The sequence below is a fragment of the Aegilops tauschii genome, chromosome 6 (assembly GCF_002575655.3).
Source record: "Aegilops tauschii subsp. strangulata cultivar AL8/78 chromosome 6, Aet v6.0, whole genome shotgun sequence".
In the NCBI taxonomy this organism is placed as follows: domain Eukaryota; kingdom Viridiplantae; phylum Streptophyta; class Magnoliopsida; order Poales; family Poaceae; genus Aegilops; species Aegilops tauschii.
In genome coordinates, this window is record NC_053040.3 from 177,006,724 (window position 1) to 177,078,812 (window position 72,089).

General features: G+C 46.4%; 2 protein-coding genes across 3 annotated transcripts; both read left to right on the forward strand.

Moving 5' to 3' along the window:
* Positions 1–27,269: 27,269 nt before the first annotated feature.
* Positions 27,270–45,026, forward strand: LOC109780033 (transcription factor HY5). Its single transcript, XM_020338626.4, has 4 exons — positions 27,270–27,600; positions 27,930–28,110; positions 44,047–44,203; positions 44,604–45,026. The coding sequence occupies exons 1-4, from the start codon at positions 27,519–27,521 to the stop codon at positions 44,652–44,654; spliced, it is 471 nt and encodes a 156-aa protein (XP_020194215.1). The 5' UTR covers positions 27,270–27,518; the 3' UTR covers positions 44,655–45,026.
* A 207-nt stretch (positions 45,027–45,233) lies between these two features.
* Positions 45,234–49,181, forward strand: LOC109780032 (F-box/kelch-repeat protein At1g55270). 2 transcript variants are annotated; one of them, XM_045229830.2, is made up of 3 exons: positions 45,234–45,822; positions 45,907–46,060; positions 47,755–49,181. In XM_045229830.2, the coding sequence occupies exons 2-3, from the start codon at positions 46,034–46,036 to the stop codon at positions 48,997–48,999; spliced, it is 1,272 nt and encodes a 423-aa protein (XP_045085765.1). In that variant the 5' UTR covers positions 45,234–45,822; positions 45,907–46,033; the 3' UTR covers positions 49,000–49,181. The 2 variants fall into 2 exon arrangements, with proteins under 2 accessions (XP_045085765.1, XP_020194214.1); XM_020338625.4 differs by having other exon boundaries at positions 45,234–46,060.
* The last annotated feature ends 22,908 nt before the right edge of the window (positions 49,182–72,089 follow it).

Below are 72,089 nucleotides of genomic sequence, written 5' to 3' on the forward strand. Positions count from 1 at the left end.
AGAATTTTATTCCAATCGAAAATGGATCCCGCCTGAAAAAATAGAATACAAATGGGATTCGAATTGAGTTGGCACGGTAAACGTGCACTCTGCAAAATTTGAATGAAGCGGGGAAAGTCGCAGTAACCGCCCGAAACCAAAATCTGCGAGATGGAAATTACTACTGCCTATATATCCCAGCCACGCAAAGCCTATCTGCTCGATTTCTGTAGGTTTCGATAGGGGTAGGTTTGTAATTTCACTCAAACGTGACACAACCGCCTCTCACCCGGATTCATACACGGTGGGCGCCAAAACACAGTGTGTCCTCGGCCGAAATCGACTCCCTCCCTGATTCATACACGGTCGGCGCCAAACTCTCATCGGCAAATATTCGGTGTATGCGAGATTACCGTCATATCCCCAACCGACTAATATTGCTGTGATGTAGGAAATTTGAAACGGGGGCTAAGTTTGTAAATTTCCTTGCATTTGAGACAAGCGCGCCCTGAAGACATGGTTGCCCCCTTCCTCTCCACCTCCATTTCCCCATTCGTACTCTGTGGGCGCCAAAACACCCTCTCCACCCCAGCCTCCTCCGCCCGCCAGCCCATCCACCGCCGTCCTCCTCCACCATGCCGGAGCTGATACCCCGACGCCGTCGTCCATTACAAGAGATCGACCTCTCTCATCCACGGCTCCGGACCGGGATCCTTGCATCCCGTCCTCTCGCTTCATCCCCGCCGTCGTCCACCTTGCCGGCGCCGCTTCTACGACCGTCTCGTCCACCGTGCCCCGCCGCCACCATCTACCCTCCTAGATCTGCTTCCATGCCGCCGACAGCCATCGCTACCGCAGCACCGTGTAACACCCCAAGACCGACGCTCCAGACGCCTTCCATAATTTTTCGTTATCGTTGTGTGTTTTATTTGTTTGTTGCATTCATCATCGCATCATCCACATTGCATCGGCACTCGTTGTCGTCATTGTTTTTAAAGCTTGCATCCGCTCGTAGTTGCCGCGTCCCCCCTTGCTTTCGTTGACCATTCCAAACCAATCGGGTTTTCGCTTCCCTCTTGACCGTGTCCGCCTAACCCTCTTTGCACAGTGCATCGACCCCTCGCGCGCGCCCGAAAACTTGCCCCGAACCCAACCCGCTCAGTCGTCCCCATTGGATCTGGATCATCCCCTAACATCTATGAAACATCTCCATTTTCTTGATTGAACTTCCTAGCCTATATTTTCTCAGCCATCCGATTACGATCGTAGGGATTTGATATCCCCTAACCTAAATTCATATATAAATATCGGGGCAACCCTAGATCCTAGCCGTCCCATCTACCCAGGCCTATCCGCGCCGCCACCGCTCTCATTCTTCCCCTCGGGATCCATCCCCACCAACCGCAGCCTCCGACCAGATCCCTGATTTTCCGCACAGCTGCCCGAGCATCTCGATGGATCGATCGCTTCGCCTCCAAGCACAACCTCCCCTGCTCATGCCCCGAGCCTCCCGTCCTCCAGGAGCACGAGCTCCATCAGCTCGCTGCCACTAGCGGAGCATCCCCATCGCCGGCCTCCAGGACCTCTGCTCCTCCTCTCTGTCTTCTTCTCCTCCCTCTCTCGATTTGTTTCTCTCTCATGCACCTCTCTCTCTCAGATACGCATGAGCAGCGCCATGGATGGACTCCTCCAGCCGACACCATGGACGCCAAGTTCCCGCTGCGGCCCTCCTCCAGTTCGCCACCTCGTCCCCGCCGTCCTTCATATCGTTGACGCAACGGCCTCCTCTGCTTCGTGCTGCCGCCTGCTTCCAACCGCAGTGCCATCCCCGCCTCCTCTGCCTTGCGCTCGTCCACGACGACGCTGGCAGGTTCTGGCCCTGCCTCAAGCGTCCGCTGCTGCCTCCTCATCGTCGCCAGGACCTTCCCTGCGCCGCCGCATCGTCGGAGGTGAGCTCCGCCGTCAAGCCATGCCTCTCTGGCCTTCCTTTTTCCCCTCCTCGCGTTGCTCCTTGCTGACTGCCCAGTCACGTTTTCTACCTGCAGAGACCATGCCGAGGCCCTTCTCTTCTTCTGATCTGGCGCCGTCCCAGGAGCTTGTCACCAGATCCGGGCCTTCCTCGCTCGTAGCATCCCCGTCGCACCGCCCTTCGCCGGAGACCCAAGCTTCTCCAGGCCGCCTCCTCCTCTGCTTCTGCTTCTGCTTTGAGCAGGAGGTCGACACCCCCGCCTCGAGCCAAGACCGCGCGTCGCCTGCGTGCGTGGACCGCGCCCAGGCCCAGCTGCTCCCCTCCGTCGCGCGAGGCCCAGCGCCCCAAGCTGGCCTCCTCTGCAGATGGGCCAAGCCCATGGTGAGAAACCCCTAGCGCCTCATTTCCCTTTTGTTGGGCTATCACATTCGGCTCATGTCATGTTTTTTTCCCGTTCTGCGAATTTGTCCAATTATCCAGAAACTGCATATTTACAGTTTACCCCTCCATGTTCATGCATATAATAACTCCACAACCGTGCATTGGATTAAAATGATTTAAACATGTAAAATGCTTAGAATTTCATCTAGTTTCATAATATCCAACTTTCATCCATGCTTAAAATGTTTAAATGTGCTGTTTGAATTAATTAGCTTAAATGCCATGCTAAAATGCTTTATTTCATAACTAAATAACCGTAGCTCGGATTTAAATAAACTTTATATGTAAATGGGGTAGAAAAATGCATAGATTAACTTGGTGCACTTTATTTTGCTGTTTAACAACATTAGAATTGTGTTTATGGCAGAACAGTACCAAATCTAAAATATGCACATGAGGATTTTCCGGAATTGTTGTTTGTTGTTCTGGCCTCATTTAAACTTGCCTAGATAGGTAGTTTTCTTATGCCTCACCTCTTGCCATGTTAATCAATATTTAATATTGTTGGATACATAACCGAGAGAGAACTAAATAATCGTATGTGGCATTTCGTCAATATGCAACTCGTTGCATATTGAGCTCCACTTAATTTGTAGTGTTGTTTGTTGCACTTTGCCATGCCATGCTCATTAAATCGGACATGCATCATACTTGATTGTGCATCATGCCATGTTTATGTGATGATTGTTTACTATGTTGTTTGTTTCTTTCCGGGTTGCTTCTCTCGTTAGCTTCGGTTTCGTTCCGGAGTTGTGAGGATTCGTTCGACTACGTCTGTTTGTCTTCTTCATGGACTCATTTCTTCTTCCTTGCGGGATCTCAGGCAAGATGACCATAACCTCGAAAGCACTTCTATCTTTGCTTGCTAGTTGTTTGCTCTATTGCTATGCCGTGCTACCTACCACTTGCTATATCATGCCTCCCATATTGCCATGTCAAGCCTCTAACCCACCTTTCCTAGCAAACCATTGTTTGGCTAAGTTACTGCTTTTGCTCAGCCCCTCTTATAGCATTGCTAGTTGTAGGTGAAGATGAAGTTTGTTCCATGTTGGAACATGTTTATGTTGGGATATCACAATATCTCTTATCTTAATTAATGCATCTATATACTTGGTTAAGGGTGGAAGGCTCGGCCTTATGCCTAGTGTTTTGTTCCACTCTTGCCGCCCTAGTTTCCGTCATACCGGTGTTATGTTCCTTGATTTTTTGCGTTCCTAACACGGTTGGGTGATTTATGGGACCCCCTTGACAGTTCGCTTTGAATAAAACTCCTCCAGCAAGGCCCAACCTTGGTTTTAACATTTGCCACCTAAGCCTTTTTCCCTTGGGTTCTGCAGACTCAAGGGTCATCTTTATTTACCCCCCGGGCCAGTGCTCCTTCGAGTGCTGGTCCAAACCGAGCGATGTCCGGTGCCCCCTAGGCAACCAGGGTCTATGCCAACCCGACGTCTTGCTCATCCGGTGTGCCCTGAGAATGATATATGTGCAGCTCCTATCGGGATTTGTCGGCACATCGGGCGGCTTTGCTGGTCTTGTTTTACCATTGTCGAAATGTCTTGTAAACCGAGATTCCGAGACTGATCGGGTCTTCCCGGGAGAAGGAATATCCTTCGTTGACCGTGAGAGCTTATAAGGGGCTAAGTTGGGACACCCCTACAGGGTATCATCTTTCGAAAGCCGTGCCCGCGGTTATGTGGCAGATGGGAATTTGTTAATGTCCGGTTGTAGAGAACTTGACACTTGACTTTAATTAAAACGCATCAACCGCGTGTGTAACCGTGATGGTCTCTTTTCGGCGGAGTCCGGGAAGTGAACACGGTTTTGGGTTATGTTTGGACGTAAGTAGTTTCAGGATCACTTCTTGATCACTTCTAGCTTCACGACCGTTGCGTTGCTTCTCTTCTCGCTCTTATTTGCGTATGTTAGCCACCATACATGCTAGTGCTTGCTGCAGCTCCACCTCACTACCCTTTCCTACCCATAAGCTTAAATAGTCTTGATCTCGCGGGTGTGAGATTGCTGAGTCCTCGTGACTCACAGATTCTACCAAAACAGTTGCAGGTGCCGATGAGACCAATGAAGGCGATGCTACCGAACTCAAGTGGGAGTTCGATGAAGACCTTATTCGTTACTATGTTTCGTTTCCTGATGATCAGTAGTGGAGCCTAGTTGGGACGATCAGGGATCTAGCATTTGGGGTTGTCTTCTTTTATTTTGGTTCCGTAGTCGGACCTTGATTGTATTCTGGATGATGTATGTTTAACTTGTTATTTGTGTGAAGTAGCGATTGTAAGCCAACTCTTTATCCCATTCTTGTTCATTACATGGGATTGTGTGAAGATGACCCTTCTTGCGACAAAACCACAATGCGGTTATGCCTCTAAGTCATGCCTCGACACGTGGGGGATATAGCCGCATCGTGGGCGTTACAAGTTGGTAATCAGAGCCATCCCCGACTTAGGAGCCCCCTGCTTGATCGAATCGCTGGCGTTGTTGAGTCTAGAAAAAAAATGTTTTGAGTCTTAGGATTATATATATCGGAGAGTAGGATTCTTTTTACTCCTCAGTCCCTTCGTCGCTCTGGTGAGGCCTCCTGACGTAGAAGTTTTGACTCTTCTCTCCTCAAATTTCACTAAAAAAATTTAGGATCACGCGGGTATCTTGGAATCGTTCCGATGGTTTTGTGACGAGAACATTGTTCTTGGTGCCTCCTGACATTTAGGGGTTGTGGCAGTGTCCCGGAGAGTTGAGCGCCGAGGTGTTGTCGTCACAATTTTATCGTGCAGTTCTGGAATACATGAGTTTCGCCGACATCGAAAATCTCTTTTAGGCAGTTGTTGGTGAGATCACCTCGACGCCACCCAGTACTGGGGCGGGAGTTCGGGAGTATTGCCATAACTCGTATAACGGATGCTTTTCGAAGGTCGAGGTAAATGATTTCTGAAGGTTTCTTGGTTATGTGTTGAAGGATGGATACAGCTGGATCTAGGTATTGTTAGTTTGGGTGAGATATATTGTGTCCCCTGTATCCCCAACACCTGATTGCATAACCAGAAAGTTTCGGGAGTTTATAAGTGGGAATTCAAGTAGCTCCTAGGATATCTTTCCGACAGATGCATGATATGAGATTGGGGTTCGACGTCTAGTGGTCCGCTTATCCACGGTTGGTTTTACAGTGGTCTCGTAGTGTCTTAAAGAGTCCTTGGCTATGCCGACTCGGGGACGCTTCGTATGTCATGTGCACTGCCTTTTACATGATGGTGCTGTATGATCGAGCCCGTGTGGGCCCCACCACAAAAATTTCGGACGAAATCTCTATCATATGTTTGTTTCTGGCTTATTCTGCAAGCCAAATCCTTTGTTTTGTTTTGTGGTATTCGAGTTGCTTCAATGTCAAGTGTTGATTCCATACCTTATTCTAAGCGGTGTTCTCATATTCCTATGTGGATACTAATCCTTCTTGATCATCGAGATTGCCATCTTAATTCTATTTCCAACCGGTGCGTTTCTCTTCGAGATGATCCCATCATTCTCCCCATCCGCAAGATCAATTATAAGTTTTCTCAACGGTGTTTATTCCATCTGCCCCAAGTTGCCTTAGTTTTCCCGCCCTCCCACCCTTTTCCTTCAAGGAATCAGATGTCTTAACCAAGTATCCATTTTATTCATGTGAAGTCCCTTCATTCTTTTCAATCAATGTTCTTACCCGGTGGTTCTCATGAAGATGTTCTTCAAGTTTATCATTCTTCATTCTTTTTCTTCTCCGGTGGATTCAATTCAAGTTTTCGGGGTTAATCACATTCCTTTCCTTGTTTCAAATGCTTTCTCATGTCGGTGCATCTCTTAATCATCCACCTCTTGCTATTCATGTTATCTAGAGTGCTGAAGATATCTCAGAAGATTCGCATTTCCATTCCCAATCCGTTCAAGCTATCTCGAGGTTGTTATCTCTTTTGAGCCATTTAATTCGACCGGCACAATCTTTCTTTTAAATCATTCCAACGGTGTTTCTTTTGAGTGGGCCCTAACCCACAGGTCTTTCCCCAGGATCTTACCTGACTCTTCTAATTTTTTCGGAGTTATTCTCAAATTCATTTCAAAGTTTGACGTAAGAATGAATTATCATCAGTCAAATGTCTTTCTCCAAGATCTTTCAAATTCTTTTCATCGTTGGTTCAACCTTTCTAATTTTCATCCCGAAGTGCCTCAACGATTCATGGTGGTGTTTCTCATCGTCATTCTCAACATTTGAAGACCGAAGAAGGGTTTCTCTTAAATCTTGGACCGTTCTCTTGAAGATTCATAGTTCTAGCTTATGTCATCCTCTCATAATTGTTTTTCGATTGTGAGAATTCTTTTCATACCCATCCGGAGCATTTCATGAGTTGTTTTCGCTTCTTGATCATCCAAAGGCCATCATTTCAGAAGATTTCTTCGTTCTAAGTTTTCAGCCTCGTTCTCCAATTATTCTAAATTGATGTCTCTTCGTTCATCTCCATATTATTCCGGTGCACCGTTCAAGTATTCTCTAATCAGCTCGTGATCTCTTTGTTCACTTGTATCTAAATTCTCTCAAGTATCTTCGTTCATTTTCTAATTCTTCCCGGTGTTTCTTTATCTTTTGGTCGTTCATTTTCAATTCTTACGGTGGTTTGTTCAAGAGTTCTCTTCCTTCGTTATCATATAGATTCATTCGTTCTTTCCAATCCTACCAGTGGTTCGATGAAGACCTTCCCAAGTTTTCGCAATATCTATCTTAATCCTTTCTACAAGAATAAGTAGTATGAAAAATCCGTTGCTTGTCATCAATCTAAATTGGTGAAGGTTAAGCATAATGCAATTCTTATTCTTGTTTCATCCAAGTGATTAATTCCTTATTCCGGAGATCCATCAAAATTCTTGATCTCATTTGTTCATTTTTCTTTCCGGAGCTCCAAGTTATTTCAATTATATCATTTCAAAGCTTCATCTAATCATTGCAAGGCTTCTCCCGGAGTTCTTTTCAACTTTCCCTTTCGTTTGATCATTCTTTTATTATCGGAGTTCTTCATGGAGGATCAACATGGTGGCTCATCAAGGATTCCTTTCATTCTTCAATTGTTCTTCAAGATTTCTCTCGGAGTTAAGATCCGTCAAGCTATACTCTAAAATAAACATGGTGCTCAACACATGTTTGTCTTGAGGAGTTCAAGCATTCTTCATCTCGCATTCCGAAGTGCAATTCTTTCTACCTTATCTTTTGAGGTGGTGTTATGTCATTCTGGATAATTCCCCTTCGGGTTTCATGATTCACAAAGTTTTCAAGAGTGACATATTTAAATCCATCATTTTATCTTCGTTCAAGAGATCTTTTCAACCAATCAATCTTTTTGTTGGAGTTGTATTGGGTTATATTTCACCTATAGCCTTCCCTAAGGAATGTAGCTATTTGTGGTGTTTATCAATGATCAAATTTTCTCCTTCTCATCTTGGTGAAGAAGTTTTCTTCTCCTTGTTGATCTCAATCCAATCAACTATTTCCGTTAGTGGCGGGTTGTCACCTCATAATTTTGAGATGTGTTCCATAAGCCCTCAACAAGCTTGTTCTTTTCGTTGTTGATTTTCCAACAACTCCGTTATAACCTTCTTGGAAGGGTGCTTTCCAAGCTCATTTGTGGCAGAAGTTGGCATTTTCTTCTCCATTCCTTTATTCCAATGATCTATCTTCTATTTTTTTCTTCCGGAGACATGGTGATGTTGCTCTCTTCACTCATCATCTCGATTTGTGAGGATCGTGTTCTTTTTATTGCTTATCCATTTAACCAGAGTGTTGTGTATATCATTCCTCTTTTAACCGCAGTCTCATCCAAGTGCTTTCATTTTGCCAAGTTCATATTCTATCCCTTCCATTTTTCAACCGGAGTGTTGTCGTAATTGATCTTTATCGTTCCTTGTACATCTCGTTTCAACAGGAGTGCTTGCATGTACTTCTCGTCCATTGTTCTCGTCATTCATAGCTTTGCAAACTCCAAAGTTCACATGGTGTTCCTTGTTTCTCTTTTCTATCGGTGTGGTCATATTCTTTTCGTTCGTGAAGCTCTTATTTCCATGTTTTTCAACCTACAAGGTTCTTGTAATGTTCCTTGTTCCTCTTGCTGAACGGAGTGTTTTAAATTTTGTTCACCTCTGTCGTGTCATTTATTCAAGCTTTGCGACCTCTCAAGGTTCTTTGGTTTCACTCGTTTGTCAAAGAAGCAACTTTGTTTTACCTCTTCCTCTTCCGTTCCTCTCCGGTGCCATCCTAGATCTCGGGACGAGATCCTCTCGTAGTAGTGGAGTGTTGTAACGCCCCGAGACCGACGCTCCAGACGCCTTCCATATTTTTTTTGTTATCGTTGTGTGTTTTATTTGTTTGTTGCATTCATCATCGCATCATCCGCATTGCATCGGCACTCGTTGTCGTCATTGTTTTTAAAGCTTGCATCCGCTCGTAGTTGCCACGTCCCCCCTTGCTTTCGTTGACCGTTCCAGACCAATCGGGTTTTCGCTTCCCTCTTGACCGTGTCCGCCTAACCCTCTTTGCACAGTGCATCGACCCCTCGCGCGAGCCCGAAAACTTGCCCCGAACCCGACCCGCTCAGTCATCACCATTGGATCCGGATCATCCCCTAACATCTATAAAACATCTCCATTTTCTTGATTGAACTTCCTAGCCTATATTTTCTCAGCCATCCGATTACGATCGTAGGGATTTGATATCCCCTAACCTAAATTCATATATAAATATCGGGGCAACCCTAGATCCTAGCCGTCCCATCTACCCAGGCCTATCCGCGCCGCCACCGCTCTCATTCTTCCCCTCGGGATCCATCCCCACCAACCGCAGCCTCCGACCAGATCCCTGATTTTCCGCACAGCTGCCCGAGCATCTTGATGGATCGATCGCTTCGCCTCCAAGCACAACCTCCCCAGGTCATGCCCCGAGCCTCCCGTCGTCTAGGAGCACGAGCTCCATCGCCTCGCTGCCACTAGCCGGAGCATCCCCATCGCCGGCCTCCAGGACCTCTGCTCCTCCTCTCTATCTTCTTCTCCTCCCTCTCTTGATTTCTTTCTCTCTCATGCACCTCTCTCTCTCTCTCAGATACGCATGAGCAGCGCCATGGATGGACTCCTCCAGCCGACACCATGGATGCCAAGTTCCCGCTGCAGCCCTCCTCCAGTTCGCCACCTCGTCCCCGCCGTCCTTCATCTCGTTGCCGCCCCGGCCTCCTCTGCTTCGTGCTGCCGCCTGCTTCCAACCGCAGTGCCATCCCCGCCTCCTCTGCCTTGCGCTCGTCCGCGACGACGCTGGCAGGTTCTGGCCCTGCCTCAAGCGTCCGCTGCTGCCTCCTCATCGTCGCCAGGACCTTCCCTGCGCCGCCGCATCGTCGGAGGTGAGCTCCGCTGTCAAGCCATGCCTCTCTGGCCTTCCTTTTTCCCCTCCTCGCGTTGCTCCTTGCTGACTTCCCAGTCACGTTTTCTACCTACAGAGACCACGCCGAGGCCCTTCTCTTCTTCTGATCTGGCGTCGTCCCAGGAGCTTGTCGCCAGATCCGGGCCTTCCTCGCTCGTAGCATCCCCGTCGCGCCGCCCGTCGCCGGAGACCCAAGCTTCTCCAGGGCGCCGCACCAAGTCCGGACGCCTCCTCCTCTGCTTCTGCTTCTGCTTTGAGCAGGAGGTCGACACCCCCGCCTCGAGCCACGACCGCGCGTCGCCTGCGTGCGTTGACCACGCCCAGGCCCAGCTGCTCCCCTCCGTCGCGCGAGGCCCAGCGCCCCAAGCTGGCCTCTTTGATTCGTAGGATTTTGTAAACATGGGAATAGGATTTGTAGTGGCCTGCCCACTTGAATCCTATAAGAATAGCAAGGAAATGCGGGGAGCTGTGTCGCCTTTAAGAGTTACACTGATATTAACAGTACTACACCTTCAGTTGAAGAGAGCTGGTATACGAAGCCTTTCTAGCCGTACCGGCAATACTAGCACATATATTCCAGCAAGTTCCACTTTGCTGATTTTACTCTGATGCTTATGGTTTTCCCGTTATATCTACACTATGATCTGTGTAGCTGCTTTGTGCCGCACTAGCAGCAGTCCACTCTTGAAGCTAAACACCGCAATGACTTACAAAATTGGCACCAAGGCATTGAGTGCCATTCTGGATGCAATGAAACTCATACGCTCCCCACCTGTTGACTCTTGTTCAGAATATGATCCTAATGACTCTTGTTCAAAATTGCCACATATAGAGAGACAGCATGGAATTGCATTTCTTTGGGCGCTGTGATTCATCATGAGTGGGCAACCAACATTGTATGAAATTAAGTGAAACCTCAAGAATATGCTTCCTCTTCTGTTCTTTAACATGTTCCTCTTTTGTTATTCTGTATTTAGTACGTACAGTATGTTCCTTGTCAGGAAGGGGAGCAGGGACATCTGCAGTCAATAGCTGATAGACCTGGCATGTACTTGATCGATAGGCTTTCAATTACTACCGGCAATACAACACCGTATTTTCAAGCCAGTTCCACTTTCCCGATTTATATATCGTGGTTATGGTGTACCCCTTTTATGTACACTATGATCTGCCTAGTTGCTGTGTGCTCTTGTTATCATGGTTTGGTAAACCCTCTATACAGTATATTTTGAACCTATCATCTGCCAACTATCCTTACTTCTGGAGCCTATTTTTGTGTGTACTTGTGCCAGATTATATAAATGCACGCACCATATTACAGCACACATGAGCTCTCTCATCAGAATCCAGGGATAGCACACAAGTGTTTACAGGGGCGCCCCTATATTAGAATATCCTCTGCATTACAAAGATAATCTCACAACTATTTATGTTTTCATGGTTCTCAGATATTATACGTAATTACAGTGAATATCAGAATCCGCGCATCAAAAGAATATTGTGGAACACTGCAATGACTTACAAAATTGGCACCAAGGCATTGAGTGCCATTCTGGATGCAATGAAACTCATATGCTCCCCACATGTAGATTCTTGTTCAGAATATGATCCTAATGACTATTCTAACCTCGAGGAGTCAAAGGCAGATGGCATGTCATGTTCACCCATCAAGGTGCCTGCTCTAATTTAGCAAGGTTTTATTGATTGCGCGTATCTTTCATATGTTGTCTTGCATTTCTTCTACTTTGTTGCACCGCCATCTGCTTAGTTTACTCATCATATATGTCGAGATGCCATGCCCATCCATTATCAATACATATTCCATATGTCATCATACCATGTTTTTTCACTCAAATGTTGTTCTTGTGCATCAGACATCAAAAAGGAAGAGGGTGATTGCCGAACCTGAAGGAGCACCAGCAAAGTCCTTGAAAAACGTGGTTGTGCCGGAGAAATCAGACAGCACCCCACTTATATTTGTTGTACAACCAGTCACACAAAACGTAGGACCGACTCCAGCAGACTGTACCCATACTTCACTGGCCACACCACTAGCCCCACCACAAAGGACCTGCACTCCTGCAAAAGGTATGCCGATTTCAGTTGCCATAGCACCAGCCGTACCACAGAAAAATCCCACTCCAGCAAAAAGTACGGCAAGTCCACCGGCCGAAGACCTATCCCAACTGCAGAGACGGCCAATTCCTGCAGATTGGAACCCCATTCCAGTTATTCCCAGTTTAAAAGACAATGCTTTCAATGTTGTTAGGGACTACGTGCATATATTCCCATCATTGGAAGATTATAGTGAAGACAAAGACCATTTTCACATCTTCCTGTCCCACTTACGTGTTAGTGCTATTATTCATGGTGATTATTTTCCTGTTTTCTGCTAATTGAACACATCAATGATTTACATTACATTGTTGTAAGTAGGCGAGGGTCAATCTGGATAGTCATGACGAGCAAAGCTTGCTTGCGCTTTTCAAGGAAGCATTGCAGCAGTATTGGTGTTACCTGAGGAAATCACACTTTGATGGCAAGTCTATAAATGAATTTCTAGTGAAGTCTCCCGTGCTAAATTTAGAAGACATTGAATGGAAAAACCTTGTTATGCACTGGTCTCGTTCCGAGGATGAGGTACTGTCTATGATATCGCATGACAATTTGAACTTCTACTTTTCCGCATGTGCCTTACGGATCTTTTTTGCAAGAAATCTGCTCGAAAATGAATTCCGGTTTGAAAAGAACGACAGGATATCGCAAATATGCTGCCTGCTGCTTTGCTCTTGTTAGTACCTGTTGTCATGTATCACTGTACTTGCATACATACCTGGTTCATTATGTGACAGCAGTATGCATGATAGCTTGCTTATCAATTGTTCGCTCCAAATTATCTGATCTGTATGAATGGTTACATTAGTGTAGAATATATCCAATGCCAATGAAATTTTTTAGCTCTGCATTGTTCTTGTAAGTACATGCTGTCCTTTATCAGTGTACTTATATTGATAGGTAGTTGTTCATGTACCATCACTCTACAGTTTATTTTCCTTTGCCCTCCATTTTCTACACATAAGATCTATATTTACTCTTACCATAAGGTTGGATAACACCGATGGTACTGAAGAAGTTTAGCTCTGCATTGCTCTTGGCTGTACCTTTTGCCTGTATCGCTGTACTTACATTTATAGCTACTTGGTTATGTAGCATCATTCTTCATCTTATCTTAAATATTCTCCATTTTTTCTTATATTGTCACATCTATATTTACTCTTAACAAAATGTAGAATAAAGGCAATGCTTATGAAGAAGATTCTATGGTAAACTTCTTGAATTGCCCCCCCCCCATCAGCATGGACAAGGGCTTTATAGAGCCTGCCTTCACCAATGATGTAAGTTTGTCCTTCTCAAGCCTTCAAACTTTGTTGTGCATATTTGGTTAGGCATGACTGCAACAGCTGTTTATTTTTGGTGTTTGCATCAAATTGCATGTTTAAAGTTTATTATGTACTCCAGTTCATAAACAAAAGTTTGTCCTTCTCAATTTAAGTTTTCAGTTGTACAACCAAGTTCCTTCTTCATACCATGTAAATTAAACTATACAAAGCAAGTGATCTTATTTTGCCAATCTGAAATGGGATAAATTGACAGCACACTAACCATTGATACTTATGAGTTCTTGATCTGTAATCCAGTGGTGTCGTGAAGCTGCCAACTCCTTCACAATGTCATTTCCTGCCATGTCTTGACCTGAACAATACCATATTGTGTTAATGCTATTTTAAACTGTGTCACTTTATTCATCAGTAAGAAATGTGATGAATTGTCAGCACTGATACTTATATGTGCAAAACTTGTCATCTGTCTGCTTGTTTATCTTTCAGAGTGAGGAGGATATAAGTGTCAAACAAGTGCAGTATCACCAGCTTGCTCAGCTGCTTGCGCTGTAGCTCCCGGGCAGGGCTAACCTTTCTTGAACTCTATTGAAGTGATGTCGGTTTTGTATATTATTTTGTCGGCGTGTTTAGTTGCACTGGTGGCGATCTTTGATGCCCAGTGTATGTAATCTGCTGTCTGCTTGTGCTTTATTATCATAGTGGCGAACTTTGATGCCCAGTGGATGTAATATGCCGTAATTTCTTTATTGTATAGTATAGGTTTTTTTTCTTATTCACGATGCTGCAGTTATTTTACTGTATATATATATCCTGTCTTCACAGTAAACCGGCCAAACCGTAAAATTACAGTACATAATCGGGCCGTCATGCAAATCACCATGTATGATCCGCATCATGGGCCCCGTCATCTTGGTCAGTTAACAGGCCTAAATGTAAACTGGTCCACTAGTAGATTCGGGCCTTTAATAGGCCAAGTAAACCGCCGGCCCTGTTTTCCCAAGAAAACTCAATGGGCCTTTAGGAGGCTGAAAAGTAGGTTGGGCCTGAAACGTGCCGAATAGCTCACGGGCCGGCAGCAGGCCGAAATAGACCCCGGCCCATGGCCAAAATTTTCTCGATCCTTGTTTGGCCCAATCAGATTATCGGCTGCGAGCAGGCCAGATGCAAACCGGGCCGTAGTTAGGCCCAACTATATGACGGGCTTTTAACAGGCCGAAATTAATATAGGGCCGAAATGTTAAACGGGCCCTTAACAGGCCGAAACTAATATCAGGCCGAATTACTAAATGGGCCTTTAGCAAGTGGGCCCAAAAGCATAGCGTCCAGTTGACGGGCCGAATCTGATATGGGCCATAATTTAGCCCAATCCTCTTAAAGGGTCGGACCTGATCTGGGCCGTAATTTGGCCCAGAACGTGGTAGGCTTTTAACGGGCCGGATCTCATATGGGCCATTATTAGGCCCGAAACGTGGCAGGCCATTAATGGACCGGATCAAATATGGGCCGGCATTTGGCCCAAAACATGGCAGCCAATTAATGGGCCGGCCTACTAGGGTCCTCAAAATCTTGTGGGCCTACAGCTGGGCCGGCCCATTAATGTCGACGAAATCTCATGGGCCTTTAGCTGGGCCGGCCCATTATGGTGAACAAAAATCTTGTGGGCCTTCACCTGGGCCGGCCAACTATGGCCCGCAAAAATCTTATGGGCCTTTACCTGGGCCGGCCCATTATGGCCCGCAAAATCTTGTGGGCCTTTAGCTGGGCCGGCCCATTATGGTCCGCAAAATATTGTGGGCATTTAGTTGAGCCGGCCCATTTAAACTTTATGGGCCACTTTTGGGCCGGTCCACGTGTTAACATATCATAGGCGCATCTCGCCCATTGGATGAGTGACACCTGTGCCAACACGGAGCTGACACGTGTTTCCTCCATCCAATGATGATTTTACACGTGGAAAATCCCCATTGGTCGGGGCTGTTAACGGGTTATCGGATCCAAAACTGGACCTGATAGCTTAACAGCGTTCCGTTACGGTGGATGCCACGTGTCGGTCACCCTTGACGAAAGCACTTCTGTGACGCGCGATTTATCGTCATGGAAGTGGACACTTCCGTGATGATAATTTTGGTAATGTCATGGAACACTTCTACGACAGCACATGTATGACTATCTTGATTCTGTCATAAATTTGTCATGGATGTACATGCATGACAGAAAATGTGACCTACTGTGACAAACACGTATCATCACGGAAGTGTATTTTTTTGTAGTGAGTAAATTTACCGATGGATTGAAGACGAAAGAGGGGATGCCATCCGAGGTATCCCCAAGCTTAGATGCTTGGTTTTCCTTGAATATTACCTTGGGGTGCCTTGGGCATCCCCAAGCTTAGGATCTTACCACCCCTTATTCCATAGTCCATCAAATCTTTACCCAAAACTTGAAAACTTCACAACACAAAACTCAATAGAAAACTCGTAAGCTCCGTTAGTATAATAAAGCAAATAACCACTTTAGGTACTATTGTGAACTCATTCTAAATTTATATTGGTGTTATATCTACTATATTCCAACTTTTCCATGGTTCATACCCCCCGATACTACCCATAGATTCATCAAAATAAGCAAACAACACATAGAAAACAGAATATGTCAAGAACAGAACAGTCTGTACTAATCTGGAAATTTCGTATACTTATGTAATCCAAAAAATCTAAACAATAAGGACAACCTGGGAAATTTATATCTCAATCTTGTGTAAAAACTTCAGAATTTTATCACGCTCCAGTGAATTTTAACAATTCTGCTACTGGGCGCAAAAGTTTCTGTTTTTCAGCAAAATCAAATCAACTATCACCATAGACCATCCCAAAGGTATTACTTGGCTCAAAGACTAAATTAAAAACTAAAACACAATTACTAAAGAAGTAATATTGTGTAATCTCATAAAAACAGAAAAGAAAAATATTGGGTTGTCTCCCAAGAAGCGTTTTCTTTAAAGCCTTTAGTTAGGCATTGATAATTTTAATGATGCTCACATGAAAGATAGCAATCGAAACACGAAGAGAGCATCATGTAGCATGTGATAAACAAGTTTAAGTCTAACATAATTCCTATGAATAGGCATTTTATAAGCAAACAAATTATCAAGACAAGCAAAAACTAGCATATGCAAGGAAGAAGAAAGAAACAATAGCAATCTCAACATAACGAGAGGTAATTTAGTAACATCAAAATTTCTACAACCATATTTTCCTCTCTAATAATAATTACATGCATGGTTTAGTTGATTTGGATCACGTGATCACTTAAATGATTAGAGAGATGTCTATCTAAGTGGGATTTCTTAAGTAATTTGATTAATTGAACTTTAATTTATCATGAACTTAGTGCCTGATAGTATTTTGCATGTCTATGTTGTTGTAGATCAATGGCCCGTGCTACTGTTCCTTTGAATTTTAATCTGTTCCTAGATAAAGCTAAGTTGAAAGATGTTGGTAGCAACTACACGGACTGGGTCTGTAACTTGAGGATTATCCTCATTGCTGCACAGAAGAATTACGTCCTGGAAGCACCGCTAGTTGCAAGACCCGCTGCAGGAGCAACGCCGGACGTTGTGAACGCTTGGCAGAGCAAAAGCTGATGACTACTCGATAGTTCAGTGTGCCATGCTTTACGGCTTAGAACCTGGACAACAACGACGTTTTGAATGTCATGGAGCATATGAGATGTTCCAGGAGTTGAATTAATATTTCAAGCAAATGCCCGGATTGAGAGATGTGAAGTCTCCAATAAGTTCTACAGCTGCAAAATGGAGGAGAATAGTTCTGTCAGTGAGCATATACTCAGAATGTCTGGGTGCCACAATCACTTGACTCAACTGGGAGTTAATCTTCCGGTTGATAGTGTCATTGACAGAGTTCTTCAATCACTGCCACCAAGCTACAAAAGCTTCGTGATGAACTATAATATGCAAGAGATGTATAAGACAATTCCCGAGCTCTTCGCGATGCTAAAGGCTGCGGAGGTAGAAATCAAGAAGGAGCATCAAGTGTTGATGGTCAACAAGACCACTAGTTTCAAGAAAAAGGGTAAAGGGAAGAAGGGAAACTTCAAGAAGAACGACAAGCAAGTTGCTGCTCAAGTGAAGAAGCCCAAGTCTGGACCTAAGCCTAAGACTGAATGCTTCTATTGCAAAGGGACTGGTCACTGCAAGCGGAACTGCCCCAAGTATTTGGCGGATAAGAAGGATGGCAAAGTGAAAGGTATATTTGATATACATGTTATTGATGTGTACCTTACTAATGCTCGCAGTAGTGCCTGGGTATTTGATACTGGTTCTATTGCTCATATTTGCAAATCGAAACAGGACTACGGATTAAGCAAAGATTAGCTAAGGACGAGGTGAAGATGCGCGTGGGAAATGGTTCCAAAGTCGATGTGATCGCCGTCGGCACGCTACCTCTACATCTACCTTCGCGATTAGTTTTTAGACCTGAATAATTGTTATTTGGTGCCAGCGTTAAGCATGAACATTATATCTGGATCTTGTTTGATGCGAGACGGTTATTCATTTAAATCGGAGAATAATGGTTGTTCTATTTATATGAGTAATATCTTTTATGGTCATGCACCCTTGATGAGTGGTCTAATTTTACTAAATCTTGATAGTAGGGATACACATATTCATAGTATTGAAGCCAAAAGATATAAGTTTAATAATGATAGTGCAACTTATTTGTGGCACTGCCGTTTAGGTCATATTGGTGTAAAGCGCATGAAGAAACTCCATGCTGATGGGCTTTTGGAATCACTTGATGCTTGTGAACCATGCCTCATGGGCAAGATGACTAAGACTCCGTTCTCCGGAACAATGGAGCGAGCAACAGACTTGTTGGAAATAATACATACTGATGTATGCAGTCCGATGAGTGTTGAGGCTCGCAGCGGGTATCGTTATTTTCTGACCTTCACAAATGATTTGAGCAGATATGGGTATATCTACTTAATGAAACATAAGTCTAAAACATTTGAAAAGTTCAAAGAATTTCAGAGTGAAGTGGAAGAAGAGTTGTATATGATGCAACCTGAAGGTTTTATCGATCCAAAGGATGCTAACAAAGTGTGCAAGCTCCAGCGATCCATTTATGGACTGGTGCAAGCATCTCGGAGTTGGAATAAACGTTTTGATAGTGTGATCAAAGCATATGATTTTGTACAGACTTTTGGAGAAGCCTGTATTTACAAGAAAGTGAGTGGGAGCTCTGTAGCATTTCTAATATTATATGTGGATGACATATTGTTGATTGGAAATGATATAGAATTTCTAGATAGCATAAAAGGATACTTGAACAAGAGTTTTTCAATGAAAGACCTCGGTGAAGCTGCTTATATATTGGGCGTCAAGATCTATAGAGATAGATCAAGACGCTTAATTGGACTTTCACAAAGCACATACCTTGATAAAGTTTTGAAGAAGTTCAAAATGGATCAAGCAAAGAAAGGGTTCTTGCCTGTGTTACAAGGTGTGAAGTTGAGTCAGACTCAGTGCCCGACCACTGCAGAAGATAGAGAAAAAATGAAAGGTGTTCCCTATGCTTCAGCCATATGCTCTATCATGTATTGCAATGTTGTGTACTAGACCAGATGTGTGCCTTGCTATTAGTTTAGCAGGGAGGTACCAAAGTAATCCAGGAGTGGATCACTGGACAGCGGTCAAAAACATCATGAAATACCTGAAAAGGACTAAGGATATGTTTCTCATTTATGGAGGTGACAAAGAGCTCGTCGTAAATGGTTATGTCGATGCAAGCTTTGACACTGATCCGGATAACTCTAAGTCACAAACCGGATACGTATTTATATTGCATGGTGGAGCTGTCAGTTGGTGCAGTTCTAAGAAAAGCGTCGTGGCGGGATCTACGTGTGAAGCGGAGTACATAGCTGCTTCGAATGCAGCAAATGAAGGAGTCTGGATGAAGGAGTTCATATCCGATCTAGGTGTCATACCTAGTGCATCGGGTCCAATGAAAATCTTTTGTGACAATACTGGTGCAATTGCCTTGGCAAAGGAATCCAGATTTCACAAGAGAACCAAGCACATCAAGAGACGCTTCAATTCCATCCGCGATCAAGTCAAGGAGGGAGACATAGAGATTTGCAAGATACATACGGATCTGAATGTTGCAGACCCGTTGACTAAGCCTCTCTCACGAGCAAAACATGATCAGCACCAAGACTCCATGGGTGTTAGAATCATTACTGTGTAATCTAGATTATTGACTCTAGTGCAAGTGGGAGACTGAAGGAAATATGCCCTAGAGGCAATAATAAAGTTGTTATTTATATTTCCTTATATCATGATAAATTTTTATTATTCATGCTAGAATTGTATTAACCGGAAACTTAGTACATGTGTGAATACATAGACAAACAGAGTGTCACTGGTATGCCTCTACTTGACTAGCTCGTTGAATCAAAGATGGTTAAGTTTCCTAGCCATAGACATGAGTTGTCATTTGATTAACGGGATCACATCATTAGAGAATGATGTGATTGACTTGACCCATTCCGTTAGCTTAGCACTTGATCGTTTAGTATATTGCTATTGCTTTCTTCATGACTTATACATGTTCCTATGACTATGAGATTATGCAGCTCCCGAATACCGGAGGAACACTTTGTGTGCTACCAGACGTCACAACGTAACTGGGTGATTATAAAGGTGCTCTACAGGTGTCTCCGATGGTACTTGTTGAGTTGGCATAGATCAAGATTAGGATTTGTCACTCCAATTGTCGGAGAGGTATCTCTGGGCCCTCTCGATAATGCACATCACTATAAGCCTTGCAAGCAATGTGACTAATGAGTTAGATGCGGGATGATGCATTACGGAACGAGTAAAGAGACTTGCCGGTAACGAGATTGAACTAGGTATTGAGATACCGATGATCGAATCTCGGGCAAGTAACATACCGATGACAAAGGGAACAACGTATGTTGTTATGCGGTTTGACCAATAAAGATCTTCATAGAATATATAGGAACTGATAACCCACAAGTATAAGGGATCAACTGTAGCCTCTTTCGATAAGTAAGAGTGTCGAACCCAACGAGGAGCTAAAGGTAGAACAAATATTCCCTCAAGTTCTATCGACCACCGATACAACTCTACGCACGCTTGACGTTCGCTTTACCTAGAACAAGTATGAAACTAGAAGTACTTTGTAGGTGTTGTTGGATAAGTTTGCAAGATAATAAAGAGCGCGTAAATAAAAAGTAGGGGCTTTTTAGATAAAGACACAACTAAATTAGTTTTAGTAAAGAGCTTTTTGTCATGAGAAAGTTATTTGTCCTTAGGCAATCGATAACTAGACCGGTAATCACTATTGCAATTTTATTTGAGGGAGAGGCATAAGCTAACATACTTTCTCTACTTGGATCATATGCACTTATGATTGGAACTCTAGCAAGCATCCGCAACTACTAAAGATCATTAAGGTAAAACCCAACCATAGCATTAAAGTATCAAGTCCCCTTTATCCCATACGCAAACAACCTACTTACTCGGGTCTGTGCTTCTGTCACTCACGCCACCCACCATAAGCAAATCATGAACATATTGCAAATAGGGATGGCATCCGCAGGGTATGGGTACGGGTGGAGCTATCCCATACCCTTACCCGTCCACCTTGAACTTACCTATTACCCATACCCATACCCGTCAAGGGTACAATTTTTTCCCATACCCGTCACCCGACAGGGTATATGGGTACCCGTGGGTAAAAATACCCGCATTTACAACACATCAATCGAGTAGAAAATAGTTGCAAAAAGCAACATATATATAATCATAAATTATTAATGGCAACACATTTTAAACAACAATGTACAACAACATATTATAACAACAACACATTCTCATAAACAAAAATACTTGCCTATAAAGCGACACATAAAAAATGTTAAACAACACATAATCATAAATAACAGCACATAGGCATACACTTTAAGTTCACAAAATTATGATAAATTATAGAGATAATTTGACTGCACATTAGAGTTTTTACCTAGCATGATTAGGAGGGGAAAATTAATACATTAGGATATTAAAGGAAACCCAGTTGTCAACGTTTTAGATGGGTACATGGGTACGCGGGCATGGGTTATACGATTCCATACCCGTACCCTCCCTACCCGATGGGTATAATATTTTCCCATTTAAGTACCCATGGGTAAATTTTTGTCCCATACCCTTACCCTAATAGGGTTTTTACCCGCAGGGTACGCAGGTAATGGGTACCCATTGCCATCCCTAATTGCAAACCCTACATCAGGGATCCCTCACGCTTGCGCGACACGGAGAGCACCATAGGACAGCACCAATAATAAAACATGCAACTCAAACCAATCACGATCATCAATTAACCCATAGGACAAAACGGATCTACTCAAACATCATAGGATAGCCATACATCATTGGGAAATAATATATAGCATTGAGCACCATGTTTAAGTAGAGATTACAGCGGGTAAGAGAGGGGATACACCGCTGCATAGAGGGGGGAAGAGTTGGTGATGATGGCGGTGAAGTTGTTGGTGAAGATTGCGGTGATGATGATGGCCACGGCAGCGTTCCAGCGCCACCGGAAGAGAAGGGGGGAGGGGGGCCCTTCGTCTTCTTCTTCCTTGACCTCCTCCCTAGATGGGAGAAGGGTTTCCCCTCTGGTCCTTGGCCTCCATGGCGTGGGAGGGGCGAGAGCCCCTCCGAGATTGGATCTGTCTCTCTGTCTCTCTCTGTTTCTGCGTTCTGGTCTGCTGCCCTTTCACCGTTTCGTACATATATGGAGATCCGTAACTCCGATTGGATTGAAACCTTCGCCGTGATTTTTCCCCAAAAATTAGCTTTCTTGCAGCCAAAGAAGGGCATCAACCGCCTTACGAGGAGCCCACAAGGGTCAGGGGCGCGCCCCCCTGCCTCGTGCCTCCCTCGGGCATCGTCGATTTTTCTTTCGAAATTCTCCAAATATTCCAAAAATATTCTCCGTCCGTCTTTATCCCGTTTGGATTCCGTTTGATATGGGGTTTCTGTGAAACATAAAACATGCAACAAACAGGAACTGGCACTGGGCACTGGATCAAAATGTTAGTCCCAAAAATAGTATAAAAAGTTGCCAAAAAGTATATGAAAGTTGCATAATATTGGCATGGAACAATCAAAAATTATAGATACGACGGAGACGTATCAGGAACCAATATGAGCATCCAGGTTCCGCTATTGGTTATTGACCGGAGATGAGTCTCGGTCATGTCTATATAGTTCTCAAACCCGTAGGTCCGCACGCTTAACGTTCGGTGACGATCGGTATTATGACTTTATGTGTTTTGATGTACCAAAGGTAGTTCGGAGTCCCGGATATGATCACGGACATGATGAGGAGTCTCGAAATGGTTGAGACGTAAAGATCGATATATTGGAAGCCTATGTTTGGACATCAGAATGGTTCCAGAAGAGTTCGGGCATTTACCGGAGTATCGGGAGGTTACCGGAACCCCCCCCCCCCCCCCCCCCCCGGGGAGTATATGGGCCTTATTGGGCCTTAGTAGAATAGAGGAGAGGAAGGGAAAAGGTGGAGGGCGCGCCCCCCTAGCCCAATCCGAATTGGGTGGGGGCCGTCCCCCCTTCCTTCCCTCTCTCCTCGCCTTCCTTCTCTCCTACTCCTACTACTTGGAAGGGGGGAATCCTACTTCCGGTGGGAGTAGAACTCCCCAGGGCGCGCCATAGTAGAGGGCCGGCCCTCCCTCTCCTCCACTCCTTTATATACGGGGGAGGGGGGCACCCCATAGACACACAAGTTGATCATTGATCTCTTAGCCGTGTGTGGTGCCCCCTCCACCATAATCCACCTCGGTCATATCGTTGCAGTGCTTAGGCGATGCCGTGCGCCGGTAGCTTCATCATCACCGTCATCACGCCGTCGTGCTGACGAAGCTCTCCCTCGACACTCTGCTGGATCGTGAGTTCGTGGGACGTCACCGAGCCGAACGTGTGCAGATCGCGGAGGTGTCGTACTTTCGGTGCTAGGATCGGTCGATCGTGAAGACGTACGACCACATCAACCGCGTTGTCATAACGCTTCCGCTTATGGCCTATGAGGGTACGTGGACTACACTCATCCCTCTCGTTGCTATGCATCACCATTATCTTGCGTGTGCGTAGGAAAAATTTGAAATTACTGCGTTTCCCAACATTACGTGCTATACAAATGGTTTTTAATCCCTTTCCGCGACGGAGTTTTAAACCGTCGCCTAGTGAGTGTGGGCGATAGGGGGGTCCTTCCCACACGACCCAGAAACCGTCGGGGATAGGCGAGCAGCTACTGACGATCGCCATAGAATAAACGTATGTGAAGTCGCGCCTATCCCACATGTTACGTATCGACGTTACGTTTCTGATCCGAGAGGCATCTGAAACGTTTACGCTGCTATAGTTGTGTGAAAAAGGTGGATATCACAAACATTTAATCTACCAATGTGTTTGTGATAGGTCGTTATCGCACTCAATTCAAAAATGTAAAATGTGTGTGGTGCCTCTACTATCGCCAACGTGTCCATTTTCATAACTGTGTGCGATAGGTATTTCTATCACACACGCATACAGGTTTGGATCATTTACCGTATTACCATGAAACACACACGCATATGAGATGAAACCGTGTGTGCGTCCATCGGGCATTGTAAATATTTCACGTCAAATAACCGTCTGTTCTCTATTTTTCCATCGCACACGCTGTTTTCTTTCTAATCGTGTGTATATTATTTTATTCGCTCCTATTTAATTTTATTTTTCTCTGAAATTTATTATTCGAATTGGAAATTTTGAAATATGAAATGTGGAATTCAAATTCTCAGCACAATGGTTCAACAACCAAACCATAAATAAAATTATCTATACAATATGTTCAGTAATTACTGGATTAGGTAACAATTGATGAACCACAATATTTAGATGCGGTAAGGTGAAGAGACAATTGTAAATCATTTTGACTACCGATGATGTTGAAGAAGAGGAATGCCCATAATGTGCTCTCCTGCATGCCATAGGCACGAACAATTTTTGTCCAACCCCTTGTGACGATTGCCCGCCCATCCTTCACCGCCTTCAGGAAGACTTCTGGACCACTATCATAGTAGTATGAATTATGTACTTTAACTTTAGTTGCCTCCACTCCGGGCATGTAGTTTGCAAGGTAATCATTAGTAAATTGCTTCGGAAACCACTTAAAAGAGAAAACTTTAAGAGACTCATGTCTAATAGAGTAACTTGTTGTGGGCAGGAGGAAAATGCAACATATTACTTACCATCCTAAAGTTCACTGTTGTCTTGAACAAAGTGTAAATAAAGAGCTTAATTCCCATCACCTATCTCTTTCGCCTAACAATCCTTTTTAGTTTCCTCACTTGACGCTTGTTCATGAATATCTCATTGCCCCATACGCAAAATAGATTGAAGCGTGGATCAATACCGTTGATATATGTACCTAAAAGAAAACAGTAAATGTTAGAAGCTAAACTGCGATTGCACAAATGGTGTAAAATACAACTACCCCCATTCCTAAGTACAAGTATTTTTAGAGATTTCAATATGAACTACATACGGATGTATATAGACATAGTTTAGATTAGAATGTAGACTCACTCATTTTGCTCTGTATGTAGTCTATATTGGAATCTCTAAAAATACTTATATTTAGGAATAGATGGTGTATAAGACATGTGATGCAGCTAACCTCGACGGCAAACAACAACATCACCCATTGTACCACTGCGTAAGTACATGAAAAGGCAATGTTAACTACAACATGGTTAACATCCACCAAAAATAGCAAATGGTAATAAACGGTAGCATCTGTAGTGATATTTTCATTGCGAAAGAGTAGCACGGTAGCAAAGGGACGGAATAAGAATAGATAGAATTGTTTACTACAATAGACAACCTAGTAGAAATGAAATTGACAGAGTTAAACATCGCAAGGCAAGTGCTGCTAGAGCAGCGAATGGCCCTATTGTCTATAAAAAAGTAGGGAAAATAGATAAGGCGGTTTAGGTGTGTTTACTACAACATGCTTAATACATGAACAGTACAAAACATGGCCATTGAAACTCATATTGGTAATATTGAACTGGTCAGTTCATACTTGGTAAGTCCTGAGGGGTAGTTGTTGGGGCACTTCATATGGGAAGAGCTCGCCCCAAGTCGGCCGCAGCGGAGGCGAGGTGTTCCTCCGGGTCGAAGCGTGAATCAGTGCCGCTGACATGTGTACCAACAAGAAACAAGTAAATGTTATAAGCTAAACTACAATTGCACAAATGATGTAAAATACTGAAGACATGGGATGCAGCTAACCTCGACGGCAAACAACAGCATTGTCCGTTATGGCCGAACGTAAGTACATGGAAAAGCATGTTAACTACAACAGGGTTAGCATCCACAAAAAATAGCAAATGCAAATAAAACGATAGCATCTCTAGTATATCTTCATTGTGGAGAGTAGCACAGTAGCAAAGGGACAGATTAAAAATGGATACAACTGTTTATTGCAACAGGCTTAACATCATCCTAAGTCATGTTTTGTAAGTTTCTAACTGCTATTGGTGAAATTGAGCTGGACAGTTCATACTTGAACATCACACAGTGTGCAGTATTAAAAATAACAAGGCACGTTTAACTACAGGTAACCTAGTATAGCCATTGAAACTGGTACTGATAAAAATGCAATTGGCAGTGTTAAACATCGCAAGGTAGGTGCTGCCGGAGCAGAGAATGACCCAGTTGTCTATAAAAAGATAGGGAAAATAGTTAAGATGTGTTAGGCATGTTTACTACAATATGCTTAATACATCAACCGTACAAAACATAGCCATTGCAACTGGTATTGGTAAGATTGAACTGGTGAGTTCATACTTGGTAACTCCTAAAAGGTAGTTGTTGGGGCACTTCATCTTAGCCAGAGCCCGCCCCAAGTCAGCGGCGACGGAGGTGGGGTGTTCCTCCGGGTCGAAGTATGGATCAGTGTCGCTGACATGTGTACATAGTGATTGATTCGCTACCAATTTTTTTTATCAACCACACAAAAAGTTGTCATATTTGACAATTTCTGATTCTGTCAAATGTTGGCGTGCCAAATATTGGCAATGTAAATATTGATATCAAAGCAATCATGCTCGAAATCCGTCGTGTTTGCATAAATTTCGTCTGATTAATTCAAACAGTGGCTGAAATGTATACATGCAGCGTTGGATGATCGACTCCCTGTGTCCGCGAACCGATGCCGCGGCAAATTTGTGGGTCAGCGTTGGAGATACCCTCACCCATAGCTCGACTATGTGATAGAAGTGCTTGAGTTTAATCAGCCTTCACTGCCCTGCCCTTAGCTAATCGACAAAGTTAAAATATCTCCTCCTTTGCAATTTTGCAAAGATGCGCACCAAGTACCATCGATTCGAGTATGGAATATCTGGCTGGAGATGATCACGCTGCCGTCGTGACCCGATGAGCTTCCGGAGAGCATTACTTCCACGACGGCGATATCGAAAAGGCACCACCACCTGCGTCCGTGCGATAGATATTTCGCTTCTTTTTCTGCGTGGCCGACGAGGCGCCAGCGAGCCCCGAGCAAACGCGCACGCGCGCGGCGGCCTCGGGCGAAAGCGCCACGATACGTCGAGACAGCTCACTGACGGGTAGGACCACGGGCCCGACGGCCCGCGCGTCAGTGTGCCAGGCGAAGCGGAAGGGCCTCAGCGCCTCCACGTAGCGGGTCTCCGCGCCTGTGGATCGCGACTCCGGGCGGGTGGTCTCCTGGGCAGCCACGACCTGCGGTTCCCAGCCGTGCGATCCTCGCGGGTTGGGTGGCTGGGATCGCCCCGCTAAAACCCAAACCCCATGGAACTTTCGGGCCAATAAATGACGTCTCCCGAAGCCGCGTCTTACATGAAACCCCGTCCTGTGCCGCGGAATCCCCGTTTGAGCCTCTTTCCTGCCGCGACTACGCTGTAGAGGGACTGCAATGCAAATTGGCGGGTGCTTGTATGAAACACACGGGGCTTTGCAGGGGCTAATCCCTGAAATACCTGGGTTTTGTGCCGCCTTAAGACAAAAAAGTTCTCATGGTCCATACAAGCAAGTAGCAGCTGGGAGGAGGAGCCGAGGAAGAGGAGCAGAAGATAGGAGGAGAGGAGCAGCGGTAGCCTCGTCTTCCTCGGGATTGGGAGGGACGAGAGAGGCGGGGGGAGAATGCAGGAGCAGGGGGAGAGCTCGCGGCCTTCGAGCAGCGACAGGTCGTCCAGCTCCGGCAACCACATGGGGCACAAGGAAGGCAAGCTCTACAACTTCAATTCTCTCCTGCTGTAATGCTGTTTTAGCTCGATCGGTTCTTGAAACGAAGCTCTTGTGCGCTGTGCCTTCCGATGAGTGTCCATTGGGCCGGGCTTCCGAAAGTTCCAATCATCTTGGGCACTTGCCAGAGATGTTCTATACTTTTCTACTAGAATTCTGGGTCGAATTTCACGTCATCTTTAACTGGGCATTTTGAGGAAAGAAGCTTTGCACTCATTCCTGCCGAGCGTTTGTGTTTGCAGAAAGACCGGTATCTCCAAAAGAACTAGATTGGTGAACTGAGCTAAGCTGAGCTTCGTTGGACTGCAGGGATGGAGAGCGACGACGAGATAGGGACGGTGCCGGAGCTGGGCCTGGGGCCAAGCGGCGCGTCCACGTCCGGCAGGAGGGAAGCCGACGGGCCGGAGCGTGCCCAGTCCTCCACCGCGCAAGGCAGCGCGCGCCGCCGCGGACGCACCCCGGCCGACAAGGAGCACAAGCGCCTCAAGAGGTACGAGCCTCATGCTGCATACAATTCAGTTTGAGTTTCCGAATGTGGATAATGCCTCCCGTGTGCCCAATTCGTTGTCTGGATGGTAGATCGAGTACGGATGCCCATTCATGCATGTTTTGGATTCAATGCATGGTGGTCCTGAACTCCTGATGGTCCATACCGAAACCACGCCATGCATGTACAGGCCCCCTTTTGTTGAGTTTAGACAAACCAAGATTGCTCGTGGATCCAAGTTGGGAACGAAAATGATTTTCTTGTGGACCTTTCTTTTTTCTAGAGAGATCTCTTATGGATCTAGATACGGATCAAATGTCGAGGTCTCTGAATAAATATTATGGTTGGCTTGGCCGTCTTCGCCTGGCTCTCGTGCTCGTGAAAGTTGGGTCACTTAGGGTCAGTGGAAGCGGCCATAATGGAGGACGTGTGCTTCTATTATTGTGGTCATTGCTCTCAGAAGTTGCAAGCTCCTTCGACGGGTGGTCAATGTTTTCATGCTTCTTTCTGGTCCTTAGTTGTACTTGTGTGGGTTCTAGTGTTATGTCTAGGTCGTTGGTTGCCAACGTTTGTGCCAGGATCCTTAGATTCTTCATCGTTGTTTAGCTTATGGTTTTGTTGTTGGGTCGTGCCATCTTTGGTGTTATGCGGTGTCTTCTATGGCGCTGTACTCTTCTTTCTATCTAATGAAATACATTTGGCTCTCCTGTATGATTTGAAAAAAAATTACGATTACCAATGCGATGCTCAGCTCAGCCTGATTGAGATCGATAGACGAGTTTGTTGTAGCAAAAGAGATATCCTGAATTTAAAGGATATCATCTACGGTGGAATACATGCAGCTGGGCTAGGGGTAGAAAAGGATTTTTGACATATCAGTACTCCATTTAGTTCCAAAAGATAGTTTGTAAGATGTTTTTTCAAGCTTTGTGAAGTTTAACCAATATTGTAGAAAAAAAATATGTACATTCATAATACAAAATAAGATCATTAGTATATCATGGAAGATATTTTTATACTGTAATTATGTGCTATTATTAATGTCGACATTTTTTAAGCTGTTTGACTCTGAAAAACACGTACTCCCTCCGTCTCATAATGTAAGACGCCTTTTTTTTAAATCACTTCCCCACTTTGTTAAGCTAAATTAGGAAGTTTATCAGAAACAATACTGAGAATACAATCTGGGGGAGACATCTCCCACGACAGCGAAACACTATTACAGAAACCAAAACGGGCAATCTCATGAGCCGCTTTATTCGCCTCCCTTCGCACCCATGTAGCTCTGAACTCCCCCAGGTTTGTGGCCATCATTTTGATTTCTTCCACCAAGATACCCACCGACGACAGGTTTCGATCTTGCTCATTTAGCTTCCTGGCCACATTAAGGCAGTCGGTCTCCAGATGTAGTTTGGGCACACCTCTTTGCAGAGCTAGCTCGGCCGCCCTCCTGCAAGCCAGCAGCTCCGCCACTTCTGCCGATGTGATATCCGGAAGAAAGACAGCATCCGCACCTCGGAAGCCACCGTCTTCATCTCTGAACACAACACCACCACCTCCACCTTGCCTCGACCGAGACATAGCACCATCGACGTTGGCCTTGAGCCAACCCGACTCCGGTGGTTCCCATCTAGCGCGTTGGGTAGGTGGTGTCGAGGTCTCCGTCTGGCCCCGGACTTTCTTTCATTCTTCCATGAGCGCTGCTACTCTCCTCGCCACCATGTTGGCCTCCTCAATTCTTTTTCCATCACGGGTGTCATTTCTTGCCAGCCATATCGCATATAAGCCCTGAGCCATCGCTGACTTCTCGTCCTCTGAAGCATCCGACATCCACTGAAGCATCCATGATGCAACCGAACTCTAGGTGCACGTAGATCGAGGTGGGGTCGCCACCCTCGCACCCAATACCGAGTTCAGCTCCTTCCAGAAAAGCATGGAATGATAGCAGCCCCAAAATCTGTGATACAAAGTTTCTTCCCGACCACACGCCGGGCAAAAAACGCCGGGCTTGATCCTTCTACGAAGAAGTTCTGAGCCCACCGCCAAGCCGTTCTTGATCAACCGCCACACATGTATCAACACTTTCCCTGGCGCGTTGGCGCCCCACAGCGCCAGCCAACTCCGGTGGTTCACCGCCGTCGAGGACGAGCCTGGCTGTCCAGTTCTCGCCTTCTTCTCCATGCATAGGTGGTAAGCTGACTTCACGGAAAATTTTCCATTGTTCGTAAAATTCCAAGCTAAGATATCCTCAGTACCCGGTCCACCCACACAAATCTGTAGAATATCATGTACATCGCCATCGAAGAACATTGCTTCTAGCTTGTGTCGATCCCAACCTGTAGCCTCATCATTTAGTAGATCGCTCACCCTCGTAATCCCCGGCATATACACCTGGCCCAGTGGCCGTAGGCTACCTTTGCGAGGGATCCAATTATCATGATGAATGCGGATGGTGGATCCATCGCCCACTCGCCATATAAGTCCGTCCAAGAGCAGGTTTCTGCCATGCAGAATGCTTCTAAAGGTGTATGATGCACCGCTCGGACAGGTTGCATTGAGGATAGATCCATGATCATAGTAGCGTGCTTTGAGGACGCGTCCACACAGAGAAGACGGGACCTGCAATAATCTCCAAGCTTGCTTGGCGAGTAATGCTTGGTTGAAAGCTTCCATATCTTGAAACCCCATCCCTCCCTCCTGCTTGCTCTCACACATTTTCTTCCACGCAATCCAGTGAACCTGCTTCTCACCATTTGCCTCGCCCCACCAAAAGTTAGAAGAGATAGATGTCAGGTTCCGCACAATTTCTTGGTGAGCTAGAAGCAACTCATGGTGAATGTTGGGGTTGACTGGAGCCCCGATTTGACCAACACCTCACGAGCCTTTTTTGATAGACCTTGCCCCTTCCAACCGGTGACCTTACCCTTTGCACTCTCCCGGGCATATTTAAAAGTACCCTCCTTGGATTTCCCCACAGCAGTGGGCAGCCCCAAATATTTCTCACCTAGAGCTTCAGAAGTAATCCCGATAACAGCCTTAAGATGTTCTTTGGTGTCCTCTGTGCTCCCTTTCCCGAAGAAGATAGAAGATTTTTGCAAGTTTACTTTCTGTCCCGATGCTGCCTCATAGTCCCGTAGGATTGTTTTGAGAGCAAGGAGATTACTTTCAGCGCCTTCAAGGAACACAATGATGTCGTCTGCAAAGAGGAGGTGGGTAACCATGGGCCAGTGCTCCCAAAAGACACCCCCTTTATGTCACCGGAGCTTTGTGCATGTTTCAGCAATGCCGAGAAGCCCTCCACACAGAACAAGAACAAATAAGGCGAGAGGGGATCCCCTTGACGGAGACCTCTGGACGGCAGAAAAGAATCCGAGATCCCCCCATTGAGCTTCACCATGAATCTTGCCGACGTCACGCACCTCATTATCATCTGAATCCATGCCTCATGAAAACCAAACTTCTCCAACACCCTCTCAAGAAATATCCACTCCACTCTGTCATATGCCTTCATCATGTCTAATTTAATCGCACACAAGGCCTTCTTCCTCTTCCTCATCCTGATAGCGTGGACACACTCATAAGCCACCAAAACATTATTCGTGATGAGTCGCCCCGGTACAAAGGCACTCTGTTCTTCTGAGATCAAAACAGGGAGGATTCCCTTGAGTCTATTGGCCAGTACCTTTGTTGCAATTTTGTAGAGCACATTACACAGACTAATTGGTCTAAACAGAGACAACAACTCCGGTGATGTGACTTTAGGAATCATCACTATAACTGTGTCATTGAAACCTTCCGGTGTCGCCACTCCATCCAAAAAATCCTTGACCGACCTGCACACGTCCTCCTTAACTAGCGACCAATGTCGTTGATAGAACAAAGCCGGGAAGCCGTCCGGCCCCGGCGCCTTCGTAGGGCCCATCTGAAATAGAGCCGTCTCAATTTCACAGTCGGTGATCATGGTTGTGAGCTTCCCATTCATCTCCTCCGAGACTAGAGTATCAATGTGTTGCAGCACACTTGCCGCTGCATTAGAACCCTCGGAGCTGAACAAAGAAGCATAAAACTTCATTGCCATAGTCCGCATGTCATCGTCAGAGGTACAAAGCGTGCCATCCTCCCTGCGCAGTGCCTTGACCATGTTTTTTCTCCTTCGATGCGATGCTCGATTCTGGAAATACTTTGTATTTTGATCGCCCCACTACAGCCAGTCAATCCGCGAACGCTGTTTATAGTAGATCTCCTCCTTTTCGTAAAGATCGTGAAGCTGACTCTCTATATCCTTGACCTCCTGGAAATAACCGGTCACCAGCGCCCTTTCTTTTGTATCTCTCAGCTGAGTTTTTAACTTGGAAATCTGCTTGCGAAGGGAACCAAACACTTCCCTACTCCACATCTGCATGGCCTTGGTAAGGGTGCCCAGTTTCCCGCTCATTCCCGCATGCACCCCATGCTGTTGCTTTGCTTGTTCCCAGGCCCTCACAATCATCTGCTCATAATCTTCATGCCTTGTCCATGCTTCTTCAAATCTAAAAAACTTTTGCTTCTTCAAATCTAAAAAACTTTTGCTTCTTGAGGCCCGCTGCATCCAGTGATGCCGCCGCTTTGATTAGCAGAGCCACATGGTCAGATTCCTCGGTAAGAACATGTTCGACCGCCGTCTCCGGAAAGAGGTGCAAGAACTCATCATTGCATGTGGCCCTATCGAGCCGAACCCGAATGTTCCCCCCTCGTCTTGCTTATTGTCCCACGTAAATGGGTAACCAGTGAAACCCAAGTCCGCTAATCCACAATCGCCAAGGCACTCCTGAAAATCCTCCATCTGGTAGAAGTTCCTCAGATTGCCTCCTTTCTGCTCTGTTTGAAAAAGAATCTCGTTAAAGCCCCCGGCACAAAGCCAAGGTAGATTGTCTTGTCTTCTCAAATAATGAAGGGCATCCCACGTTTTCCGCCTGTGCTCCATCCTAGGTTCACCGTAGACTCCAGTGAATCTAACGGTTCTTCCCTCTGACATGATTTCCGCATCAATATAGTACTGGCACCACGGTCTGAGTGTAACCGAAATATGATCCCTCCACAGTAGAGCTAATCCACCACTCCTTCCCTCACAATCCACCGCAACGGCGTGACGGAACCCTAGACTCCATTTGACTTTCTCCATTGCTCGCGCCTTCTTCTTTGTCTCACATAGAAAAACCACCGCTGGGTTGTACGACCTAATCAGGTCCCTCAACTCTCCAACTGTCGGGTCCAACTCCAATCCCCGACAGTTCCAAACGAGGAAATTCATTGCTCCCGGCGGCCCCGACTGCCGGGGTCCGCCGATCTAGCTCCATGATCACCGATCCTCTCAAAGACAGACGACACTTTCTGCCGTTTTTCGCCAACGAGAGCATCACCATCTTCCCTCCGAACTCCTTCTCCTACTGGCACCCACATTTGCCTTGATGGTCTCTTCTTTTCCTTGGGAACATACCGATAGTGGTCCTCTCGCTGTCAAGAAGACCCCACATCGCTTCTAGGCTTCCTAACATAATACCCCGGCCTCCTGTAATGCTCCCGTGGTGCTTTCTCCTCCCTGCGTTGCTGCCCTTCTCTGTGGTCATGACCCTTTCTCGGGGAGATGATACCTTCTCTCACCTTCTGATGCAGCTCATTTCTAAGGTGTTTCTCCCGTTTTTCCTCTAAATCATGACGAAGATCCCTCGCCTTAGCCCCTTCTGCACCAGTGTGCGCTTTCTGCGGGCTCTGGACCTCTTGTTGCTCCTTCCCCTTCTGCTTTGGCCCACCAGTGTGGGAGTCAGCCGAGGGCGTATATTCTTTGTACAACGATCTGCGGGTTGGGAGGTCACGCACATGTGCATACCCTTTTGGTCCATTGTCACCCCCACTTGACATTGAGCTCTCTCTGCTTATATTCTTGCTGGATGTTCCTTGCCACTGCTTCTTCTCCTAATGACTCGACGATGCCCTGCCCGGCGAGGCACACAGCCATTCTCCCCACTACGACAGAGGCTCCACCGGTGGGTCACAAACTCCCTCCACGTGCACAAGTCTACCGCAGTCAAAACAGAAGCGGGGTACTTTCTTATAAGCAAAATCAAACCACGTTTTCTCCTTGTCATCAGGCTTCTTCTTCAAGTAGAAACCACAGACGAGGGGCTCATGCAGTGCAATTCTGGCTCGAACTCTAAGTTGAGTCCCCCTCGCTAAACCATCCTCTCCAACATCTACCTTGACTACTGTCCCAAGCCAGTTTCCAAGTGCCTCTCCGAATGCCTTCGATCTTTTGTCCAGAGGTAAGTCATCAACCCTGACCCAGGCCTCAATCGAATCAAAAATCATCTCGGACGGCTTGGTCTCCCCATCATAGTCCTTCCGAGCAACTACATTGAAATCAAACTGCCACGGGCCATTGTGAAGAACATGTTTCCAGTCTCCTTCGCTGCCAAATTTGATCATGAACATATTACCCCCAAGCATCTTGAATTGGGCATCCCTATGGAGACCCCAGGCACACTGCACCGCTCTCTCAAAAGCATGCTTGATCAGAGGGCGTGGGGAAAAGGACTTGCCAACGACATCCCACTTCACCTCTATCTTCGTCCTTGGATCTGGATCATCAAAACAAAATCCGGCCGCCTCCTTTTCCGTCAGCGCCAGACCCCCCATCTTCGCTGACAGGAACGCCGCCTCCTCCGAGGTCTTACCATCTGCCGGAGACTCCGAAGATCTCCGACTTGCCATGTTTCCAGTCTCCCCCGCCTTCAGCGGGGTTTGCTTCCTCGGAGTCGCCGCCGCGGGAGGAGTCCTCCCCCCCTGCTCGAAGAAGACGCCATGGCCTCCTCGTCAAGCTGGGTTGTCTCTCGCAGGGCCAAGCCAAGCCTGCAGCGCCGTCGCCACACCCTAGATGCCCTGTAGATCACCGCCACCCTACATTCAAAACCCTAAACCTAGGCGCCGCCTTCCGATCGCCTTGGCGATCGCCTCTCGGTCGCCCCTTAGAGAAAAAACGTGGTGGACCCGCCTCGTATCATTCCCAATCTGTAATAGCTATTTTTGATATGTAAGACACCTTTTAATACTAAACTAGTGTCAAAAAATGTCTTACATTATGGGACGAAGGGAGTAGTACTTTAACGGAGGGACTACATGATACAAGGTGTATTGGTTTCATAATATAAGATGTATTGGTTTCCGTGCAAGTCAACCATGTGAATATTTGACCAATATTATAGAATAAAATAACAACATCTGCAATCCTAATAGGTAAAATATGAAACTACTTTTCATGATGAATCAAATGATATAAATTTCGTATTGTGGATATTGATATGTTTTTCAAAAAACTTGGTCAAACATGCACTCGTTTGACTTTTGAAAAAACAAATACACCTTACATAAAGGAACGGAGGTAGCGCTATCACCATCAGAGTCCTGCAACTCAGTAGGAATGTTTTAGTAGTTGCATTTACTGGCACCCCTTAGAAAGTCCCCACCCCTGACACTCTTCTGCCCTCGCTGCCGCCAGAGGAAGTCGTCGTGGAAGCCGAGTGGCTCCTAGTGCCCTCGCTATGAGGTAATCCCGTGTCCGTGTCTGGGTATCCATGTACGATATCTAGTCCTAGTCGGTTTGGTTTATGTCTAGCCTGGTAGTATATATACATGACCACCCCGTGTAATCTGATCAACCAAAAACGAAAAGCAAAGCAATAAAGCGTGTACCAGGCTCGAGACGGGCCTGTGGCAATACATCGATTCGTGCCTTCGCTGTGTTCGTGTGAGAGTTCGCCGAGACATTACCGTTGACAGAAGGATCGATCGAATCGATCAAAGCTAGCTCCGCTAGCTCACGTACGTGAAGTACCGTGACGTGCGTGTGCACTGTTTATCCATCAAGCTGCTAGCTTGCACATACGTCTGTGGTTGCTTCCGGTATTTTGGTCTAGCAATCAAAAGCCAACAATTGGTATCAGAGCCTCGACGATCTACGATGACGGACAGCGATGCTGAGTCAGTCAAGTCCGGCAATGGCGGTTTCAAGGGAAACAAGTCCGGCAACGGCGGTTCCAAGGCGAACAAGAACAGCGACAAGGTGAAGAAGGGCGGCAAGTCAGCAACCAGTGGTGGCGGAACGTGCAGGCGCATCGCAACATCCCCATCCAGTACCCGATGCTCACCGACGCCAACTACGGCGTGTGGGCGGTGAAGATGAAGATCATTCTCTGAACCCTTCGAGTGTGGGAGGCCATCACGGACGGCGACGTTGACCAGGAGTGCGACAAAGGTGCCATGGCCACCATAGCCCAGTCTATGCCAGATTCCTGCTGATGACATTGGCGGAGTTCGAGACAGCAAGAGAGGCGTGGAACGCACTCAAAGAGATGAGGATCGGAGAAGATCGCGTCACGAAGGCTCGGGCACAAGTGCTGAAGCGCCAATTTCACAAGTTGCAAATGGAGGAAACTGAATCGGTGAACGACTATGCCATGCGTCTAACTACTTTGGTGGGAGAGATCCACGCGCTTGGTGCAAAACTCGAGGAAGCCGAGATTGTGGAGAAGTTTTTCAGTTCGGTGACTGATAAGTTCACGTACATCATCGGCACGCTCGAGCAGCTTTACGACATCGACGACATGACCATAACGGAGGCGATCGGACGCTTGCGGACATGGGAAGAGAATGCTCGTGGCTGTCGGAAAGGCAAAGGAGGAGATGGTGACCAACTCATGTACTCGCGCGCAGATTGGGAGTCCCCAAGTAGCAAAGGAAGGCGCAACGTTGGCGAAGGCTCAAGCAACGCGAAGAGCGGCGGACAAACCGGAAAAGGCAAAGGAAAAGGCAAGCCACAAGGCCGTGGTAAGGCGGACCGATCTAAAGAGCGGAAGCCACAGAACTTGGATATGTCCGAGGTCAAGTGCTATAACTGCAACGAGATGGGTCACTTTGCGAAGGATTGTCCGGAGCCTAACAAGCGGGAGATCAAGGCAAATTTGGCGAAGCAGGAAGACGAACGTCCAGGTCTTCTGATGGCCAAAGTTTGTGATCTCGTCCAAACAGCGGTTGTGAAACCAAACCAGAAGGTGCTACTTCATGAGAAAAAGGTAACACCAAAGTTATCCGGGAGCCAGAATGTGTCGTGATATCTAGACACAGGTGCCAGTAACCACATGACGGGGTGCAAGGAGAAGTTCCTCGAGCTGGAATATGATGTTCAAGGCTCGGTCAAGTTAGGTGATGGTTCAAATGTGGAGATTTGCGGGCAAGGTTCTGTCCTCTTCGAGAGTCTCACAGGAGAACATCGCATACTCACCGGAGTGTACTACATCCCACGGCTTCGCAACAACATCATCTCTGTCGGGAAACTTGACGAGAATGGATGCAAGGTGGATATTGAGAACGGAGTGATGACGATCTTCGACAACCTCCGAAACGTGCTAGCACGTGTGAATCGCACACGGAACAGGCTCTATATCCTCAACCTTGATCAATCTCAACCGGAGTGTTGGCTCGCCAAGAGTGATGATGATTCGTGGTTATGCCATACTAGATTTGGACACGTTAACTTCTACGCCTTGAAGAAGATGTCGAAGATGGAGATGGTATCTGGGATGCCGTTAATCGACCATGTTGATCGAGTATGTGACGGGTGCTTGGTTGGAAAACAGCACCGCAGGCCGTTCCATGCTCAGTCTACCTATCGTGCAAGTGATGCACTCGAGCTGCTTCATGGTGATCTTTGTGGCCCTATCACCCCAGCAACTCACGGAGGAAAGAAGTACTTCTTCCTTGTGGTAGATGACTACTCGAGATACATGTGGGTCGTTCTCCTACGATCTAAAGATGAGGCGTTTGAAGCGTTCAAGAAGCTGAAGGCTGCAACGGAGATGGAACACAAGCTGAAGGTTCGCGCTCTACGAACAGATCGCGGCAGAGAGTTTACGTCGAACGAGTTCAACGACTACTACGAGAAGATTGGCATAAAGAGGTTCCTCACGGCACCTTATACGCCACAACAGAACGGGGTTGTTGAAAGGTGCAATCGAATCGTCGTTGACATGGCGAGAAGTTTACTTAAGAGCAAGAACTTGCCGGGGACTTTTTGGGGAGAAGATGTCTCGACGGCGGTCTATCTTCTCAACCGGGCTCCAACGAAGGCAGTGATCGACAAGATTCCGTATGAAGTAATTTACGGATGGAAGCCGAATGTGTCTCATCTACGGACGTTTGGGTGTGTGGCACATGTGAAGACGGCGGAGCCGCATCTCTCAAAGCTTGCCGATCGTAGCACCAAGATGGTGTTTATCGGGTACGAGAGGAGTTCCGGCACCAAGGAATACCGCTTCTACGATCCACGAACCAAGCGTCTACGGATTTCACGCAATGTTGTGTTTGAAGAAAACCAAGCGTGGAATTGGAGCGCAACAACCAACGATGCTCCAAACGGTAACATATTCACAGTTGAATTTCCAACTAATGATGATGCAGGGGAGGATGTCCAGGTGGTTGGCAAGACGCCCAACCAAGGTGACCACAATGGTAGTGATCATCATGGTGCCGACACCAACGACGACGCGCATGGGTCGCATGGTGATAGCGACAACGACGCGCAAGACACGGGTAGAGATCTCGGCAACGACATCGACAACGAGGCGCATAGTGATGATGACAATCAAGATGATGGTCACGATCACGACGACTACGCCGATGATGCGGATGCCAACGACCTGGCATCTACCACGCCCGAGACTCAACCGTCTTCCTCAAGTGCATCGACGCCGACACAATTTGTGTCGCCTCCTTCGCAAGCCACAACGGATTCTTCCGGGCCTCGTCGCTACAAGACCCTCAAGAAAGTCTACAAGTACGCAAAGCCAGTTACACTCGAGTATTCCGATTTGTGTTTACTCAGAGTTGAGGAGCCAGCGAACTTCGTAGAGGCGAGCAAAAGTTCAAGTTGGATGCACGCCATGGATGAGGAGATGAAGGCGATCGAGAGCAATGGCACATGGACTTTGGTAACCCGACCTCCGAACCAAAAGGCGATAGGTTTGAAGTGGGTTTACAAGTTGAAGAAGGACACGAAGGGTGCCATTGTGAAGTACAAGGCAAGACTCGTTGCAAAGGGCTACGTACAACGTCAAGGAGTTGACTATGAGGAGGTGTTTGCACCGGTTGCTCGAATCGAGACGGTAAGAGTGCTCCTAGTTTTGGCAGCACAAGAGGATTGGAAGGTTCATCATATGGATGTGAAATCCGCTTTCCTCAACGGCGACCTCAAAGAAGAAGTGTACGTGGAACAACCCCTCGGCTATGAGAAGAAATGCGAAGAAGGGAAAGTTTACAAGCTCAAGAAGGCACTTTACGGGCTGAAGCAAGCGCCAAGAGCTTGGAACTCAAAGTTAGACCGAAGATTGGTCTCACTCGGGTTTAAAAGATGTCCCCGCAAGGATGCAAAAGACAATCTACCAAGCACCGAAGAACAGGTGAAGGTTGAAGACGCGACCAAGGAGGAGCGCTGGCGTCAAGCTACGGACGAGCCGACGACAACAAAGACGATCCCTGGGATGCTACAAGAAACGACGAAAGCAATGCCAAGAATAGAGCATACAAGTAGTCGCATTTGGGATCCAGGTCGTAGTGTGGACATCGTGATTAGGGGATGAATGTGAGGTAATCCCGTTTCCGTGTCTGGGTATCCATGTACGATATCTAGTCATAGTCGGTTTGGTTTATGTCTAGCCTGGTAGTATATATACATGACCACCCCGTGTAATCTGATCAACCAAAAACGAAAAGCAAAGCAATAAAGCGTATACCAGGCTCAAGACGGGCCTGTGGCAATACATCGATTCGTGCCTTCGTTGTGTTCGTGTGAGAGTTCGCCGAGACGTTACCGTTGACAGAAGGATCGATCGAATCGATCAAAGCTAGCTCCGCTAGCTCACGTACGTGAAGTACCGTGACGTGCGTGTGCACTGTTTATCCATCATGCTGCTAGCTTGCACATACGTCTACGGTTGCTTCCGGTATTTTGGTCTAGCGATCAAAAGCCAACACTCGCCATGGTTGCAGCGAGGTTCTTGCTTGCGCCGTTTTTGTGTGCGGGCTCCGGAAGCCGAGTGACTGCCTTGGGTGGTGAGACGGCATCATCTTTGAGATGAGTGGTGCCTGTGGGTGCTGATCCTCCTTGGTTGTGCTCCTAGTGCGCACGTGCCAAACTGAAGGATATCACACTCACCCCTCTCCGACACACTCCACCCCGTGGGATCTGGTCCCTCGGTGGACGGTGGTTCTGGTTGGACTGGTGTGCTGCACCCTTATCCGTACCGTCCATCTTTGTGTTAGGATTTGTACTAGCCAACTAACTTACTACATGAAAATTCCGCTTTTTGTTCTCTCAAACGAAACAACATATGGACGCCAAACTTTGCAGGTCAACAAAACTTTATAACTACAGTGTGTGAAAAAGCTTTCGGATTTTTTTTGGTCTAGCATAAATATATGAAATGAGATTTTTCAATTAAGCAATAGTATTCAAGTATTTATGATGCTTGTAGGATGTTTTATTGAACCTTGTACAGTTGTACATGCCATTTGGGGCTTTGTTAATTTCAAACCAGGCCTAATGTCTTTTTCTAAAAAGATCTAATGAGACAAAATAAATTGTTTTAGACAAAATCTAAGCAAATTCCATCAAACTCTTTTTAAAATTTGGAATTTCCCTATAGAACCCACCTATCAATTCACCTTAAGAATATTTTCCGATCCATTACCAAAAAAATATTGCAAATCCTACTATCTAGAACTTGCGATATATCGAGGTAATTTTGAGCATTTGGCTAAAGTACAAGTGTTACGCTGAATTTGAACCAGTAATATTTTTTTAGGGAAACAGCAGTACTTTGCTATGTATTTTTATTAATTTTCAAAAAATAGGTACAAAAAGTCCAAAAGAAAAAGAGCTATACAACCTAAAAAACCTAGAAAAAAGTAAGGAAAAGCAAATCAAAGCAGAAAATACATGGGGAAACTACAAAAAATACAAATACAATAAATAGCCCCAAGGGCACATTATCTGAAAGAATTGACTCATGGTTCAAAACTGATGTATGCCTTCCTCTGTGCTCCGCGGAGAATCCATTTGAGTTCCTCTTTAAATTTCTTCCTGCAAGTGTAGAGGTTGGGAGGCAATCTCTTTAAAATGAAGTCATTCTGTATGTGTGATGTGCTACTACTATATTTGTGTATGCAAATTGATACATGAAGGAAAATACAGGGCGCTCTACACCCCTATACGAATATTAAACATAAAAAATACCAAAAAAATTCAAAAAAAAAAACTGAAATTTGGGGATATCAAACCTGGCTTTCCAATCTACTCCTGTGTGAAGTTTCGCGAAAAAATACCAGGAAACATACCAATGGCGAAGGAAATACTGTCCGAACAAAAAATATCCAAACAGTTTTTTTCTATATATAGGAATTTTTTTGTCTTTTTTGCCATGAATACGTTTCCTGGTATTTTTTCACGAAATTTCACATGGGAGTATAACGGGAACCCAGGTTTGATATCCCAAAATCCCAGATTTGTTTTCAATCTTCTCGGTATTTTTTTGAATTTAATGTTCGTACAGGGTTGTGGAGCACCCGGGTGCTACAAATCCGCTCCCATACATGAAACCCTACTTAAAAAAAGGAAAAATCCACTTTTTGTCCACCACTATTTGGTTTTAAGTTTAGATCTACAAACATAAGCAAATTTGACTTTTAACATTCAGCATCAGGCGTACGTCCTCACCGCAGTCAAAGCAGATGTAGACAATAATGCGGTTACCAAACCATAGAAACTTGTCTGCAAAAATAAGTTTTGCATATTCCTAACACAATCCTGGAACTTCGCTCTATCTATCAATGCAAAGATACTCAAGGCTTTTGCGTATTCGCGAAAAGAAAATAAGTTTTGGGAAAAATCATAAGTCGAAGAAAAGCCTGTGAAAACAGAAAAAGGCTTATGGTTGAACGCTAATTTTTATTCAGAAAGCATGCAAAAAGTCTTCAATGATCATAAACAATGCACGAAAATTTTGGGAATAAAACATTTTCTCCATTCCCACGATTATGTTTTGTAGTGATTTCCTTGTCACAGGAGAAATTTCTCTATTTAATAATCTCCGAAGATTTTTATTTTAAAAAATATAATATTTAAAAAAAATAAACTACATGATTAAAGTACTGTATTTGTCCATCTGGACATTATTTTTAAAAATGGACTAGTGCATGGCACGTCATGCAAGACCCTATTTTTCTTTTGAGAGGACAAATCCATGAAGTCGGTGTAGAAGTACTCCGCGGCCGAATCCATCATGTTTGCTTCAAAGTGAACAACAAAAATGTCAATAAATTTCACTATGGCATTTCGTCGAACACTTGTCGGGCATGGTGTCCACCATGGATGATGATGTATAAGGGCAGATGGTACCTGGCGCCGGACCAGGGATGGAAGGGAGGCGTAGGCAAATCGGCTGGCGCCCGGGTGGAGCATTTGAGGTCTAGCAAGGCTTGGGCCGCGGAGTGGGTAGTATAGTGACGGCAGCAGTCTTGGACTATGCGCATACACAGCAAGGGTGTAGGGACGGAGTGAGAAAAGTGGGGCTTCGAGTGGAGTTTTTGTGTGGGCCTGGGGTGTTGGAGTCCAATGTGGCGCCCGCAAACCTCTCCCACGTTTGCTTTCAATTTGCGGGAATTCGGACTTGCAGACGTTTGATGGACGGTGTTGTCCGAGCAGCGCGGTCCGGACATCTATGGGCGGTTTGATGGACGACATTGGAGATGCCCTTAGTCCTATCAAATGGTTTTACCATAAATCATCAAAATCAATTAGGGTACTATGGAAGATGCACTTTTCACCATCTCATGGGTATTGTGTGGATACAAGGGATTGCCAATCTCGTCGTAACCCTCCGTCCAACACCCCTCCCTCTCCCAACAATGGTGATCAAAGGTGGTGCGACAATCGCTGGATGTGGAGCAGTGAGGTACTCAACCTTCTTCCGACGTTTTCTCTAGTGACATGGGTGAGCCTTGGGCCCTCTCAACACCGAGATCCGGCTAGCGAGAAAGCTTCAGCTAGCAGAGAGGTTGCTAGTGGTCACAGACTCGACAACAAGTATGTGCATACTCTCGGTGGGAACCTATGATCTCACCTCTTCATCTAGGTCAACATGCGTGTGGCGTGCTCTTGTTGAAGGTGTTGACTGAAACCTCTCCTTCGGGGTTTATTCCCAAGTTTGATCTTTGGTTGGACCAGTCAACGTCGGAGCACGTACGACAATTCCTTCTTGGACCTCCTACTTTTGTTGTCAGTGGTTTTTCCCCGGCGATTGATTGTGGTAGCTGTGGGAGAACATGACCATCGCGAGGCCAATTCAAGAGGCTAGCCTCGGGATGTTTTTATTTCAATTTATGTAAGCCGAATTTGTTTGGCATCAATACTTGGCATTGCTTAGAATTATTAATAATTAATAATATATCACCATGTGCATCAATCTAGGGGTTATCCTCCTTTTTGGAAAAAATAAATCGTTAAGTGGTCTCGATTTATCCCAGCAATATTTTGCTGACATGAGTAACATTAGTGCCTTCCCTGTACAAATGTTATCTGTATAGTTGGAATTGTTAACCATAATATGTCAACAAAAACTTTAATTAGGTGAGTTGTATTTCTATCGTAATATTTATTTTCAGAACTAACATGAGATACTTACGTTGCCAATTATGGAGCAATTATCTATGTGTTCTGCTCAAATTTCTTTGTATTGGTGTTACATGAACATGATTATTATCTATGATGATTATTATTACTTTTTGAATATTAAGAAACAAGACTTTGTCTAAACCCTAAATATGTGCTTATTTGTGTGTCATTGACCTGTGAAGGTTGCTGAGGAACCGGGTATCAGCCCAGCAGGCAAGGGAGAGGAAGAAAGCTTATTTGGGCGATCTGGAGGTGAAGGTGAAGGACCTAGAGAAGAAGAATTCGGAGCTGGAAGAGAGGCATTCCACCCTACAGAATGAGAACCAGATGCTCCGACAGGTACCATTGTCTTCTCGTTATTTTTCCTCTTCATTTGGGTGGTTCAGTTTTGTACACACATTACCTAATATGTTTATCGGTAAGCCCGATTGACCTTGATCACAGTTCAGAAGGTCTCATAGCTTTGTTATAAAGTCTTCTTAAAAAAAGCTTTGTTATGCAAGTCATTCACTTCTAAAAGATACCGAAAACCACTGTTTAAGATCAGTAGTCACTGCTGCTATACATGCAGTTCACGTTCTGTTACTCCGGTATCGGATTCTCTATTTCATAAAAAGTTAGAATCATACCACCAAATGGAAACTGAAAAAATTCTGTTCGCCACGTACTGATTGCCACAAGTACTCTGACGATGGACAAAAAAAAACATGTCCTGAACGAGCTGTTCGTTGTTGTGCAGATCCTGAAGAACACCACTGTGAGCAGAAGAGGGCCAAGTGAGGGTCAATAGCACAGAGGTTGTCAGGGTTGATTCACAGAATTTTCACAGCAGACAGTTCAATTCCAGTGAATCAAAGAGGCCCTAGGATCGAATATAGCCGCGTTGATCGATCCCAAAACACACCATGTCTGGAACTTAAACTGGTTGGAAGCTTTCTGGCCAAAGGATAACCTCAAAAACCGGGGGCCTAAACCTGTGTAGATCTTCACAGATGTCCCCATCATACTCTATGAAGTTCAGCACCACGTGCTGTGCTTCGTTAATAATTTCACAAAATTAGTTTTGGGTGATTTAACATATGATCTGTATCATTTTTTATGTATCTACAAGCACAATCCAAACATTTTATTGTTGGGCAATTTACTTTGTACTATTGGAAAATGCGCACGTCCGGTGTCGGCAATGCAGCCCTGTCATGTTGGCTCTTGCAGACCAGACTATTTGTTTTGTTGAACTTGCTTCAATAAAGTGGCCGCATGCATCTTTCCGATGCAGAGGCCGGGGAAGTCCTCCTTTTCAAAAAAAAAAAAAAATGTTGGCTCTTGCAGATTGATGACTCCTCGACGATATATGTCATATGGGTGAACAACTCAGCCCCTTCCATTAGCATCTTTCCTCTTGTTTTGATTCCAAGGAGTCCAAATTGATGGTGTGCGTTCGTTTTATATTGGTATGACACTGACGTGCACCATTGCCTTTTTCTCTTGTCTGTGCTTGCTGGTTTTGGAGGTGCTGCTATCATAATCTGGACCCGATCACCATTTTTCTTAGATAATCGCATTAGAAACGTTAAAGAAAAATTGAAAAGAAAGGTCAAAACTTTCCGGCCCCTACATTCTCCGGTACACACAGCCATAAAACCTAATCAAATCCTCAGTGATCAAGTTGGCAGAAAGTTGCCATCTTTCGAACACAAAAGGAGAGGAGAACAGGACATGGGACATTCAATTTTTTTCCCCAGTTTTTCTTTTTTAAAGTGTCAAAAAAATCTTATTCTTTTTTTGGGATACATTCAAACATATTCTGCTATTAATAACCCAGAGGAATATCTTCAAATTGATCAACCAGGCAAACAAACAAAGGTGGTTGGCTCAAGCAGCAGAGAAGGAGAGTTTCATTTCCGAGAGAACGGCCCAAGTTTGCCTTGGCCATTGTGTTGCCCTGCAGCTGTGGACAGGTTCACAACCACACACACCTGCCTTAAATCCAAGAGGTGATCCCCATTTACTAGTGTCACCATCTTCTTCTCCTCCTCCTTCAGCTCCCCCCTTCTTCCTCCTCCTAGGAACGGGGCGCTACCGCAAAGAAGCTTGTAGAAGTTTTGTGATATCTGGGTGGTGAGTGTGTGCTTGTGGATTCTTGATTCTTTCCTCCAGGAACAGTCAGCCATGGATAGACGGATCCAAGCTCCTCTGGTGAGTCTTCCATCACGTTTACGCCCCCTCTTCCTTTTCTGCATAGGCGCCATGCTTAGATCGCCGGAGTTTTTCCTAGTTCTGAAATGTTTGGTGTTGTACGGATGCTTTTGGATAAATCCACCGTTCATCTGCTGGTCCATCAGCATGATTCGAAGTTGTTTCAGAATTTTGGATCAGAAAGAACCAAGCAAGTGATAGTATCCACTTGTATTGAAGTCTAGGAAGCTGTAGCTGCAAGTGTTTTTGAGCAACTAGACTTACCTTCAAGAGAAGTTTTTGTATTCAGAATCAGTACTCGAGCATCGCATATGCAAGAGAGAATTCTTTTGTCGATATTGTTGTACTCTCCTACTCCCTCCGTTCGTAAATATAAGTCTTTGAAAAGATTCCACTATGAACCACATACGGAGCAATGCATTTATATACATCCGTATGTAGTTCATAGTTGAATCTCTACAAAAACTTATATTTAGGAACAAAGGGAGTACAAAATTATACTTCCTCCGTCCCAAAATATAGGACGTTTTTGCAGTTCATTATATTTTGGGATGGAGGTAGTATATATGTTTATATATATAATCTAAATTGTACTAACAAAATGTAAGGAAATGTTTGGGTCTCTTTCCCTCGTTGTTATCAACTTCAGAAGCGTGGTAAGAGGTTGGTTCCCCACCAAGTAGTTCAACTACTTTTGTAAGTAGCTGTTGTTTCGTGACACCATCGAGTGTTGTGTGTTCCTGTCTCATCACATCACTCTTGGCATTATCCAACATTCAACCCCTTTTAGACAGGCAGTCGAGTGTCTTTAAAAGAAAGGACAGGCAGTCAAGACTTTAGTTCTAACCGGCACCGTTTCTTCCCTTTTGTCTTCTCTTTTTTGAGGTTAGTGGTCTGAGACTTGGACCCTCCCAATTCAAAAGGACTCGCTCAAAAATCACCTTGGAAAAGACACTCCAGCCTGAGTGGGTTAGGTTCGGAACTGCGTGTGCCCACCACTGAATGTAGAAAAGTTCTTCGTATGAAACCAAATTATGATGCATCTGATGCAGAGGCCAGGGTAATTCTCCTTTTCTAAAAAAATATGAAACCAAATTATGATGCACATGTCAGAATATGCTAGGTGAAGTATTTTTTTCGAACTTTTTTTTACAGTAGCTAGGTGGAGTAGTTTTTTTTAAGGCAACCACATATTTCATTGGACAGTCTGTTCACTATGGTCACTAGAAAAGACAAACATGCTTGTGAAAATAATGTAGCTCATGCTTTAGCATAAATGGGTAGATCATCTATTCACACGGCCGTCCGCCATGGCCCAGACGAAATTGGCGCTCTTTGCCAAAAGGATTGTAATGAACCACCTTTATTGAAATGAAATTAATATTTTTTCGCAAAAAAACCAACTTTACATAAAGAATTTCACAAGAAGTAAAATTACTATTTCACCCTTGGAGAAACTTGTGCCTCGGCAAAATGCAGTCCACAAATGTTTATTTTGATAAAGGTCTGCCGCGTCTAGTTACGCATTGACCAGAGAAATAAACGAGTAACGAGAGAAACATGTAAGTTAATTGCCATCCCTGTGAACGCGTGTTGAGAAATTTTGCACATTTTGAAGTATGGCTTGGCTCTTGGTTCACTCTTCCCCTGTTTGTTCAGCTTACTTACACTCATCCTGTCCTTTTGCTGGATAGGTCGATAGCTCGGCATGCTTGTGCAGAGCGGAGAGAGCCGCCGCCGTCGCCTCCACCGGCAGGCACGTCCCGAGATCCAGACCTTGCGTGCAATCGAGCGTCAGAGCCTCCATCCACCCACTGAGCGAGAAGAGATCGTCGCGGGCTGACCGCCGAAGCGACGGGCAACGGCCGCTGCTCCCCGGCCTTCCCGACGACCTCGCCATCGCGTGCCTCATCCGCGTGCCGCGAGCTGATCACTGCAAGCTGAGGCTAGTGTGCAGGAGGTGGCTCCGCCTCCTCGCGGGCAACTACTTCTACGGCCTCCGCGGGAGGCTCGGGCTCGCCGAGCAATGGCTGTACGCCTTCAAGTCCGATGGCGACGGGCGCGTGTCGTGGGACGTGCTCGACCCGGCGGCCGCGGCATGGCGCGCGATGCCGCCCGTGCCCGCTGAATACGCGGCCGCCGCCGGGTTCAGCTGCGCCGTGCTCGGCGGCTGCCACCTGTACCTGCTGGGCGGCAGGGACCCGCGAAGGGGCGCCATGCGGCGGGTGGTGTTCTACAGCGCCCGGAGCAACCGGTGGCACCGCGCGCCGGACATGCTGCGACGGCGCCACTGCTTCGGCGCGTGCGTCATGGGAAACCGCCTGTACGTCGCCGGCGGAGAGAGCGGCGGCGGCAGCCTCAGGTCCGCGGAGGTCTTCGACCCGGCCAAGAACCGGTGGTCTTTCGTGTCCGACATGGCCCGGGCGCTAGTGCCGTTTGTCAGCGTGGTGCACAGCGGGAGGTGGTACGTCAAGGGGCTCGGCGCGGGGCGGCAGGTGCTCAGCCAGGTGTACACGCCGGAGACGGACAAGTGGTCGACGGTGGCAACGCTCGATAGCATGGTCACCGGCTGGAGAAGCCCCAGCGCTTGCATCGACGGCCGGCTCTACGCCGCTGACTGCAAGGACGGTTGCCGGCTCAGAGCCTACGACGAGGCTGCAGACGCGTGGAGTGGCTGCGCCTCAAGCGGGCACCACCTCGGAAGCTCGCACGCTCTCGAGGCGGTCGCAATGGTCACGCTTCGTGGCAAGCTCTGTGTCGTTCGAAACGACATGAGCGTGTCGGTCGTCGACGTCGCCGCCGGGGCAGGAAACCAGCCGTGGGAGACCCTCGTCGGCAAAGGGCAGATAAAGAGCTTCGTCACGAACCTCCTGGCGAGCATTGCCGGCCGCGGCCGGGCCAAAAACCGCGTCCTCCATTGCCAAGTCCTTGAGGCTTAGAGGTGTTAGGTCCTAAGAAAAATATTTACTCGCTCCGTCACATAAGAACATAGTACACCTAACTGATGGCTATATGATGTTGCCATATTATTTATAGCTAAACTTATAGCCGACAAATACAATAGTTATATGTAAATAAGTACTACTTCATTGATATATGACTCACCTTTCTTTCTCACTAAGTCTCTATAAGTACGTGCTACAGCAGGCTATTAGTTTGTAGCCCTTTTTTCTCTCTTCTTTTTTCCCTCTTCTTTTTTCTCTCTTTCAACTTAGTAAAAATATATTATTTTAAGTCTTACAGTCCGCCTACATCACCTTATTGTACCTTATTTTGCTCTTTCACCTTTCCTGCCCGTCGCCGCCGGGGCGCGCCGCCAGGCAAAGCCCGGTTGGCGTCGGCGGCGGCGGGATCTCTCCTCCCCGCAGCGGTCGGACCTGGCACGGGTGGCGTTCGGCGGCGGTTGACGGTGCGTTGGCGGCGGGGCGCGCCGGGGAGGACTCAGGGGGCGACGGCAGGAGCTCCATCCCCCTGGTGGTCGCGGGGGAGGGGGGGGGGGGCGTTCGGGGCGCTTCTATGGTGCCTGTGGTTGATCTGTTTCAGATCTGACCGCTGGTGCCTCGGGCGGCGCGGGGATCTCGGGGCGGCGGCCTCGATCCGTGGCGCGCGGTGCGGCCTGCCTGGCGGGTGGCACCCGCGGGTGCAGATGGGGGGCCTTCCACGGCTGCGTGGGCGACGTGGAGGCGGTGGCGCTACGACGGCTCCTCGATGGCCGACCGGAGTTCCATGGGAGGCGTCGTCTCCGACTCAATCTACTCCGGTTCGTGCTGGCTACGGTAGCGACTACGGTCGATGCCAATACTGCCTGGACGGATCTAGCGGGTGGGCATGGATCCGGGGGAAACTCCAGGCCGGCGTGGTGGCCGCACCAAAGTCGACGCCCTCGGCGCCGATTCCCTTCATGGAGGCTTCGGTGTGGATCATACGCCCCCCACCTCTGCCTTGAGCGCAGGTGAAAGCCTCTGTTCCTCTGTTTGGGTGATGATGGCACTTTGGTGTCGTGTTCCTTCCTGAAGGCGTCGGCCGGGGACTGCTCAGGGTGGTGGAGTTGCCGGTAGTTCGGAGTCGACGCGAGATGGCATGTAGGAGGAGCGGTGTGGCATCAAACGTATTGTCGACGGTGGGTCTCGGCGGCATGGTGCAGTGGAGACTCGGCGTCTGATGCGCGGAGATGGACTCGCGCAGGAGGAGGAAGCTGTATGGCTTCATGGTGGCGTTGATAGCAGAGAGTCATGGCAAGGTTGGTGCATCAGTTCTGCTCTGAGGATGGACCAATGGAAGATGAAGGTGACGGCCGGCCCTTGCAGCGTGCGGTGCTCACTGGGGTGTGCTAGAACGGTGTGGGACCTGTTAGAATAAAACACTAATGCAAGATCATAGACGGCACACCGAGGCACGATATTTGTTAACGAGGTTCACCGATATGGCTACATCCCCGGGGCATGACTACGGGCGCTCCTTCCCAAGATACCGCAACACCGGCCGCCCGGGCGCCGGCACAAGCCGTCGGCTCCCCCGCGTACCTGTTGCTATCAAGTCGTCATGATGGGTTACAACGTGTGGCGCCCCTCCGTATATAAGAGGCCAAGGATACAAGTGTCCGACTCCTACACAACTCGTACCTAACCACACCAATTACAACTCCAAGTCCATGTAACCCCTTGCGTACATAATATTCGACACAAATACAACAGGACCCAATCCAGGTAGTGGCTTGGATGGGACACCCGGCTTTAGATGTTAGGTTTTGGTGCGATGTCTGTTGGTATTTGGCCCGGACATTCGGCACACCTTCATCAATGGGATAGGAGTAATAACAGCGTTGTCAAGATGGTGGCTTCAGGCTTATTGATATATCACCTTGTATGGTCTTTGTGAATAATTAATAATATGGCTGCATGCATCGTCCAGATGTAGAGGCCGGGGGTACATCCTCCTTTGCTAAAAAAATTGAAAATAAGTTGTTCTCATATGCTTAGCACCTCTATGAATCTCTTGGTGTGGCTAATCTATCAAAAAAAAGAATTAAATGTTAACGAACTTACATCTGCTTAGCTAGTTTTTCGCGCGACACACAAATCTTGACGCGAGGTGATCATGTTGAAGGAAATATGCCCTAGAGGCAATAATAAAGTTATTATTTATTTCCTTATATCATGATAAATGTTTATTATTCATGCTAGAATTGTATTAAATGGAAACTTGATACATGTGTGAATACATAGACAAACAGAGTGTCACTAGTATGCCTCTACTTGACTAGCTCGTTGATCAAAGATGGTTATGTTTCCTAGCCATAGACATGAGTTGTCATTTGATTAACGGGATCACATCATTAAGAGAATGATGTGATTGACTTGACCCATTCCGTTAGCTTAGCACTCGATCGTTTTAGTATGTTGCTATTGCTTTCTTCATGACTTATACATGTTCCTATGACTATGAGATTATGCAACTCCCGTTTACCGGAGGAACACTTTGTGTGCTACCAAACGTCACAACGTAACTGGGTGATTATAAAGGTGCTCTATAGGTGTCTCCGAAGGTACTTGTTGGGTTGGCGTATTTCGAGATTAGGATTTGTCACTCCGATTGTCGGAGAGGTATCTCTGGGCCCACTCAGTAATACACATCACTATAAGCCTTGCAAGCATTGTAACTAATGAGTTAGTTGCGGGATGATGTATTACGGAACGAGTAAAGAGACTTGCCGGTAACGAGATTGAACTAGGTATCGAGATACCGACGACCGAATCTCGAGCAAGTAACATACCGATAACAAAGGGAACAACGTATGTTGTTATGCGGTCTGACCGATAAAGATCTTCGTAGAATATGTGGGAGCCAATATGAGCATCCAGGTTCCGCTATTGGTTATTGACCGAAGACGTGTCTCGGTCATGTCTACATAGTTCTCGAACCCGTAGGGTCCGCACGCTTAAAGTTAGATGACGGTTATATTATGAGTTTATGTGTTTTGATGTACCGAAGGAGTTCGGAGTCCCGGATGAGATCAGGGACTTGACGAGGAGTCTCGAAATGGTCGAGACGTAAAGATCGATATATTGGACGACTATATTCGGACATCGGAAAGGTTCTGAGTGATTCGGGTATTTTTCAGAGTACCGGAGAGTTACGGGAATTCGTATTGGGCCTTAATGGGCCATACGGGAAAGGAGAGAAAGGCCCCAAAGGGTGGCCGCACCCTCCCCATGGACTAGTCAGAATTGGACTAGGGAGGGGGGGGCGCCCCCTTCCTTCTTTCTCCTTCTCCCTTCCCTTTTCCTACTCCAACAAGGAAAGGAGGAGTCCTACTCCCGGTGGGAGTAGGACTCCCCCCTTGGCGCGCCCTCCTCCTAGGCCAGCCGCCTCCCCCCTTGCTCCTTTATATACGGGGGCAGGGGGCATCCCATAGACACACAATTGATCATTGATCTCTTAGCCGTGTGCGGTGCCCCCCTTCACCATATTACACCTTGATAATATCGTAGCGGTGCTTAGGCGAAGCCCTGCGTCGGTAGAACATCATCATTGTCACCACGCCGTCGTGCTGACGAAACTCTCCCTCAACACTCGGCTGGATCGGAGTTCGAGGGACGTCATCGAGCTGAACGTGTGCTGAACTCGGAGGTGCCGTGCATTCGGTACTTGATCGGTCGGATCGTGAAGACGTACGACTACATCAACCGCGTTGTGTTAACGCTTCCGCTTTCGGTCTACGAGGGTACGTGGACAACACTCTCCCCTCTCGTTGCTATGCATCACCATGATCTTGTGTGTGCGTAGGAATTTTTTTTGAAATTACTATGTTCCCCAACAGTGGCATCCGAGCCAGGTTTTATGCGTTGATGTTATATGCACGAGTAGAACACAAGTGAGTTGTGGGCGATATAAGTCATACTGCTTACCAGCATGTCATACTTTGGTTCGGCGGTATTGTGAGATGAAGCGGCCCGGACCGACATTACGCGTACGCTTACGCGAGACTGGTTTCACCGTTGCGAGCACTCGTTGCTTAAAGGTGACTGGCGGGTGTCTGTCTCTCTCACTTTAGTTGAACCGAGTGTGGCTACGCCCGGTCCTTGCGAAGGTTAAAACAGCACCAACTTGACAAACTATCGTTGTGGTTTTGATGCGTAGGTAAGAACGGTTCTTGCTAAGCCCGTAGCAGCCACGTAAAACTTGCAACAACAAAGTAGAGGACGTCTAACTTGTTTTTGCAGGGCATGTTGTGATGTGATATGGTCAAGACATGATGCTAAATTTTATTGTATGAGATAATCATGTTTTGTAACCGAGTTATCGGCAACTGGCAGGAGCCATATGGTTGTCGCTTTATTGTATGCAATGCAATCGCCCTGTAATGCTTTACATTATCACTAAGCGGTAGCGATAGTCGTAGAAGCATAAGATTGGCGAGACGACAACGATGCTACGATGGAGATCAAGGCGTCGCGCCGGTGATGATGGTGATCATGATGGTGCTTCGGAGATGGAGATCACAAGCACAAGATGCTGATGGCCATATCATATCACTTATATGGATTGCATGTGATGTTTATCATTTATGCATCTTATCTTGCTTTGATTGACGGTAGCATTATAAGATGATCCCTCACTAAATTATCAAAGTATAAGTGTTCTCCCTGAGTATGCACCGTTGCGAAAGTTCTTCGTGCTGAGACACCACGTGATGATCGGGTGTGATAGGCTCTACGTTCAAATACAACGGGTGCAAAACAGTTGCACACGCGGAATACTCAGGTTAAGCTTGAAGAGCCTAGCATATAACAGATATGGCCTCGGAACACGGAGACCGAAAGGTCGAGCGTGAATCATATAGTGGATATGATCAACATAGTGATGTTCACCGTTGAAACTACTCCATCTCACATGATGATCGGACATGGTTTAGTTGATATGGATCACGTGATCACTTAGAGGATTAGAGGAATGTCTATCTAAGTGGGAGTTCTTAAGTAATATGATTAATTGAACTTAAATTTATCATGAACTTAGTCCTGATAGTATTTTGCAAATTAGGTTGTAGATCAATAGCTCACGTTGTTGCTTCCCTGTGTTTATTTTTGATATGTTCCTAGAGAAAAATTATGTTGAAAGATGTTAGTAGCAAAGATGCGGATTGGATCCGTGATCCGAGGATTATCCTCATTGCTGCACAGAAGAATTATGTCCTTGATGCACCGCTAGGTGACAGACCTATTGCAGGAGCAGATGCAGACGTTATGAACGTTTGGCTAGCTCAATAGGATGACTACTTGATAGTTTAGTGCACCATGCTTAACGGCTTAGAATCGGGACTTCAAAGGCGTTTTGAACGTCATGGACCATATGAGATGTTCCAGGAGTTGAAGTTAATATTTCAAGCAAACACCCGAGTTGAGAGATATGAAGTCTCCAACAAGTTTTATAGCTAAAAGATGGAGGAGAATAGCTCAAGCAGTGAGCATGTGCTCAGATTGTCTGGGTACTACAATCGCTTGAATCAAGTGGGAGTTAATCTTCCAGATAAAATAGTGATTGACAGAATTCTCTAGTCACCATCACCAAGTTAGTAGAACTTCGTGATGAACTATAGTATGCAAGGGATGATGAAAGTAATTCCCGAGCTCTTCGTGATGCTGAAATCGACGAAGGTAGAAATCAAGAAAAACATCAAGTGTTGATGGTTGACGAGACCACTAGTTTCAAGAAAAGGGTAAAGGGAAGAAGGGGAACTTCAAGAAGAACGGCAAGCAAGTTGCTGCTCGAGTGAAGAAGCCTAAGTCTGGTCCTAAGCCTGAGACTAAGTGCTTCTACTGCAAAGGGACTGGTCACTGGAAGCGGAACTACCCCAGCTATTTGGTGGATAAGAAGGATGGCAAAGTGAACAAAGGTATATTGGATATACATGTTATTGATGTGTACTTTACTAGTGTTTATAGCAACCCCTCGGTATTTGATACTGGTTCAGTTGCTAAGAGTAGTAACTCGAAACGGGAGTTGCAGAATAAACAGAGACTAGTAAAAGGCGAGGTGACGATGTGTGTTGGAAGTAGTTCCAAGATTGATATGATCATCATCGCACACTCCCTATACTTTCGGGATTAGTGTTGAAACTAAATAAGTGTTATTTGGTGTTTGCGTTGAGCATGAATATGATTTGATCATGTTTGTTGCAATACGGTTATTCATTTAAATTAGAGAATAATTGTTGTTCTGTTTACATGAATAAAACCTTCTATGGTCATACACCCAATAAAATAGTTTGTTGGATCACGATCGTAGTGATACACATATTCATAATAATGAAGCCAAAAGATGCAAAGTTAATAATGATAGTGCAACTTATTTGTGGCACTGCCGTTTAGGTCATATTGGTGTAAAGCGCATGAAGAAACTCCATACTGATGGGATTTTGGAATCACTTGATTATGAATCACTTGATGCTTGCGAACCGTGCCTCATGGGCAAGATGACTAAAACGCCGTTCTCCGAAACTATGGAGAAAGCAACAGATTTGTTGGAAATCATACATACAGATGTATGTGGTCCGATGAATATTGAGGCTCGTAGCAGGTATCATTATTTTCTGACCTTCACAAATGATTTGAGCAGATATGGGTATATCTACTTAATGAAACAGAAGTCTGAAACATTTGAAAAGTTCATATAATTTCAGAGTGAAGCGGAAAATCATCGTAACAAGAAAATAAAGTTTCTACGATCTGATCGTGGAGAAGAGTATTTGAGTTACGAGTTTGGCCTTCAGTTAAAACAATGTGAAATAGTTTCACTACTCACGCCACCTGGAACACCACGGTGTAATGGTGTGTCCGAACATCGTAACCGTACTTTATTAGATATGGTGCGATATATGATGTCTCTTACCGATCTACCACTATCGTTTTGGGGTTATGCATTAGAGACAGCTGCATTCACGTTAAATAGGGTACCATCTAAATCCGTTGAGACGACATCTTATGAACTGTGGTTTGGCAAGAAACCAAAGTTGTCGTTTCTTAAAGTTTGGGGTTGCGATGCTTATGTGAAAAGGTTTCATCCTGATAAGCTCAAACCCAAATCGGAGAAATGTGTCTTCATAGGATACCCAAAGGAGACAGTTGGGTACACCTTCTATCACAGATCCGAAGGCAAGACATTCGTTGCTAAGAATGGATCCTTTCTAGAGAAGGAGTTTCTCTCGAAAGAAGTGAGTGGGAGGAAAGTAGAACTTGATGAGGTAACTGTACCTGCGCCCTTATTGGAAAGTAGTTCATCACAGAAATCTGTTCCTGTGACTCCTACACCAATTAGTGAGGAAGTTAATGATGATGATCATGTAACTTCAGATCAAGTTACTACCAAACCTCGTAGGTAAACCAGAGTGAGATCCACACCAGAGTGGTACGGTAATCCTGTGCTGGAGGTCATGTTATTTGACCATGACGAACCTACGAACTATGAGGAAGCGATGATGAGCCCAGATTCCGCGAAATGGCTTGAGGCCATGAAATCTGAGATGAGATCCATATATGAGAACAAAGTATGGACTTTGATTGACTTGCCCAATGATCAGCGAGCCATTGAGATTAAATGGATCTTCAAGAGGAAGACAGACAGTGATAGTAGTGTTACTGTCTACAAAGCTAGAATTGTCGCAAAAAGGTTTTCGACAAGTTCAAGGTGTTGACTACGATGAGAGTTTCTCACTCGTATCTATGCTTAAGTCTGTCTGAATCATGTTAGCAATTGCCGCATTTTATGAAATATGGCAAATGGATAAACAAAACTGCATTCCTTAATGGATTTATTAAAGAAGAGTTGTATATGATGCAACCAGGAGGTTTTGTCAATCCTAAAAGTGCTAACAAAATATGCAAACTCCAGCGATCCATCTATGGACTGGTGCAAGCATCTCGGAGTTGGAATATACGCTTTGATAAGTTGATCAAAGCATATAGTTTTATACAGACTTGCGGTGAAGCCTGTATTTACAAGAAAGTGAGTGGGATCACTACAGCATTTCTGATAAGTATATGTGAATGACATATTGTTGATCGGAAATAATGTAGAATCATTCTGCAAAGCATAAAGGAGTGTTTGAAAGGAGTTTTTCAAAGAAAGACCTCGGTGAAGCTGCTTACATATTGAGCATCAAGATCTATAGAGATAGATCAAGACGCTTGATAAGTGTTTTCAATGAGTACATTCCTTAACAAGATTTTGAAGTAGTTCAAAATGGAACAGTCAAAAAAAGAGTTTCTTGCCTGTGTTACAAGGTGTGAAATTGAGTAAGACTCAAAGCCCGACCACGACAGAAGATAGAAAAAGAATGAAAGTCATTCCCTATGCCTCAGCCATAAGTTCTATAAAGTATGCCATGCTGTGTACCAGATCTATTGTATACCCTACACTGATTTTGGCAAGGGAGTACAATAGTGATCTAGGAGTAGATCACTGGACAGCGGTCAAAATTATCCTTACTGGAATAAGGATATGTTTCTCGATTATGGAAGTGACAAAAGGTTCGTCGTAAAGGGTTACGTCGATGCAAGTTTTGACACTAATCTAGATGACTCTAAGTCTCAGTCTAGATACATATTGAAAGAGGGAGCAATTAGCTAGAGTAGCTCCGGGCAGAGCATTGTAGACATAGAAATTTGCAAAATACTTACGGATCTGAATGTGACAGACCCGTTGACTAAAATTATCTCAGCAGCAAAACATGATCACACCTTAGTACTCTTTGGGTGTTAATCACATAAGCGATGTGAACTAGATTACTAACTCTAGTAAACCCTTTGGGTGTTGGTCACATGACGATGTGAACTATGGGTGTTAATCACATGGTGATGTGAACTATTGATGTTAAATCACATGGCGATGTGAACTAGATTATTGACTCTAGTGCAAGTGGGAGACTGAAGGAAATATGCCCTAGAGGCAATAATAAAGTTATTATTTATTTCCTTATATCATGATAAATGTTTATTATTCATGCTAGAATTGTATTAACTGGAAACTTGATACATGTGTGAATACATAGACAAACAGAGTGTCACTAGTATGCCTCTACTTGACTAGCTCGTTGATCAAAGATGGTTATGTTTCCTAGCCATAGACATGAGTTGTCATTTGATTAACGGGATCACATCATTAGGAGAATGATCTGATTGACTTGACCCATTCCGTTAGCTTAGCACTCGATCGTTTTAGTATGTTGCTATTGCTTTCTTCATGACTTATACATGTTCCTATGACTATGAGATTATGCAACTCCCGTTTACCGGAGGAACACTTTGTGTGCTACCAAACATCACAACGTAACTAGGTGATTATAAAGGTGCTCTACAGGTGTCTCCGAAGGTACTTGTTGGGTTGGCGTATTTCGAGATTAGGATTTGTCACTCCGATTGTTGGAGAGTTATCTCTGGGCCCACTCAGTAATACACATCACTATAAGCTTTGCAAGCATTGTAACTAATGAGTTAGTTGCGGGATGATGTATTACGGAACGAGTAAAGAGACTTGCCGGTAACGAGATTGAACTAGGTATCGAGATACCGACGATCGAATCTCGGGCAAGTAACATACCGATAACAAAGGGAACAACGTATGTTGTTATGCGGTCTGACCGATAAAGATCTTCATAGAATATGTGGGAGCCAATATGAGCATCCAGGTTCCGCTATTGGTTACTGACCGGAGATGTGTCTCGGTCATGTCTACATAGTTCTCGAACCCGTAGGGTCCGCACGCTTAAAGTTAGATGACGGTTATATTATGAGTTTATGTGTTTTGATGTACCGAAGGAGTTCGGAGTCCCGGATGAGATCAGGGACTTGATGAGGAGTCTCGAAATGGTCGAGACGTAAAGATCGATATATTGGGCGACTATATTCGGACATCGGAAAGGTTCCGAGTGATTCGGGTATTTTTCGGAGTACCGGAGAGTTACGGGAATTCGTATTGGGCCTTAATGGGCCATACGGGAAAGGAGAGAAAGGCCCCAAAGGGTGGCCGCACCCCTCCCCATGGACTAGTCCGAATTGGACTAGGGAGGGGGGGGGCGCCCCCTTCCTTCTTTCTCCTTCTCCCTTCCATTTTCCTACTCCAACAAGGAAAGGAGGAGTCCTACTCCCGGTGGGAGTAGGACTCCCCCCTTGGCGCGCCCTCCTCCTAGGCCGGCCGCCTCCCCCCTTGCTCCTTTATATACGGGGGCAGGGGGGCACCCCATAGACACACAATTGATCATTGATCTCTTAGCCGTGTGCGGTGCCCCCCTCCACCATATTACACCTCGATAATATCGTAGCGGTGCTTAGGCGAAGCCCTGCGTCGGTAGAACATCATCATTGTCACCACGCTGTCGTGCTGACGAAACTCTCCCTCAACACTCGGCTGGATCGAAGTTCGAGGGACGTCATCGAGCTGAACGTGTGCTGAACTCGGAGGTGCCGTGCGTTCGGTACTTGATCGGTCGGATCGTGAAGACGTACGACTACATCAACTGCGTTGTGTTAACGCTTCCGCTTTCGGTCTACGAGGGTACGTGGACAACACTCTCCCCTCTCGTTGCTATGCATCACCATGATCTTGTGTGTGCGTAGGAATTTTTTTTGAAATTACTACGTTCCCCAACAGATGTGTCCATTGATGGAAAACCACTCCCTCTAAGACGTATCTAGCGTGATATGTTGCTAGCCTGTCTTTCCAGTTGCGCCGCTCTATCCATTTCCAGTATGTCATCTCTCTTCTACCATGTCCTATCCATACTGTTAGAGTTGTGTTGAATATTTTGTACAAAGTAGGTTACAGTTGGACTTGTGGTTGTATTGTGTTTAGATAGGATATGGAGTCGTGTCCAAGTAGGACACTTGTATCCTAGGCCTCTCATATATAGCGGGGCTAGACACACGATGTAACCTATGCCAACATAATAGCACCGGAACACAGGGGAAGCCGGCGGCATGTGCTGGTGTCCAGGGCGACCGGGTGCGGTATTGTAGCGGTGTCATGGGGAGGAGCGCCCATAGTCAGGTGATACGTCTCCGTCGTATCTACTTTTCCAAACACTTTTGCCCTTGTTTTGGACTCTAACTTGCATGATTTGAATGGAACTAACCCGGACTAACGCTGTTTTCAGCAGAATTGCCATGGTGTTATTTATGTGCAGAAACAAAAGTTATCGGAATGACCTGAAACTCCACGGAGATTATTTTTGGAAATAATAAAAAATATTGGCAAAAGAATCAAGGCCAGGGGGCCCACACCTTGTCCACGAGGGTGGGGGGCGCGCCCCCTGCCTCGTGGGCCCTTGGAGCTCCACCGACCTCAACTCCAACTCCATATATTCGTGTTCGGGGAGAAAAAAAATCAAGGAGAAAGATTCATCGCGTTTTACGATACGGAGCCGCCGCCAAGCCCTAAACTCTCTCGGGAGGGCTGATCTGGAGTCCGTTCGGGGCTCCAGAGAGGGGAATCCGTCGCCATCGTCATCATCAACCATCCTCCATTACCAATTTCATGACGCTCACCGCCGTGCGTGAGTAATTCCATCGTAGGCTTGCTGGACGGTGATGGGTTGGATGAGATTTATCATGTAATCGAGTTAGTTTTGTTAGGGTTCGATCCCTAGTATCCACTATGTTCTGAGATTGATGTTGCTATGACTTTGCTATGCTTAATGCTTGTCACTAGGGCCCGAGTGCCATGATTTTAGATTTGAACCTATTATGTTTTCATGAATATATGTGAGTTCTTGATCCTATCTTGCAAGTCTATAGTCACCTACTATGTGTTATGATCCGGCAACCCCGAAGTGACAATAATTGGGACCACTCCCGGTGATGACCGTAGTTTGAGGAGTTCATGTATTCACTATGTGTTAATGCTTTGGTCCGGTACTCTATTAAAAGGATGCCTTAATATCCCTTAGTTTCCATTAGGACCCCGCTGCCACGGGATGGTAGGACAAAAGATGTCATGCAAGTTCTTTTCCATAAGCACGTATGACTATATTCGGAATACATGCCTACATTACATTGATGAATTGGAGCTAGTTCTGTGTCACCCTATGTTATGATTGTTACATGATGAACCGCATCCGGCATAATTCTCCATCACCGATCCAATGCCTACGAGCTTTTCACATATTGTTCTTCGCTTATTTACTTTTCTGTTGCTACTGTTACAATCACTACAAAACCCAAAAATATTACTTTTGCTATCGTTAACGTTACTTCCATATTACTTTTCTACTAAATACTTTGCTGCAGATACTAAGTTATCCAGGTGTGGTTGAATTGACAACTCAACTGCTAATACTTGAGAATATTCTTTGGCTCCCCTTGTGTCGAATCAATAAATTTGGGTTGAATACTCTACCCTCGAAAACTGTTGCGATCCCCTATACTTGTGGGTTATCAAGACTATTTTCTGGCGCCGTTGCCGGGGAGCATAGCTCTATTCTTTGAGTCACTTGGGATTTATATCTGCTGGTCACTATGAAGAACTTGAAAGACGCGAAAATAAAAATTTATCCCTCAACTACAAGGGGAGGTAAGGAATTGCCATCTAGCTCTGCACTTGATTCACCTTCTGTTTTGAGTAAGCTTGCGACACCTAAACCTGCTTCTGCTATTCATTCTGATATGTCGCATGTTATTGATGATGCCACTTCTGCTATGCATGATACTGATGATGAAACTACTTCTATGCTTGATACTACTGTGCCACTTGGTGAATTTCTTGATGAACAACTTGCTAGGGCTAGAGAGAATGAAATTATTGAAACTGATAATATTGATGAAAGTGATGATGAAGGCTCTCCCAATAAATATGAATTGCCTGTTGTGCCTGAGGGCTATGTTATGGATGAAGAAACTAAAAGAGACTTTCTTGCTTGCAATGATAGAAGTGATCTTAAGAAATTATTAGCTAAGGTTAAACAAAAAACTCTGAATGCTAGAATGAAATATGATCCTGCTTATGCTACTTCACCTATCTTTGTTACTGATAAGGATTATGAATTCTCCATTGATCCTGATATAATTACTTTGGTTGAATCTGATCCTTTCTATGGCTATGAATCTGAAACTGTTGTGGCACATCTTACTAAATTAAATGAGATAGCCACCCTGTTCACTAATGATGAGAAATCTCGCTACTATTATATCCTTAAGATATTTCCGTTCTCATTAAAGGGTGATGCTAAGATATGGTTTAATTCTCTTGATCCTGGTTGTGTGCGTAGTCCCCAGGATATGATTTATTACTTCTCTGCTAAATATTTCCCCGCTCATAAGAAACAAGCTGCTTTAAGGGAAATATATAATTTTGTGCAAATTGAAGAAGAGAGTCTCCCACAAGCTTGGGGGAGGCTTCTCCAATTACTTAATGCTTTGCCTGATCATTCTCTTAAGAAAAATGAAATACTTGATATCTTTTATAATGGACTAACCGATGCTTCCAGAGATTACCTGGATAGTTGTGCTGGTTCTGTTTTCAGGGAAAGAACACCAGATGAAGCGAAATTCTATTGAATAATATGTTGACAAATGAAAATAATTGGACACTTCCTGAGCCAACTCCTGAACCAACTCTGTAACGCCCACGATGCAGCTATATCTCCCACGTGTCGAGGCACAACTTAGAGGCATAACCGCATTGTGGTATTGTCGCAAGAAGGGTTATCTTCACACAATCCCATGTAATGAACAAGAATGGGATAACGAGAGTCGGCTTACAATCGCCACTTCACACAATACATAAATACAATTCATACATCATCCAAAATCCACACATAGACCGACTACGGTCAAATCCAAAGGAAAATAAGATAACCCCAAATGCTAGATCCCGATCGTCCCAACTGGGCTCCACTACTGATCATCAGGAAAAGAAACATAGTAACGACCACGTTCCTCGTCGAACTCCCACTTGAGCTCGGTTGCATCATCTGCACTGGCATCGTCGGCACCTGCAACTGTTTTGGTAGAATCTGTGAGTCATGAGGACTCAGCAATCTCACACCCGCGAGATCAAGACTATTTAAGCTTATAGGAAAGGATGGTGTAAAGAGGTGGAGCTGCAGTAGGCACTAAGCATATATGGTGGCTAACATACGCAAATGAGAGCGAGAAGAGAAGCAACGCAACGGTCGCGAAGCTAGAAATGATCAAGAAGTGATCCTGAAACTACTTACGTTCATGCATAACTCAAACCGTGTTCACTTCCCGGACTCCGCCGAGAAGAGACCATCACGGCTACACACACGGTTGATGTATTTTAATTAAGTCAAGTGACAAGTTCTCTACAACCGGACATTAACAAATTCCCATCTGCCTCATAACCGCGGGCACGGCTTTCAAAAGATAATACCCTGCATGGGTGTCCCAACTTAGCCCATTATAAGCTCTCACGATCAACGAAGGATAAACCTTCTCCCAGGAAGACAATGGTAAAACAAGACCAGCAAGACCACCCGCTGTGCCGACAAATCCCGATAGGAGCTGCACATATCTCGTTCTCAGGGCACACCGGATAAGCTAAGCGTACAGGTACCAACGTAACCCAAGTTGCCAAGGGACGGTCCCGCACGGTGCTCTAGTTTGGACCAACACTCGGAGGAGCACTGACCCGGGGGTTAAAATAAAGATGACCCTCGGGCTCGCGAAAACCCAAGGGAAAAGGTTTAGGTGGCAAATGGTAAAACCAAGGTTGGGCCTTGCTGGAGGAGTTTTATTCAAGGCGAACTGTCAAGGGGGTCCCATAAATCACCCAACCGCGTAAGGAACGCAATCTCAAGGAACATAATACCGGTATTGTTGAGGATATAGACCTTAGAGTCACCCGCCAGGAGGGGCCGGGTTACTCATAATGGTCATCGCTAGAAGCCCGGCGCCAAGCTTGAAGACGGTGGGCCAAAGATGGGCTTAAGACCCGGATATGGCTTAAGGCCCGTAGTTATAACCATCATTATGGTAGAACTTGTAGTGTAAGGCAAGAATAGTTGAGAGTCCGAGCCGGACACTCTTATGAGCCGGCCGGGACTCTGAGAGCTGCTGGGCGTCAGCCTCCCTATATAAAGGGACGACCCGACAGCGGTTTAGGGGCAAGAAAGATCTCGTCGAGAGCCAGGCATAGCAGTTAAGCTCCCTGGTCCTTGAAACCCTAATCAATACCACCTCAACTGGACGTAGGCTTTTACCTTCATCGTAAGGGGCCGAACCAGTATAACCCCTCGTGTTCCTTGTCCCGTTAACCCCTTCAAGCTTCCTAGCGGCGATGGCTCCACGACTAAGTCCTAGCTTGAGGACATCTGCCGTGACAATTCCACGACAGTTGGCGCCCACCATGGGGCCAGCGCACGGTGGATTCGAGTTCTTGAAGGGCAGCTTCGAAGGGCTCAAGGGATACGCTGTGGGCCGGATGACCAAGAGTCGTCGCGGCAAGCTCTACATCGATGATGCAAGCTGGGGCCCCGACGCCGGCTCAATTGAGTACGGATACCGGGTCCCCTTTGGCGGAATTCATGTTTTCATTGGCAAGATCGGTGAGCCGGGCCCTGAGCCGGATCTCTGCGCTGATCTCGTCGAGACGGCTCAGCGCGCGCGACCCGCCCGGGCCCTGCCTGCCTTGAAGCATGCTTTTGTGGGATGTATCCATGGAGGACTCCCTGATGGATCTGGATCTGGTGATGAGACGGCCGCCGGCTCTGACGGCGAGTCGTCCACAGATGAGTCAAACTCGTTGTATCAACTTCAAGATGGCAGGCTCATGGGTTGCTCCGATGGTGACAGTATTCCAGACCCATTTGAGCCACCGAGCCGGGTTGGAATCTTCATGGCCGGTGCGCAGCCTATTCAGAACCCTGCGGCTGGGGCGGGAAACCCAGTGCCCTCGCCGGCTCAGGTGCTGATGGATCTCACGGACAAGATGACGGTCCTGTTGACCGCCGTGGTTGACCCGGCGGATCAAGCTCAGCATGATGCGGAGGTGGCGCAGTTAAAGTTAGATCTAGTGAAAGCCAAAGAGGATCTCGCAGCGGAAGGGATCAGGATGGCTGCGGAGAGGGCGGCTCTCGACGCCCAAACTCAGTTGATCCAGGCGCAGTCCTTCCGGCTCACGATGGATCAGAATGCGTCCAATGAGGTCATGAGAAGGAGGCATCAGAAGGCCCAATCTCGACTCCCTCCGATCTACGATCCTCGGAACCTCTTCAACACGCCAGGTGCAGGGTCTAGTAACCCGCCAGGGATCATAGTGCCCGGGTCTGGGACCCCTGTTCAGCCACAAGTGATGGGGCCTCCCCGGGTGAGCCCAGCCCCGCCTCAGTATGTGCCAATACCACCGGGTCATTATGCTAACCCGCTGGAGAACATGGTAGCCGCAGCAGCACGGCTGGCGGCCCTCCCAATTGACGGCGACTCTCCGACGGCTATTGAAACCCGCCGGGTCAGGGAACTCCTTCAGACAGCACTGGCGCAACAAGAGGCGTACTCTTACAGCCGGGACAGGATCCACTCGACCCCTCGTCCAGGCCGGAGCCCGAGTTACAGCAGACACATGGTCTCAGCGACCGGCTCAAGTAACGTCCGACGCCATGACCCGCCCCCTGGCCATGGCCCGGCTCATAACGGAGCCTTTCACGCAGTAGACCAAGACAAAGCGCAGCAAGAGGCGGAGCAGGTGCCTCAGTTGACGGCTTACCAGACTCCCCCGGCTTATCCGACGACTTCTGTTGACGTGGGTATCCCTACCAGGACTGGAGGTGTCCCTTGTTTAGTGCCAGCTCTCCGCAATGAGCGTCTACCCAAGGACTTCAAAGGCCCTAGGAAGGTGCCTAATTACACGGCTGACTTACAACCCGCAGCCTGGATCGAAAGTTACGAGATGGCCATGGAACTGCTGGAGGTCAGTGAAGCGGCGATGGCCAAGTACTTCACCATGATGCTAGATGGGACTGCCCGCACTTGGTTGAAAGGGCTACCGCCGAATTCCATCGGGTCTTGGGCTGAGCTGAAGGCCCGGTTCATACAAAACTTCAAAGACACCTGTAGACAGTCTATGTCAATAGTGGATTTGACTAACTGTAAGAAATAGGAGGGCGAGTCTACGACACATTGGGTCCGCCGGGTTAAGGAGATAATACATTCATCTGATAAGATGGATGCCGGCTCTGCAGTTTTAATGCTGGAATAGAATTGTCGCTTTCTGCCCCTGAAGATGAAACTCGGGCGACTTAAGCGCGACTGCAATGACATGGGTACGCTGATGGCGGCTCTCGTCAAGTACGCCGATTCTAATAGTACCAAGGACCCCGCTTCAGATGATGAAAGGACAGGGAAGGGAAAGAAGAACGACAATGGCAAGGGTCCTCAGCATAACCCGGGGAGCCAAGGAGGTGGCAAGCGCAAGGCCGACGGCAGCCTAGAGTTCGTGGCCAATGCCAGCTCACAGGGTAATAACCAGCGACGCAAGGGGAGGCCGCCTCCCCGAGCCGGCGGGTCAGGCCCGACGCTGGAGCAGCTGTTGAATGAACCTTGTCCAAGGCACGGCTCTAGGGAGAAGCCAGCTACTCATTTATGGAAGGATTGTGCGATCATGAAGGCCTTTAAGAATTCCAACGCCTTTAATGGCAACAATGGCCCGGGCGGCGGCTCAGGCGCCGGCGGCTCAAATTCTAACCCTCAGAACGGTCAAGGGGGCTTTAATCAGCAGCCTGGCCAGGGTCATCAACAACAGCAGGGGGGTTATCAGACCAATCCAAAGCAGCTTAGCGGTGGACAGTATCATGTATTTACCACCAGTCTGTGTAAGCGAGATCAGAAGCTTCATAAGAGGGCTGTAAATGCTGTTGAGCCGGTGGTTCCACGATATTTACGGTGGTCTGAGCAGCCTATAGTATGGAGTAGGGAGGATCACCCTCCCCGGGTGGATAATCCGGGTCACTTGGCCTTGGTGGTGGCTCCTCAGGTGGGAGGATATAAGTTCACTAAGGTGCTCATGGATGGAGGCAGCAGCATCAACATCCTCTATTATGAGACTTTCCGTCGTATGGGATTGATTGATAAGAATCTCAGCCAGTCAAACACTATTTTCCATGGTGTGGTACCTGGTAAGTCGGCTTATCCAGTCGGCAAGATCGAGTTGGAAGTGGCCTTTGGAGACGAGCACAACTACAGGGTGGAAAAATTGACCTTTGAGGTGGTCAAGATAAGAAGCCTGTATCATGCCATATTTGGGCGGCCGGCTTACGCCAAGTTCATGGCACGGCCATGTTACGTGTATCTGCAGCTCAAGATGCCGGGTCTCAATGGGACCATTACGGTTCATGGCAGTCGGAAGGTGGCCTTGGAGTGTGAGGAAGGCGATGCAGCTTATGCAGAATCTGTTTGTGCAACAGAGGAGTTAAAATTCTACAAGGACAATGTTGACCCAACAGATATGACCTCTCTGAAAAAGCCGACTACGGAGCATGAGCCGGCAATGAAATTTAAGTCGGCTGATGAGACTAAACTTGTTGATTTCGTTCCAGGTGATTCATCTCAGCAGTTTAGCATCAGTGCCAACTTGGATCCAAAATAGGAAAGCGCGCTCATCGAGTTCATCCGTGAAAATAGGGACATTTTTGCATGGAAACCTTCTGACATGCCAGGTGTACCTAGAGAACTCGCTGAGCACACTCTCAATGTTGATCCGAAGTTTAAGCCGGTCAGGCAATTCCTTCGACGGTTTAATGAAGAAAGGCGGAAAGCTATTGGTGAAGAGGTGGCCCGGCTCTTGGCGGCCGGGTTTATTGTTGAAGTTTTTCACCCAGAGTGGTTAGCTAACCCGGTGCTCGTACTCAAGAAGAACGACACTTGGCGGATGTGTGTGGACTACACGGACTTAAACAAGGCGTGTCCGGCTGATCCTTTTGCCCTTCCCCGTATCGATCAAATCATTGATGCTACGGCGGGTTGTGAGTGCTTAAGTTTCTTGGATGCTTATTCTGGATATCATCAGATTAAAATGGCAGTTAAGGACCAGGAGAAGACGGCGTTCATCACTCCCTTTGGAGCCTTCTGCTATGTGTCTATGCCCTTTGGACTCAAGAGTGCACAGGCGACCTATCAGCGTTGCGTGCAGAACTGTCTTCATAACCAGATTGGGCGCAATGTTCATGCTTATGTGGATGATATTGTGGTTAAATCCAGGAAGGAGGAAACCCTGACAAATGATCTGAGGGAAACCTTTGATAATCTCCGGGTCTACAAGATGATGCTTAACCCGGCCAAGTGTGTTTTTGGTGTTCCTGCAGGCAAGCTCTTGGGTTTCTTGGTTTCTAACAGAGGCATTGAAGCTAACCCGGAGAAGATCAAGGCCATCACCTCCCTGGCTAAGCCGGCGTGTATAAACGACGTCCAGTGCCTGGCGGGTCGTATTGCTGCTTTAAGCCGTTTTATAAGCCGTTTGGGGGAGAAGGCCATGCCATTATATCAGTTGATGAAGAAAACTGATGACTTTGTCTGGAATGATGCAGCTAATACTGCTTTTGAGGATTTGAAGAGACAGCTGGCCGAGCCCCCAGTCCTTGCTGCTCCGGTTGACAAGGAGCCTTTATTGCTGTATGTGGCTGCTAACACACGAGCCGTCAGTGTGGCCGTGGTGGTGGAGCGCGAGGAAGAGGGTAAGGAGCATCCGGTTCAGCGGCCGGTTTATTATGTCAGCGAAGTACTCATTGAGTCCAAGCAGCGGTATCCGCATTGGCAGAAGCTTGTTTATGGTGTGTTCATGGCAAGCCGGAAGCTTAAGCATTATTTCTAGGGTCACCCCATCACTGTGGTCAGTTTTGCCCCCCTTGGAGATATCATTCAAAACAGAGAGGCCATAGGGAGAGTGGCTAAGTGGGCTATAGAGCTCGGACCTCATGGTCTGAGATACGTGCCATGCACTGCTGTTAAATCTCAGGCCTTGGTGGATTTCATCAATGATTGGACAGAGCTACAAGTGCCCGAACAAAAGCCGGATAACACATATTGGACTATTCACTTCGATGGGTCCAGGCAATTGGAGGGCTCGGGGGCTGGAGTCGTATTAGCTTCCCCTAAAGGTGACAGGTTCCATTATGTGCTACAATTGATGTTTCCTTGCACCAACAATGCAGCAGAGTACGAGGCCTTGCTCCACGGTCTTCGGATGGCTAAGGAGATGAGCTTGAGCCGGGTAAGGTGCTTCGGTGACTCAGACTTGGTGGCTCAACAAGTGTCAGGAAAGTGGGACTCCAAGGACCCTCTCATGGCGGCTTATCGCCGCGAAGTTGATGCCATTGCTGGGCACTTTCAGGGTTACCAAGTAGAGCACATCGATCGCAGGAAGAACGAGGCGGCTGATGCTTTAAGCCGGCTGGGCTCTCAGCGAAAACCGGTGCCGCCTAATACTTTCTTGGACGTCCTGCATAACCCTTCTGTTAAGTTGCCCACGGAGGAAGACTTGGCTGTCCCTGACCCGGAGGCACGACTGGTGGCGGCTCTCCACATCATCCCGGATTGGACAGTGCCCTATCTGGCTTACATGACCGGGGGAGATTTGCCTGAGGACGAAACTTTGGCCCGACAAATAACCCGGCGGTCTAAGTCAATGGTTGTTATCAATGGTGAGTTGCATCGCCGCAGTGTTACGGGAGCGTTCCAGCGATGTGTCTCCCCTGAGGAAGGTCAAGACATCTTGCGTGAGCTCCATGAAGGGGATTGTGGCCATCATGCCGGTTCAAAGTCTCTTGTGGCCAAGGCTTTTTGTCATGGTTTTTACTGGCTGACGGCTCATGCTGATGCGGAGGACTTGGTCAGTAAATGTGATGGTTGCCAAAGGTTCTCGCGACGGGCTCATGTGCCGGCTCAGGAGCTGAGGATGATCCCAATTACTTGGCCCTTTGCGGTCTGGGGGCTTGATATGGTTGGGCCTTTTAAAAGGTCCAAGGATAAGAAGACCCACCTCTTGGTGGCAGTTGACAAATTTACCAAGTGGGTTGAAGCGGAGCCAGTTAGCAAGTGTGATGCAGCCATGGCAGTTCAGTTTATGAAAAAGGTGATCTTTCGTTTTGGCTTTCCACACAGCATTATAACTGACAATGGTACCAATCTATCCAAAGGCGCCATGGAGGAGTTTTGTCAACGAGAGCATATTCGACTTGATGTTTCATCAGTGGCTCATCATCAATCCAATGGTCAAGCTGAGAGGGCTAATCAGGAGATTCTGAAAGGCATCAAACCCCGGCTTTTGGTCCCTTTACAACGAACGCTGGGTTGTTGGGTGGAGGAGTTACCCTCCGTGTTGTGGAGCATCAACACTACTCCTAACAGGTCTACGGGTTTCACGCCTTTCTTCATGGTTTATGGAGCGGAAACAGTTCTCCCCAGTGACATCCGTCATGATTCACCTCGAGTGGCGGCTTATGTGGAGGTGGATAATGAACAGGCGCGCCAGGATGCTCTGGACTTGTTGGACGAACAGCGTGATGTGGCAGCAGCTCGCTTAGTGATTTACCAACAAGACCTACGCCGTTATCATAGTCGCCGGGTTAAATCCCGGGTCTTCCAGGAAGGCGCTCTGGTGCTCCGGCTCATCCAAGATCAAACAGATGCGCACAAGCTATCCACGCCTTGGGAAGGGCCCTTTGTGGTCAGCAAGAATTTGCACAACGGGTCATATTACCTCATTGACATTCGGGAGCACAAAGATTCACGTAAGTCGGAGGAAGAGACCCGTCGGCCGTGGAACATAGCTCAGCTTCGGCCTTATTACACTTGAGCCACTGGCTCTCATAATGTACATATTTCTCTAAACCATGTATATATTATGATAAGCAATAAAGCAGGACTTCTGTCCTTTTCTCCTCCAAATGTGAATGTGTTGTTTTCGTTGCAAGATCACATGATAACTTGAAGGAGGATCCGGCTTATGATCGTATTCGAATCTAGCCGTATGCAATAAGGTCACTTGGGGGCTTCCTGTTCAAACATAGGTCGTATTCGAACCAAAGAGAACATAGCTGTCGATACCCATTTGATTGGCAAAGTGCCGAGCTCATTGGGGAGTTTTCTTTGGTCATATTTGAATCATAGTTCAACCCCCTTTGGGAACCGACGTGGATCGTATTCGAATCAGCGTCGTTAAACAATTCTTAAAGTCATTTGGGGGCTTCCTGTTCAAACATGGGTCGTGTTCGAACCAAAGAGAACATAGCTGTCGGTACCCTCTCGATTGGCATCGCCACACCCACTGGGGGCTATATGATCGCATTCGAATCCTAGCATAACCCCTTTGGGACGGGTCTCTGGTCGTATTCAAACTGGAAGCCCCTAAGTTTTTCTGATTTATAGCGAGTTCTTCTGATTATTTCAAGTATGCACGGCGGGTCTCACTTTGCCGGCTTAACTTTGATTTACAGTACTAGGCGAACACAATCAGCGTTATTAAGACTGGTAAACCGGAATTGAGGTACCAACCTTATTACCCGGGTTATCTAAGCCGGAAGTGTGCTTGCAGGCCGGTAGGTGTGTTTTTACGGTTATATCAAGGACATAATTGAGGACCAGTCTTTTGTGATTCATATTCCGGGTTATATGCATAAGACTATGATTCTCCGTGCGGTAAGCCGCCTAGAGACTTGTGATTTGTCTTTCTATGCAGGATAGTTAAAGACAACTGTTTAAGCTTAAGGAACATGAATGATCAACTATGACCCGGAGAAATATAGGGAAGCAACTTCAATGGAATTCAGCATTCAACGCGTGCACGATGGCACGGCAAAATTAAAGTGTTGATCCTATTCTATTACAAGACTCATCGAGTCCAAAAGGGTGAAGCATTGTTTCAAATAAACCGCCTACAGAGTTAAGCCGCTTGCTGGGTTGAAGTTTCCGGCTCATCCCTCTCCGCTCCTCCGGCTGTTCCCAAGACCTGGAAAGTTGACGATTTCCAGTCAATGCCGCTCAGAGCTTCAAATTGAGCTTCCTCGTCAATTAACCCGGCCAGGTCA

Bases quoted from the DNA above. Each gene is read 5' to 3' on its own strand.
- LOC109780033 (XM_020338626.4), top strand. From the start codon at position 27,519: ATGCAGGAGCAGGGGGAGAGCTCGCGGCCTTCGAGCAGCGACAGGTCG. The intron at 27,601-27,929 runs GCAAGCTCTACA...GTTGGACTGCAG, and splicing joins CCACATGGGGCACAAGGAAG to GGATGGAGAGCGACGACGAG. The intron at 28,111-44,046 runs GTACGAGCCTCA...TGACCTGTGAAG, and splicing joins GAGCACAAGCGCCTCAAGAG to GTTGCTGAGGAACCGGGTAT.
- LOC109780032 (XM_020338625.4), top strand. From the start codon at position 46,034: ATGGATAGACGGATCCAAGCTCCTCTG. The intron at 46,061-47,754 runs GTGAGTCTTCCA...TTTGCTGGATAG, and splicing joins GACGGATCCAAGCTCCTCTG to GTCGATAGCTCGGCATGCTT.